Here is a 72,089-nt window from a genome sequence, read left to right as displayed (position 1 = left end):
TTGCGGACGTCATTCCAAAAAGGATTGGGTTCAAAGGTGAACTTAAGTAGTGCCTTTCATCCTCAGACAGATGGGCAAACAGAGCGCACTATTCAGACCTTAGAGGATATGTTGAGGGCTTGTGTGATTGATTTCAAAGGTAATTGGGATGATCACCTACCTCTTATTGAATTTTCTTACAACAATAGTTACCACTCTAGCATCCAAATGACTCCTTATGAAGCTTTTTATGGGGAAAATGCATATCTCTTATTGGGTGGTTTGAAGTTGGTGAAGCAGGGTTGATAGGACCATATTTAGTTCATCAAGCTATGGAGAAGGTGAAAGTGATTCAACAGAGGTTAAAAATGGTGCAGAGTCGTCAAAAATCCTACATTGATGTTAGGAGAAGAGAGTTAGAGTTTGAAGTAAATGATTGGGTGTACTTGAAAGTTTCACCCATGAAAGGTGTTATGAGATTTGGTAAGAAGGGGAAACTTAGTTCCCGGTATATTGGCCTTTACAGAATATCGAAAATGGTAGGTAATGTAGCTTATGAGTTGGAGCTACCAAAAGAGTTAGCCGCAGTTCATCCGGTTTTTCACATCTCCATGTTGAAGAAGTGTATGGGCGATCCTTCATTGATCATACCAACTGAAAATATTGGGATCAAGGATAGCTTATCTTATGAAGAGATTCCAGTTCAGATTCTCGATCGCCAAGTTTGCAAGTTGAGAACAAAGGAGGTAGCATTAATCAAAGTTCTTTGGAGGAATCAGTTTGTTAAGGAATCCACTTGGAAAACTGAGAAAGATATGAAGAAGAGATATCCATATCTCTTCGAATTCAAAGGAGGATATGAAGAAGAAATTAAGGTACTTATCCTTTCTTGGTATTTTATTTATAATTTGGCATATTGTAATTGCATTGTGCTTGTTGGGTGTTTGAACTGCAGGTTTCATGTTACACTCTTAGCCTACTAAGAGTAAGCTCATTCGAGGACGAATGTCCCCAAAGGGAAGATATTGTAACACCCCGTAACTAGAAAGAAGTTGAAAATTGGAAAGAGTCATTTTTGGAAAGAATATAAAAACCTAGAAAATTTGTTAAGTATGTTAAGTTGAGTTTTTGGGCAACTTAAAACGACCATAACTCCTAGATCAGGATTATTTAGGTGTGTTTTTAGATATCGTAGGAAATATCTTGGAATAATCTTTCCAACGCCATCGAGTTTGCGCGATTTCGAGTTCGTATGAGTGAGATATGCCCATTTGAAGTTGGGTTGTTCAAATAAGGAAAGTCTAATCCGGAATTTAGAAGGGCGTTATGGTCTTTTCCATACCCCATGACTTGATTTAATTTTTAGGTAATTAATTGGGGTCTTAACTGATAGGATTCAGTTTATGCTTTTACAATATTGAGATAGGGTTTTAGAGAAGAGAAAAGAAGAAGAGAAGAAGCAAAAATCGTCAAATTATAGAAGCTAAGATTGTGGATTTTGTCGAAGGGTGATCCCTATGAGGTATGTGATTCTTTCATAGCATTGGGTTCATTCACCCATGCGCCAATCACGTTTATTTCAGCGAAGTTCATTCTAGAAAGTTGAAAGTTGATGAATCTTGAATGGTGTTCTTGAAATTGGCCTTCGTTCTTGAGTTAGATTGAGATTAAGGAGTTCCTTGAGGTTAAAATGTTGTTTCCTTGAGTTGTTTGAGTTAGATTCTTGTATGTACATACTGGGTATCTGAATCTAAAGGGTATTTAAGAAAAAGGACCGAGTTTAGGTGAATTGGGGTTAGAAAATGAAGAAGGAACAAGTCGGGCAAATTTGGGTACCAGGTCCGCTGTTCCTAAGAATTAACAATTTTTCTCTGCGTCGCGGAGTGGTCACGGACCGTTCTACCTCAAAAATTTATTTTGCGACCAAATAATTAAATGCATCTCCGCGTCGCGGACTTGCTTCCAAACAGTGATTTCTTGATTTTTTTTCTCATGTTTAACCATCTAAAAACACTCCTAAACATCATGAGATCTTTCCTATCACAAATCTTAATCCTTGAATCGATAATTTAATTCAAGGATCAGTTAAGAGTCAAGTCAAGAGAAGTTAAGAGCCAAGTCAAGAGAAGTTCATAGTCTTCCAAAAGTGTTTTACAAATGATTTAACTTTGTTTTAAGACTTGAGTTTAGAATTGAATAAAGAGTAAAGTTGAAGTTCATTTCTTCAAAAGAGTATATCGGGACTATGTATTCCGAAAGAGTAAAATGTTTTCACATTTAAAGAAGAAAGGAAACCTTGATTACCAAAAGAGCCTTTGAGCTAGTTTGCTGTTAAAGAATAAATGCTTTCACAATTAAGCAAGAGAGGAAACTTTGATTTCCAAGAGGAGCCTTTGAACTAAGTTTTTTTTATCTCCAACCACAGAAATAAGTATGGTTTTAAAACATAAGAGCTAGTATCATATTTTGGAAGTAGTATTGAGCACCGATATGGGAGAGAGTTCAGACAACTCCTAGTCCCCATAAACCATGTAGCCACCATGGGTAGAAAAAAGTCATACTTTTTAGATGATTCCTTAGTGCATTTTAGCATAGACTAGTGGATCCACTTAGTAGTCAAGTTCTATATCCTCGGCAAGGTATAGGACGGCCCTGACAGCCTGAGGCAAAACGTTGTATCATCACAATAGTTGTTAAGTGATGGTTGTTGGTTAGAGAAACTCCCACAAAAGTAATTGTATTCTTATATACACAGTTTAATTGTATTTTTACATACATTTCAGAGTTATATTTGTATCTTTGCATACATTCAGAGTATTATTGTATTTCCAAAATACATAGAGTTGATATCCATGTTTTAAATAACTTTTCTTTATATTGCAACTGTTTTAAACTACTTTATATTGAAATGAGTTCATTTAAGTTGAGTTGAGTTGAGCCAGGTAAGTTATTCAGTTCCTTTCAAGCTTATGTCTTGTTTTAGAATTCCCCTCGCATACTCGTACATTGAATGTACTGATGCCATTTGGCATTCATCTTCTTATGATGCAAACACATGTAACCAGGATCAGCATCCAGCATATCGTTAATCCAGTTGAGCACTCAGAGTCTGTGGTGAGCCTCCTTGCTTTTTAGAGGATTCCTTTTATTGCTTTTAGTATTATTATTAGTTCATTAGGATGTCGTGGGTCTTGTCCCAACATCCATATCATATGTTTAGAGGCTTCATAGACAATCAAATGTTTGTTCTTGAGGTTTTATTTCCTGTTTTAATGGTTGAGACTTGAGTTGCCATTTTTGGCTGGTGAATGTTATCCTAATACATTCTAAGTGTTTATTGAGTAGTTCAGTTTACTTTTAAAAGTATTTTTTTTCATGAGTTAATTCTTTCGTTGAGTAAGTAGTCAGGCCAAGGGTTCACTTGGGGCTAGCAACGAATCCAAACTAAAGTCATATTATCATTGTCACGACTCAAAGTACACCTGACATATCATATAGGAATCTTAGAAGCCCTACACAAGCCACTTAGCATACATAAACAAGATATAAGAATCTAACGAGTTTAAAAGACAATTTATATCATGAAAGAGTTTGTTAATAACAAAGTGGAAGTCTACATAGTCTCAAAAGCCATATATTACATCAAGAGTGATCGGGACGTAACCCGTACATCACATACAATATCTAAAATATAAAGACAATAAGCAATAAGGTTCAGTCCTCGATACATGAGGACTCACCAATCTTCACTATCTACTAAGTGTTCCCAAGCCACGAAGATGCGAAATAGGACCGTTGAACCCTACATTAATGAAACAATGTGCAAGAATATGCGTTAGTACAAAATGAACCAAGTATGATACCAATTCATAAAAGTTATGAAATCTGTATCACCACGACTTTTCAAAACGTCTAAATTAACTCGTACCATCATGGAAAGACAAAGAGGGTCAGTAATAGATTAAGAATGATGTGGTATGTCATATTTTAAGTGTTCAAGGGTTGTATCTCAAGTTTTGAAGTTAGGTAAGTCGCAAAATAAAAGTTGGCGAAAGTTATCGTAAGTTCCTTTATAAAGATTTCTCTAAAATTTGGGTCAAATGTCTTGGAGGTTTTCTCCCAATATATAAAGATTTATGGGGACCACGACCCATCAAATCGAAGGTTTACGAGTCTAGTTTCAAACGCATCAAACTATTTGTTCATACGACTTCAGAATAGAGAGATATTTGTGTTTTTGTGAGACTGAGCAAGAAGGCACGTGAGGTGGGTCCCCTAGGTCGGTGGAACTTTTTATATATCTTCTTCTTTGACTTTTCTTCATTTTTTTCAGTGAAGAACCAGAAAACTAAGAAAACCCACTTCTAGGATCAACCAAATTATAGATTTTCTCGACTTAAGTCATTGACGAAAGTTGTTCTATGCATTGAGCTCGTCAACATGGTATAATTTATTTTATCGATTTCGTAGCATATCATACTTTGGTGTTGGGACAGCAAGGGTTTGGACATATTTTAAGGTTTTAAGGTGTATTATGAACTTAAGATCAAGGTAAGACCCTTCTTTCATCGACTCTAGCTTTAATAAGTCGCAAATAGCAATTTGCGATGGAAATACATAATTTTTATAGGATTATCGTGGTATACTCTATTCTTGTGTGTTGATTATGGTCCTGCATTGTTGTAGTATCGAAGAGGTTGTGAGTAAAAGTCGTTAGGCCACGTGAATTCAGAGAAAAAAAGTATGTTAAGGCTATTCCCTTCTTACGACATGTTTCCTTAAAGCTTAGGAGCAATGTAATTGGGTTGTTATCTTTGTTATCTTGTAACCATTATTGTTGATTGTTGGCTGCTCGAGTGGATATAATCCTCCCTTGTTAGGATTCTTATTTAGTTAGTAGCATCCCTATGTTGGACATGACTTATAGGCTATTCGTATAGGTTGCTTATAGCTAAATTGCTCGCTTCTAGCCTATTGGATTTTTATTGTTGCCCTTGGGGCTTTTGTGGTTAGCTGCAGGAATATGATCTATGCCTAGAAGGGATATGTTCTACCTACGGGGCTATATTGATTCCTAAAAGGTCTATGAGTTGCCTAAGGGGCTATATTTTATGCCTAGACGGGCTGTGAGTTGCCTACAGGGCCATATTGACGCCTAAGAAGGCTATGTGTTGCCTACAAGGCCATGTTGTTGCCTAAGAGGGCTATGAGTTGTCTATAAGCTATGTTGATGCCTAAGAGAGCTATATGTCACCTACAGGGCTATATTATGCCTAAGAGGGCTATGTGACTGCCTATGGGGCTAGGGGACTACCGATAGGGGTATATAGGTTGATTGGCACCTTCTGGGCTTTTGGGAGATAGCAGGTGGTCTTGTGTGTTGTTTGTACCTGCCGAGCTTATGGGGGCTTGCTAAGGTTGTTGTTGTATTATTTTTGATAAGTTTAGATTTAGGAGAAGGTCAGTACACTTATCTTAACCTTGATTTATTTATCAGATTACTCAAATACATTAGGATACCTGCTCATAGTCTATTGCCTTTCATACTTGGAATATTATTTCGTAATAATGCCCCATTGCTTGGGCTGTATTCATTCCTGTAGGTCCTGAAAGACGACCCAGTAGACCTCCTTAGTAGCAGGATTGACTTCTATTCGGTTGGCTAGCCCATTACCTCCGGAGCTGCCAGAGTTGGGAGGTTTGATAGCTTTTGTTGTATATATTTTTATGGGTAGGCTGGGTCCATGTCCCGCCAATCTTAACTACTCTTATAGGCTTGCAGACTAGTGTGTGGGGTGTATAGCTACGTTATGGCCATGTTGGCCTAGTTTGTTGGTTCATTGAAGCTTGTTAGTTGTTTGATGTATTGCCTTAATATATACTTGCTTTCAGTTTCGGTATAGAGATCATGGTTGTCTCGACGGCCCAATCAGGACTTTTGTGCTAGTTGGCTATTTCTTTAGATGAACTCTTGGGAGTAGCTGTTTCTTTTATAGATCTGTTGACAGGGGCCTTGCCGGCCGAGGGCTTAATTTTAAGCCGAGATATACTTGTTTGTTTTCTTGATTGCGTATGGCTGCCATGCGTTAGTAGCAAATGGTTCAGCATGGTCGGCTCGAACCTGAGTTCTGGCATTAGGGGCCAGTTACGCCCCTTAAGTTTGGGGTGTGAAAAACTTGGTATTAGAGCAACGTCATATCCTAGGGAGTCTACAAGCCGTGTCCAGTAGAGTCTTGTTTATAAATGTATTGTGCACCACATTCGATAAGCAAGAAGCTACGGGGCATGTTATAATGACTATCCTTCTTTTGCTCACCTCGTGCTATAGAGCGGTGTCTTAAGGGTTTAGGTTTCTGGCTTATAATTGATATTTGTATGTAGATAGAGATGACTGACACCAGATAGACCACAGCTAGCCAGGGGCTAGATACAGCTGCAGGCGAGGATACCAGCAAGGTACCATAGGTGGAGGTAGCCCATTGTGAGACCTAGGGGGAGACATCTTCTTAGCTCCCTATAGCTTCTCTACTGCTTTAGGAGCCTTCGAGGGCTACAAGACTTCCGGCTCCACCAGCAGTACCACCTTTAGTTCCTCCTATTCCATCTGATTAGGATTTCAAAAGTGCAGTATGTATGTTAGCATAGTTAGTAGTTGCACAGCGTCAGCTAGTTGCGCCAGATGTTGCCGGACCTTCTGAAGGACCCGAAAGTTTGAGAGTTCGTAAATTTCTTGCCTTGAATCCTTCACAGTTTACAGGGACAAATTGCAGAGAGGAACCTCAACACTTTGTTAATCAGCTTCATAGGATCTTCAGAGTCATGCATGCCTTAGCAACTGAGTCAGTTGAGTTGGAAGCATTCCTATTACACGATGTTGCAGTATTGTGGTACAAAAGTTGGAAGAGATCTAGGGGAAGAGATGTATCTCTACCCACTTGAGATATCTTTACAAAAGCTTTCATAGATCACTATTTGCCTCGAGAGATTAGGAATGGTCGGGTGGACCAGTTTCTGAACCTCCGACAGGGCAGCAAGAGTGTTTGAGAATACGGGATAAGATTTGATTCATTAGCTAGATCTGCACCAGAATTTGTTGATACGATGCATGATAGAGTGCGTAGATTTGTGGAAGGGCTTGACTTAGACTATATCGACGCTACTTTTGCACTAAATGATAATATGGATATATCGCGAATTCAAGACTTTGCACAGGGCATAGATGATCGTCGATATCTGCAGTATATGAGTGAGAGGGTTGAGAGAGAGACATATGAGGGCTAGGCCCACTGGTTCACAGGGAGATTTTTCAGGGTGGTCCCAGACGTCGATATTTTATTAGGCCACCTAGACCTCTACAACATCAGTTCCAGGGTAGTAGATTTGATCATCATGAACAGTCAGACCTAGGTGAGGGTTCACGAGCATCAGGCTCTCAGCAAAGGGGTTCAGACTAGGCTAGGACAGCCCCACCGCATTGTTCTACTTGCAGTAGGATGCATTTTGGGAGGTGCATGCAGGGTTCCACATGTTGTTATTCTTGTGGACATGAGGGGAATGGGTGGAGAAACTGTCCGACCATAGGTCATGGTGGTATAGGTCAGTCGACCAGGTCAGTAGTAGGTTCCTTCTCATTAGCACAGTCTACAGGGTGTGGACCCCAAACTTCAGTAGGTAGAGGTAGAGGTGGAGGCAGAGGCAGAGAGGGAGAATCTATGGGTCTAGGCCAAGTCTTTACGGCCTCAATCTTTTGTGTATCAACCGCAATGTCTGCATCTGATACAATATGGCCTAAGAAAGCTATAGAGTGCAACCAGAGCTCACACTTAGAAAACTTTGCATAAAGTTCTCGATCTCGAAGAATCTGAAGGACTGCTCGTAAATGATTTGCATGCTCAACTTTTGAACGTGAATACACCAAAATATCATTAACTTGTTGACAATTAGGACATTTGGTCACAAATTCCGCGATGTCTTTCTTCATCCCATTCCACCAATAGACTTCCCGTAGATCACGATACATCTTGGTGGCCTCGGGTGAATAGAATATCGAGAAATATGGGATTCTTCTAAAATTTTCTTTCTCAAGCCATCAATATTTGGAACACATAACCTACTTTGATACCTTAGTATCTCATCTCCCCCTTGGGAGAAAGCCTCAACGGACTTCTTAAGTACCGCTTCTTTCAATTCCACCAAGATAAGATCAAGACCTTGTTTAGACTTCACATCCATCACAAAGGACGATTCGAAACCATTATGGACCATGACACCACCCTTGGTAGAATCCACTAGATGAACACCTAGTCGGGCTAACCTATGAACATCACGAACCAACTCTTTCTTTTCTTTATTTACATGAGCCACACTACCCATTGACAATCTATTAAGAGCATCCGCTACCATATTAGCTTTATCGGGGTGATAAAGGACACTCATGTCATAATCCTTCAATAATTCAAGCCACCTTCTTTGGCGAAGATTCAAGTCTTTTTGACTAAACACATATTGAAGACTCTTATGATCGGTGAAAATATCCACATGGACCCCATACAAATAATGCCTCCATATTTTAAAGGCAAACACAACCTCCACTAACTCAAGGTCATGGGTAGGATAATTCTTCTCATGGATCTTAAGTAGCCTTGAAGCATAGGCAATCACCTTACTATTTTGCATAAGTGCACATCCCAACCCAACTCTAGAGGCATCACAATACACCTCAAAACCATTCGTACCTTTCGCTAAGGTTAACACCGAAGCAAAAGTAAGTCTATCTTTCAATTCTTCGAAACTTTTCTCACAAGCTTCTGACCACACAAACTTAGCCTTCTTTTGAGTCAAAGTCGTCAAAGGAAAATCAATGGAGGAAAATCCCTCAACAAACCTTCTATAGTAACTGGCCAAACCCAAAAAGCTTCTAATGTCGAAAGGAGTTAGAGTTCTAGGCCAACTCTTGACCACATCCGTCTTCTTCGGATCTACCTCAATACCCTCGCTTGACACAATATGACCAAGGAAAGCTATGGACCGCAACCAAAATTCACACTTGCTAAACTTTGCAAAAAGTTGTTGGTCCTTAAGAACTTGCAACATAATTCTCAAATGGTCCACATGATCATTCTCACTCCTTGAATAGATCAAAATATCATCGATAAACACAATCACAAACATGTCTAGGTATTGCCTAAACACTCTATTCATCAAGTCCATAAACGCCGTAGGAGCATTAGTCAACCCAAACGACATTACTAGGAATTCATAATGGCCATACTGGATTCGAAAATCCGTCTTTGGAATATCTCTCACCCTCAATTGGTGATAACCCGAACGAAGGTCAATCTTAGAGAAATAACTAGCCCCTTGAAGTTGGTCAAACAAGTCATCAATTCTTGGAAGAGGATACCTGTTCTTAATGGTCACTTTATTCAATTGACGATAATCAATGCACATTCGAAGAGACCCATCCTTGTTTCTAACAAATAACACGGGAGCACCCCATCCAAAGATACTCGGTCTAATGAAACCCTTATCCAACAAATCCTTTAGTTGCTCTTTCAACTCTTTTAACTCCGCTGGAGCCATTCTATAAGGATGGATAGAGATAGGTTCCATATTTGGGAGAAGGTCAATACCAAAATCTATTTCCCGCTTAGGAGGAATATCGAGTAAATTATCGAGGAAACCTCCGGGAACTCATTAACTACCGGAACCGACTCAAGAGATAGGTTTTCGAATTCAACACCCCTCACCCTAACAAGATGGTAAATACACCTTTTTGAGATCATCTTTCTATCTTTAAGACAAGAGACAAATTGACCTCTAGGCATGGAATTTCCTCTCTTCCACTCAAGGATAGGCTCATTTGGGAATTGGAATCTAACCACCCGAATTCTACAATCAATAAAGGCGTAACATGCATGCAATCAATCCATTCCCAAAATCACATCAAAGTCTAACATGTCAAGCTTTACCAAGTCGACAAGAGTAACTCTATGGGATAAGGAAATGAGACACTTTCTATATACCCTAAAAGCCACCACGGAATCAAAAACTGGGGTAGAGACCGAAAAAGGTTCTAACAAGACTTCAGGGAACATATTAAACTTCATGGCCACATAAGGTGTCAAAAAGGGCAAAGTAGCACCGGATATAACAAGGCATACACCTCAATAAGAAAGACTTTTAACATACTAGTCACTACATTCGGGGAGCTCTCTTGGTCACCTCGGGATTAAAGAGCATAAAAGTGGTTTTACTTTGGGGCATTGGAGTTTGAACCTCTTGGAGGAGCTTGCTTGCCCTATCTCCCCTTAACCTTGATCATCAGGCAATCTCTTATCTTGTGGCACATGTAGATCTAGCAAAAGAAGAACCACCTCCATTTCCTCCTTGAGGTTTAGGGTTAGACACCCGTTCCTTATTAGACTTGGGAGGAGCACTATATGAATCTTGACCAGAGAACCTTTGTCAAAATCTAGGTCAACCTTGTCCATTGGACCTTGAGTTGGAGAAATTCCCATCACCAGTACTAGACTTTTTCACCTCCCTATTCTTTTCTTTGAGCTTCGATTCCTCAATTTGTTGAGCGTACACCATAAGCCTTGAGATTTCCATGTCATGGTAAAGCATTGTCGTACGACACTCTTTTTCAACCAAGTCGAACATACCCATCATAAACCCACACATCTTAGCCCTTGAGTCTGCCACCATAGTTGGAGCATATTTGGAGAGTTGGGTGAACTTTAGAACATACTCCTTGACACTCCTACTTCCTTGATGAAGATTGATGAACTCTTGTACCTTTGCCTTCCTCAACTCGAGGGGCAAGAACCTATCAAAGAATGCTGACTTAAATAGTTCACATTCTACTGGGCCCTCTCCTATGAGTCTCTCTCCCTTTCACTGATCATACCACACTTAAGCCACATCTTTTAGTTGGTAGGTGGCTAACTCCGCCTTCTCTTCCGGGGACACCCCATAATAGAAAACACTTTATAAACCTCATCGATAAACCTTTGGGGATCCTTTTTCACTTTGGAGTCATGAAATTCTGAAGGGTTCATTCGTGCAAAATCACTCACCCTTGAAGCAACCGAATTCACATTAGGATTCATTGGAGTTACAACTTCTCTATTGGCTTGAGCCATCACGGCTTGAGAAAATATTTGGATAGTCAACCTAAAGTCTGCATGGGTCACATTCTCTACCAAAGGGTCTATCAGAGCTTGGGGAGCTTGAGGAGGAGCTCTTTGATTCTCATTGTCACCCTCCATCCTTCTTGCATTAGCCCTTCGAGTATTCATATCCTGAAGAACATAAGAAAGGATTAGGAGAGGTCTTTTTAAAGTTAAACTCTAAGGCGCGATTTAAGAGTAATGAAGAAGTGAAATTTCCTAAACATCATGTAGCCTCTAATTCATAAATGTGGCGCGATTCATACTTATAAAGTAGACTCTGCTAGACGTGGAATATGAGACATTATCATAGAATCATTCTAAACCTTGTGCTCGGATACCAAGTTTGCCATGTCCCAAGGGTACCCCCTAGATGTAACAAGGTGTATAGAACCCCAAAGGACTCCATACAAGCCGCTTAGCATATCATAACATAAGTAATTATTCAATAAGAGTAAAATGCAATTCAAGTCTTATAAAGTTTTTCATAAAAGAAAGCGGAATTCTAGATTTGTCTCAATATAGCCATCTATTACAATCTTGAATTAAATAGGTCCTAGCCCATACAACATGTCTAAAAAGGGAAAGTAAATGAAATAAATTTAAACAAGAAATCCATCCGCAAAGCCATGAGGACTCACCAAGCTTGGGAAACAAGCAAATCCAAGAGCTACCCACATGTATGATCACCTCTAGTGTCGGACCCTACACTTGGGAAAAATGTAGGCAAAGTAGGCGTTAGTACAAAAATGCACCAAGTATGGTAGTTATGCATAAAAACATTAAAACATGCTAAAAGGTACATTTTAGTTCATGACATGCAATTTACCAAGTTTAAACATCATATAAGATAATAGAAGTCATAAGTCATAATCATGGACAACATAAGTCAACATCATCTTTTAAAGCCTTTGACTCATATACAAAGTTTCTTGAGTAACCATAGTTCATTATTCATGTTCTTATTGTGGAAAGAATAGTCTTAACTGACATAGAGACCATATGAGCTAAAACATGATCACCCGGTGTCTCCCACACCAAAAAGGGTTGTTCTACTTGCATAAGGTAGAACCATGAACTCTTATCTTGGGTGTATCCACTAGCTAGATAACTTATGGGGGAACATAGTTTATGGCATACGGAGATTGCTACTAGAAACCCAGATTCAACTAACGAAGAAGGTTTCCATCTCATGAGACATACATGGGAAGCCCGAACTCAACTAACGTAAAAGACTTCCATCTCATTACAATACTCACTCGGTGCTAAGCATAATTCCCACGGAATACTTATTAAGTCTTACTTTAACTCATGTCTCATGGAATGATGTCCTTGACAATCAATCCAAGTTAGTTCATTAGGATAGATCTTATTCATTAATTCAATTAGGTGAGAATAGCCTTTCAACCTAAGAATCCTTTCTATGTGAGAAAACCTTTCACATCATGGTTGTAAGTGTTTTATGAGAATAACCTTTCAACAACACAAAAACACAATTAAAATTGGCACTTTACTCTCAAAGCACCCTTAAATCATTTACATATGTATTATAAGATCATGCATAAACTCACACTTTGCCCTTCCAAGGTTCAAAGCCATTATCAATCACCAAATCTATAATTAAGCATTAGATAGGGATTTCATAATAACTTCATGTATTTCTATCAATTCATACATTAGATCATAAAAACTCATTTTTCACAATCAACAACCCAACCTATGAAATCACAATTTAGAGAAATATGGGGTTTGCATGGGTTCATGAAGGAATCATCATAAAAACATTGTAGATCATCAATTCATGCATATTTAGACATAATTAAACCATCAAAGTCAATAAATCAAAGAACCCATGGGGAATGAAGAAAACCCTAGCTATTTGGGGAATTCTTTGAAATTGAAGATTTTGAGAGGGCTCCATGGGTGAAAGCCACCCATGGATGAAAACCACCATACCTCAATCACAATGCCCAAAGAAATTGATTTGGAGAAGCCTTCCTTTGAAACCCTAGTTGATTTTCCTTCTTCTTCTTCTTTGAGTTTTTTCTAGAGGGAGAATTTTTTGAGAGGATGAACTTTGGAGAAATATTTGGGTGTTTGGACGATATGACTTAATTTGGGTGAGTTTTGATTTAAAATGACTTAAATAGTGACCTTAGACCCACCCAAAATGACTTCACTTTAATTGGACTTAAACCGAAAAAGACTTAATTAACCTTCAACTTAAGTGACCTGCCCAGGGACCATGAGAGGCCTCACGAGCCATGGTCCCCTTCGTGGACCTTGGGGCAGTGGCTTGGCAATTATGCCTTTAGCCCACAAGCCCAAGGCATCTTCACGAGGGGTTCCATGAGCCGTAGTGCTTGCCACGAGCTGTGGTCCCTCTCGTGGGCCTTGAGGCAGTGGCTAAGCCATCCTCCTTCAACCCCCAACCACCAATGCATGACCAAGGCCACTCCCACGATCCACCTAAGGCTTCACGAGCCATGAAGTGGCTCGTGTGGAGGAGCCAATTTGGGGCATCCTTAAGGAGGCTACTACCTCACCACCACGAGTGGCACCATGAGGCGTGGTGACCACCACGAGCCGTGAAGGTTCTCGTTGCATGGTGGGCAGTACCTTGGGAAATTTGGGTAGCCCTGGGTCTCTTTCCCTTGGCTCTTTCCCTCATGCCCTTGGCCCTAGGCCACCTTCAAGACTCTAACTCTCACTTTTAACTCTAGTTTAGCCTACTAGTTTCCAGGGTGTTACATTGGAGGTGTTACAATCATCCATGGAAAGGTATAATTAAGCAACCAATCCAAGCTAAAGTTCATTTAGAATAGGTCCTTAATCTTGATTCAACGTAGGTGAGAAAAACTTTCAACCTTATGAATCTTTTATGTAAGAAATCCTTTCACCGTCATGTTCTTGGTTATATGTGAAAAAATCTTTCACAATAACATTGATACTTTACTCTCAAAGCATCCTCAAAATATTTACATTAATTTCATTAAAAAAACATGCAAATCTTCATAAATTCATAGTTCATAGGCTTCATCATGTGTTCATAGTCAAATTTCATGGAACATGCATGGGTTCATATGAATTCAACTTAGAATTATGTAAATACTTCTAGCCATGCATAAAGAGATAGAAATAATCAATTAAATTATAATTGAAAAGTACTCATGAAGATTGAATAAAACCCTAAGTTTGAATTGAGAATCTAACTTGTAAAACTTGAAGATTTTAGGAACCCTGTGTTGGAAAGGACTTCATAAGTGAATACTAACATACCTTAGTGATCAATGCCCATAATCTCTGGTGAATGTGAGTTTTTGAAGCCAAACTGTAGTTTTTTACTTCCTTAGCTCTTGAGGGGGGGGGGGGGGGGGGGGGGGGGTTGATCTTGGAGGGAATTTAGGAGAATGATTTAGAATGGATAGTTTTAGGAATTAAAAGACTTAAGGGGTTAGAATTTGGACCAAAACGACTTAGTTTAGCCATTAATCACTTAGGAAAAGACCAAAAACCCCTTAAAATAATTGTCGACCCATTTCTAGGGTACCCATGTAAATTACCTTTTTTTCCATCCCTAGTCCTAGTCAATCATAGAAACCCTTTAACTTGGACCAACTTTTGACGGAAACTGTCTACGGCTCGTAGGTCTTCTTATAGTTCGTAGACACCAACTGTAGAAACCAACTTAACCCTCAAAATTTCACTAAGTCTGGGACCTACCTACAAGATCATTCTACAACTTGTATAAAGATTGATGGGGCGTCCTGGTCAACCGTCGAATAAGATACCGAAACTTGATTTTTTTCCAAAACTCTACTCTAGGTCTACAGTTCCCTTCCTATTGCTCGTAGGACTTTCTACAGTTTGTAGGCTAGACTCGTAAAAATCAGTCTCAGACTCTGATTTTCTACTTATTCTTCCCTTTTTGACTTTCCAATTTTGGAGGTGTTACATATTCGATAGTGGCTAATTGGATTGGTTCGCTGTATTTAGGATTTTGGTGAGTCATCATGGTTCGGGGACCTTGTCACCATATGTCTTTCATTGTCTTATGTCATTTCAGTTTTCGAACTTATTTTGTGAGGTAGGGTTTTTCCTAGCCACACTTATGGTTAGTAGAGGCTTGTTGTCAAACTTAGTAGATATTCCGCATTTACAGTCTTTGTACTTAGATTCTCTTTATGTCGATATTTTTTTTTGAGATTATACTTCCACTTATATATTATATCAACTTTGCTGCTATCATAGTGTCATGCTTATGTCAATTGGCTTGTTTAGAGTCTGTTGGGATTCTATTCGCCATGTCACGTCTAGGTGATAGTTTAGTTCATGACAAAGAGGCAGAGCAAGAGGCAGTGAATCAACTCAATCATCTGGACTTTCTTTATAGGTATATGTATTCTTTTGTAAAGTAAATAGTTTTAAGTATATTCACTAATATGTGAAAAATCAGGTCACTACAAACAATGATAGTGGCATACGAAGATGTAAAGAAAGAGGTATTGTTTCAAGTCCTCCAGGTGTTATAAGTGTTCAAACTCAATCACATGAAACTGCTACATACACAAATGTAATTTATATAATTATTCTATCGTTCATAGACCATACCGATATACTCTAATATTTTTGAGTTTCAATAGACATGCGACGGTAAGTTATAGAGGAAGAGGAATAGGTAAAGGAAGAGGGATGCCTCAAGAGATAAATGTGAATGAAGTCATAAGAAGCAAGAGATAAATGTGAATGAAGTCATAAGAAGAAAAAGAGGAATGATTCAACATAGTCAAACTAGTTCTGAAGCAATGGGTAGTGAAAGAGGCCTATGAAGGATGAAGAGACTAGTAGAACACGAAGACATTAGTAGAGGACAAACAAGGCATTTTAAAAGGCCAAGAATTGTAGGGATTGGAATATACCAAGTTGAAGATGGTTTTACAACTCTTAATGTAAGTATCAACTTTATAACTTTATATGCATACTGCAGATTTTATATGCAGCCTAAATGTCTTTTTATTTGAACATTTCTTATTTGACTATGCAACCTGGATTGGTAAGTAGAAGAGTAATAAATATTGGTACAAGAGTGACAAAGAGGGTTGATGTTGTTACTGGTGATATTAACTACACACCAAGATGTGGATTCAAATGGAAGGGGAAAACAACTATTACCAGTAGCAACCTTGAAAGAATGAGGGCTAAAAAAGTTGTCCAAATAAGGTTTGCAACTACTGCTGATAATCAAAGTCAAACCAGTTCAAGTAGGAAGACATGTGCTATAGAAGTAGGGTATTCTGATTTTTTATTGTCGATTTTGACCAAAAAAATTAATTGTGTATATTTTGGTGTTGCTCTGTTTTATTAGGTATTTTTAGGTTGTTAGGTACCAAACAAAACAAGATCAATTTTTTTGTTGTAGTTCAAATCGAAACATTGATTATGTTGAAATGAAGTCCTCATTTTGTCCAATTAATAGAATATTTTTGTTACTTTCAGTATATCTTCTTCTCATTTATTTGTAGTTGAACATCTTTTTAAATTTTCTAGAATGGTTATCACAATCAGATGGACAGAAAATATACGAAGGGTTGGCCTTTTTTGAAGTGATAAAAATGCAATTTTATAAGCCTTATACAACCAAATACACTCACAACTTGTTAAAGTCATAACTATTTCTACAACATAAAGCAACAAAAACAAGAACCAAACTCAAGATGTAGAGTAGAACAACTATTGCAATTTTGAGTGCACACAACTACATCTTCCATCTTTCACATTCTTGGTAATGCTTAAAAATAGAAAGAAAATAAACACAACAATCAAGACGATTAGCTTTCAATTACAATATTTGCTCTTCTTCTTCTCCTTCATCGCCCATTTATTACTTTCAACACGATTTTCATAAAATACAAATATTTTTTTCAACTCCTTAATTCTCTTTGCCGATCTTGGAATAACGAACTTGGATCGTATATCAACATCTTCACAATCCCTTCATTTAAAGAAGTTGCATGTTTTCTCCTAAAATATGCCATAAACAAATTAAACAGAAACAAGATATCTCTAGAAATAATCTATGTAGAGAACATACACGATAGCGGGGACAAGATCAAAATCTTCGAGCTGGATTGTCCTCCGACCACGAAGTTTGTATTGAAAGTAAGTCTCCATATTTGCAATCGCATTTTCACATGCATCATCGAATCATTCTCATCATTACAACTAAGATTCAATATTGCATTTGATAGTATAAGAATATTTTCCCTCAAAACATAATCACAAAAGATATTTTGATTTCTCAAATTTTAAAAAAAATTATGAAGAAATTAAACCTTGGACAACTTCAAATTAACTTTTTGGACTGGAAATTAAACTGAATTCTTACCTTTTGAGTTGATTTCATGAGAGAGAGGGTATTGATCTTTTTCGAAAAGCTTCAACCAACGACTCGTTTGAAAATTTGGGGAAGAGTCGCGTATTTAATGATGAATTAATTAATTAATAGAGAAAAAATCTGAAACGCTACACTTTTAATTGATTTTTGAAAGGAAACTGATACATTCATGCACGTCATCTGCGTGTTCACAAACATAGGAGAAAATGAGTCAAAATGGTCTATTTGCAAAGGTATTTAATACTTTTGTGGAGTAATAGGACTCCCACATAGTTAAAGTGTCTTTTTAAAAATTTGGGACAGCTTCAGGTGTCACTTTATATCTTTTCTCATATATATATTTGATACTCTTCTAATTTTAATGAATGATGACTAAAATCAAATCTAACACTAGCTCAAATCTTATCCAAATTGCCTCAAATTAGATTCAAATCCCACTCGAATTTAAGTTCTTTGAAATATCACCTACCCAAAACTAAATTCTTTTACAAGCAATTTTTCAACTTTAATGAATGATAATGAAGTTTTCGCACATTTCATATGAATACTTTTAACTTCGCATAATTAATTTGTTTTGTGATGCCTTCTGTGCAGTCACTTCCTATTAAGAAAGATGAAAATTTATTATCAAAGAGCATAGATTTTCCATGGAACATTTAATTCCTTTTTTGATCTTCTGTTCTTTTTGGTATAATTTAGGAGAAGGAATACCTTAGGGTTGTTTGGTATAAAGATTAATAACACAAGGATTAGTACGTAGGAATTAGTAGTGCAGGGAGTAATGCAGAGTTCATTTGTAATCAAGTATTTGGTTCATTGTTTCCCAACTCATCTTGTATTTGGATCAAAACTCTAAAAAAAAAGTTCTTCGCAATTATATCTGAAATTATTGTGGGACTTTTTATTTCATGTAATTGGATCAAGGTAGATAATTATCGGACAATATTATTTATATGACCTTCTAACTAGCTAGGAGAAGAGCAATTGTACTGTCATGTTTGATATTTTCTCACTTGAATTATTTGAGGGTGAATAATTGTCATCCTATATATTGATCACTCACAAAACGTCAACTTTTAATTTAAAAAAGATAAGTCACCTACTTTTAAAAGCGAAAAGACAGTGAACAATAACAAAATTGAATAAACCATCTACATTTTACACATAAAAATTGGAAGTTGTAATTTTAATATGTATGTAATTTTATAAATTATTCAAAATATAAATAATTAGAAAACCACATATATATCAACAAATGAATACATTCAATTAAAATCACAAATGGCATGTGGTGATATAATTATTTTTTTCAATTGTAAATGTTAAACAACTCGCATTTCACATATTGTATTGATTTATATTGGATTTATTTAGCAACAAACTCTCCCTAAATAATAAAATTTGTAAGTTAGTTTATTAAAATAAATTTACTAGTGCAAATATAAAACATAAAATCAAAAAAATGAACAAAATGATAAAAAGGATTTGAGGGGTATTTTTATCTTTACATAGATTAATCCCATAATATTAAATCCCACTAAATGAAAGGTATTAGTTGTACATTCGACAGTACCAAACATAATACTACATAATACCATACATATTTATCCTAATACTCTTTACCAAACGACCCGTAATTGTCTTAAATCTGGTGGGCATAAATCCAACTCTGTTAAGTGAACGGAGCGTCGAATGGAGAATTTGTAATGGGAAGAAATGAGAACACATGCACCTTTTTCTCACTATGTTTTGCAAACTTTTGTTATGTTTGGTAAATAAGAAAAAGTATTTATAGGTGTAATTCCCCTCACCCCCACCCAAAGAAAAGGGGAGAAGAAGTTTCCATTTAATTTGGAAGTATTCAAAAGGTATACCTACAAGGACAAATTGTCCTACAACAAAGGTGGGTTAAGTAGAAACACCCCTACCTCCAATCAAATGTGAAATGCTAAACTTGCATATGGCAAAAAGACAGACATCAATAGAACATAGAAGGAGATCAAGCTGACACAAAGCAATCTAAATCTCGTAATGGATATTATATGCTGGAGGGAGCTACATGTCATAAAGCACTAGAAAGTTTGATTCAGAGTACTTTTGATTAGTTGATAGGTCATACATCTTCTTTACTGTCTACAATTCCAAGGGCTTCTCCCAAATTCAATGTGTTTCTCATTGTCCTCCTTCCAACACCTCCACTATTGCCCTTCCTCATCATCGCTGCAAATTCCCCATAATCTATTTGTCCATCCTGCAATTTGAAGCACTATCAGCACAGACATACTATGACCAAGTCTTACTGGGTGCAGTAGAGACAGCTTAGAATAGTAGGGATGCAAAAGGATGGCCTCAGAAGTCTTAATTTCCAATTCAATTAACAAATGTGAATCAAGCCAAAAGGAATTCGAGAGAAAAAATGAACCACTATAGAGTTTCACAACATCATGTAATGCTACAAGGACTAGTCTGGATCAGACACACATATTGTAAGTAAATACACTAGCCTTTTGTTTTTTTATTAACCCAGCACAAAGATGCAGAATGCTGTCTTTCAAAATCTTAGAATTGATGAAAACATAAATTAGAGTCTAGAACATCATCACACTTTATCAATATTACTCTATGATGCATACTTTAGAAGCAGTGAGTGAGAGGGGGAAGCATTTCCCTTTACTTACTCTCTTTGATGGATGGTGGGGATGGTTTGTGATAGTACTAGGCATCACACAATACTGTCCATTACAAATTTCATTTGCAAAACAGTCCCTCTCTTGATTAGCCAGAAGGAACATAACAAAAAAGAGGCAACTCCATCAAATCTAAAAGACTAAAACACATGGTATTTTTCTTTTTTTCCGAATCAATGTTTCTATGCGAAGGACTAAGAGTGTTGGCCAATCAAGAACTCGCATGTCCAAAAGATTAAAGTAGCGGAAATGAGGAGGATGTTTCTATGCACCACCCTCCCTAGACCCCACTTGTGGGATTTCACTAGGTATGTTGTAGTTGTTTCTATGCAAAATAGCATATGTCCATTGCGCCTTATACACGCACATGGACACAAAACTTGCAAATAGTAGAACTTACGTTATCTTGATCAATATCTTTGATCATTTCATCAAGATTAAGCTCACTTAGACCAAATTCTTTGCAAGCATGCTGAAGCTCATCAATAGTTATGTATCCACTGCCATCTTTGTCGAAGAAAGAGAACGCTGATACAAGATTCTCTTCTCTTTCAAACTTGTTTAAGTGCACAGTAGCAGCAAGAAACTCCCCATAGTCTATTGTTCCACTGTTGTCAATGTCTGCCTGACAAATACACCATGTCATGTGTGATGCCATAAACTCAAATGCACCGACAGAAGTATATAAGTGCACATATATGAGTAATTAAGTAAGACTGGGTGGACATATTTCAGAGACACAACAGTGAATTAGTAACACGCCAAGGAGAGTTCTTACTGCATCCATAAGATCCTTGATCTCAGACTCCATTAGTTCAGAACCTACTCGTCTCAAACCCTCTTTTAGTTCATCAAAGCTGATTGTTCCACTATTGTCTGTGTCTATCATTTTGAATAGCTCCTTGAGACCACCAATTTCTTCTTCTGATAGCCTCTCCGCAATCACCTATAAGCAACAAGAGATGATGAGTAAAACAAAAAATAAATACTCCCTCAGTTCCATTTTATATGATAATCATTCTTATTTACCCTATTTCGAAAAAACACCTTTCTATATTTGCCAAACTTTTAACTCTTAACTTTAAATTTCACCCTTAATGACATGCTCCTATAGTCATAGAAATGTCATGGCTTATTTAAGACTAAAAGTTTTATGGATATTTTGGAATGTGTCAAAAGTCTTTCTTTAACTGATGTTGAGTCAAACACCAGTTACAAAATGAATGTAGAGAGTAACAGTTTTCAATTAGGGACGAAATTAGAAAGGATGATGACTAGAATTTCAGTCATCCAAGTACAATTCCAATGGAAATCAAATTTTTTTGGGAAAAGCCAAAATATACCCCTAAGACCCTAACGTTCGATTTGTTTTATACTATCCTTTGATGAGCTCTCAGGGCCCTCACTGTTATCATTCGTCTCAAATATGCCTCTCCCACTAATAGGTTTCAATCATAGAAAAATTGGTCACCATGTACAGGTATATTCCAACATTTACTATTGCTCAAGGGTATATTTGGACCTTTTTTAATTGTTCAGGGACATACTTCAAATTATTGCAGATGACATCTATAAACCAATTTAATAGTTCTGGGGTAAATTTGGATCTTTTGTTTGTCTAGGTGGCTCCGCTTCGGCAAATGTCAAAGCCAAGCTGGACAGCTGTTACAGATAGGGGCAAATATGGGACGAAATAAATAAGGCAAGACTTTCATGGACCGAAAAGTAAACAGAAGGAAAAAAATAAGACAAGTCATATACTTTAGGGGTAAATTTAGACCTTTTTTTTTGTTACTCCTTTTTCAGCTATTGTCTATTTTGATTTTTCATTCAGTATATTAGAATTTATTTACATAACTTTCAGGATTAGATTGAATGACTGTACAATAGGATATAAGCTCTCAACAAGAGCGGAACAAGGTTCAATAAATTAGAAAGCAAGAATGACCAAGCAAACGCAACAAACCTAAAAGGGAAAATAAAAATCATACCACTAATAATCTTTTCTGTTGGCAATTGTGGCATCTAACTTTAGAACAGAAGAATAGGGCCAGCAACTTTTATACAGAACTAGGATAGGAGTCTATGACAAACTTCTTCAAGTATTGCAGGAACCAAAGGAAATATCTTGATTATATAATGAAATTTCAAAAGGTTAGGATCACGATATCAAAATGTTAGGCAAGTGATTCTGTCCATGGATGAACAAAAACCGGCATAAATTCCAAATACTTGATGGCCATTAACTCTTCCGGTAAAGTTCTAGACATATTTCCTACATATAATACTGGCATGTTATAAGCTGAAGGTAATTGTGTCAACTTCATAAAAAGGATGGACCAAAACTATTTTAGATAGTCTATGCTTGCAAAATGATCAATGGGAAAATTAATTATTGTGTTCCCTAATCCACTTAAGCTATCAACACCAGTACAAAACTGCATATCAGTCTATCAATGTCGATACACATGTAGGTGTCAGAATGCAGGCCGCACGAGTGTAGGTACGGGCTAGCTAACTGGGTTGTTTAGTGTCATTTTTAGGACGGCCAGAATGTCATAGGAATAGAGATGGAGTACAACTTTTGTTGTATAAACAATTTTGCTATTCAAAATTGTAATAACTATAGGAGTATCAAACTACTAAACCACATTATGAAAGTTTGAGAGAGGATCGAGATAATGAGGAGGAGACTGTCTATCTCCGAGAACAACTTTGGACACTGTTAGTTTAGCTGCAACTAACAGCCTAGACGAACACGGTTCTTTCAAAAACTCTGCAAGAAAGTAAAGTGTGGAATATGTAAATCAACACAAGTATTTTAGCGCGGAAAACTCCTTGCTCAAGAGAAGCAGAAACCATGACCTACCTCCAATAGGATTTTCCCAAACTCTTCACTAATCTCGACCAATTAAAGATTACAACCGTCCTTGTACCTAAGGAACTATTCCCAACAGTCCCTACCTCAACCCTCTTCTATACTCAACTTCAATGACTCTACCCAGTCAATAAATTTTCTTTACAACACAAAACACCTACTACAATCACCTAAGAGTGTAATCAAGATCTTGTCTCGGAACCACACAAAAAACTAATATTACAACCCACGAACAGAATAGTTATATCTTGATAGGACCCGGTTCTTTTGTTATAGCAGTTTCTTCTTCGAGACACTTTGTGTAGAACGCTTCCCACTCTGAGAACATCAAGGTATCTCAACGAATTCATGTCGGGACACTCAACTAAAGGTGTCATTCACCTTATAAGGAGATTGTTGGAGCGGTATAGGAATAGGAAGACAGTCTTAAACATGGTGTTCATTGACCTAGAAAAGGTGTATGATAAAGTTTCTAGGGAAGTTCTATAGAGATGTTTGAAGTATAGAGGTGTACTTGTTGCTTAAATTAGGGCAACTAAGAACATGTACGATGGAGTCAAGATCCGGAAAGAACATATAGAGGTGACTTAGAACACTTTCCAAATATGATGGGATTGCACCAAGGATCAACCGTTAGTCTGTTTATGTTTTCCTTAGTGATGGACGAATTGACACAACATATTCAAGGGGAGATATCGTGGTGTATGTAATTTGAAGATGACATAGTATAGATTGACTAGACGCCTAGTGGAATTAACGATAGGCTTTAGTTTGGAGATAGACCCTCAAATCTAAGGGTTTCAGGTTATGCATGACGAAAATAGAGTGCCTGGAGTGAAAGTTTAGTGATGTAACACATGAAGCGAGGTGGAAGTGAAGATTGATACACGTCATACTAAAGAGAGGAAGTCTCAAGTATCTTGGGTCTGTAATTCAAGGAAACAGGGAGATAGATGACGATGTCACACATCGTATTATAGCGGGGTAGGCAAAATGAAGGCTCGCAACCAAGGAACTATGTGGTAAGAACACCAATGCTTAAAAGTAAGCTCTACAAAGTGCTAGTTAGACCTACATTATTGTATAGGGTATAGTGTTGGCAGTCAAGAACGCTCACATACAGAAAATGAAGGTATGGAAAATAAGGATGCTCAGATGGATAAGTGGGCATACTAGGAGAGATAAGATTAGAAACGAAGCTATACGGGACAAGATAGGAATGGCCACCATAGCAGACAAGATGAGGGAAGCGAGGTTAAGATAATTTAGGCATATGAAGAAGAGGGGCATGGATGCACAAGTGAAGAAGTGTTGAGATTGGATATAATTGGTATAAGGAAAGGCAGAGGTAGGACGAAGAAGAATTAGATGAGGTGATTAGACAAGACATGAAAGATCTTCAATTCACTAAGAGCATGACACTAGAGTTTGGAGTAGAAAGATAGCAAGTAGCCAAGTGTGTCATACTTGTATGTGGGAGAGACAGGGGCTAGTCCATCTACCTATCTTTTCTTATTAGTAGCATTAGTTAGTATACACGTAGTAGCTTATTCTTCAATTTTTAGTACTACTTGTTGCTTCTTTTGTTTTGTTCATATTGTTATTCTGCTGCGTTATTTTCTTTTCAATCCTGCTTTGATTTTACTTTTTTGAGTCGAGGGTCTATCGAAAGTAGTCGATCTACCTCCCAAAGGTGGGGGTAAGGCTTGAGTACTTCCTACCCTCCCCAAACCCCACTTGTTGATTACACTAGGTATGTTGTTGTTGTATAAAAGAGAAATATTTTCCAATGAAAATTTGCATTAACATGCTAGCTTGGTGACATCACTTATCAATAGTATGTTTGTTGAACTTTCATTAGTACTACAATCCAGTGTTTTAAAAGGCGCAGAAGGCATTTTGCGTAGCTCGGGACGAGGCGTTTTACGTAGCTGGAATTGAGGCGTAAGTCCGAAAACATGGGGAATACGTCTGATATATCTTCAATTTTATAGTTTTATTAATAAGAAAATAAGCAAAAGAAAAATTTTCAACAATTCTGCAAATAAATTCAAATAAATCACCAATAATATAGAAAAGGTTATTAAAACTATTATTGGAGAAAGATAACACCACAAAAAAATGATATAAGTTGAGATAATCTTTCAAATGAAATCATCATCCACTTCATCGTCAATCTCTACATCTACTTGTCTTTCCACCCTCAACTAATATTTACATTGATTTTGTTTATATATATTTCAAAGAAGGATTAGGATGAAATGTGTAAAAGCAATGACAAAAATGGATAAAGTTGTCTAACGAACATAGTGTTGTGGGATCTCTATTCTATATTCCTATCAATTTCAGGAATAATCATCTAAGACAACTATTTATGGCGGTGTCATTTTCTATAAGAGTTGCTTTCTTTGTTTATATATTTTTAAAAAAAAACACTACAACATAAAAACTTAATAGCATAAGTATTAATATCATTACAACATAATAAGAAATATGATCTATAGCAAAAATATTTTTAGAATAACAAAAATGAAACTTAACGGCCGAGGCATTTTTTTACACCAGGGGCTTACGCTTTTACATCTAGAGCCTACGCCTCAGCTTCTAGGTTGTGCGCCCTATGGTTCTACGTCTTTTATTTGCACCCCGGAGCAATTTTGGTGTGCCCAACCCTGAGACTCACCCTGGGACTCATCCCAAAAACACCTTTGAAAACACTATTGCGATCTCTTAAATGAGTTAAAAGTCAAGGTGACAAAAATTATAAGATACTCTCGTGCAAAGACAGTCATGACCAAAACAAAGACCCCTTGAGCTTGCTCCATCTTGATGTGACCTTCATCTCTACCAGAAGCACAAAAGGATGCACGATTTGACAAACACAACTAGGGATAGCAATATATTCATATATATGAAAAGATACATATACCATGAAAAACAGCAGAACATTTGCCACTTCTCCTGGACCATAAGCTAATCATTCTGGGATAGCCATAAGAAGAGCAATAATCCTTCAATAAATGGCACATATCCAACTGCCTCTTCCAATTTCCAGAGGACTGTTTTCATCATGAAATTATTTAAAAGGAAATATGGTGCAAAAATCTGTTCATAGGAAATAATATTCTAAAGACAGACAATGGCTTATTTTCATAAATAGATTAGAAAATCTGAACAGTAAGTAAATGTCCTAGTGTAAGAAGGAAAATCTGATGACGAGGGTCAGAAGAGTCAAAGTTGAGCTGCCTTCTTTCTGAACTTATGCTTGGGTACTTGCCATGGAATGTACTTCAAAGTAAAGGAACATAAATTATAGTCTTCTTTTGTGATAAAGTGGCACTTCCTCTATCCAAAATTAACCGTCCGAACTTTCAATTTTAGGCTGTCCCAAGATTGAGTTCACTTTCCTGAAGTGGTAATTTTTTTTTGCACAGGATACATTTCAATATTCTATCATCCAAAATGTACTTCGTCACCCACTATAACTTTAATACTCTCAAGAAAGCTCAACTTTATCTTCAGTTTTGGATGCCTTTTAATTTAAATAAATAAAGTTGTAATATTTGGATGTGTGGGCTTACAAGATAGATAAGATTAGAAATGAAGATATTCGGGACAAGGTGGGAGTGTCCTTGGTGGAGGACAAGATGCGGAAAGCGAGACTGAGATGGTTTGGACATGTGAAGAGGAGATTCACGGATGCCCCAATGTGGAGGTGTGAGAAGTTGGCTATGGATGGTTTCAGAAAAGGAAGAGGTAGGCAGAAGAAATATTGGAGAGAGATGATTAGACAAGACATGGAGCAGCTTCAACTTACCAAGAATATGACCTTAGATTGGAGGCTATGGAGGAGACAGATTAAGGTAACATGCTAGAAGGTACTTGAGAGTTGTCTCACCTATTCTCCCATACTAGTAGTCGTACTATTATTCTTGTAGTTGCTTGTTCTATCATTTCTATTACTATATGTTGTTTCTTATGCTACGATTTATGTTACTATGTGTTTTTTCTAGTAGTATTATTTTGTTGTAGTTATTGTGAATTTTGCTTTCATGTGCTGAAGTTGAGCTTCTAGGTTTAGAGTTTGAAGATCAGTCTTAGAATTTAGGTTCAAATTAGCTTATGCTTTGCATGTTAGATTTTAAGACTCTCTTCCGCCAAAAAAAATTGGTTATCTTTCTCTTTGTACTAAATATAAAAGAGATGTCCCTTGAACATATCTCTGCTCTGAGGCAAAAGGAACCCATCCTTGTAATTCAAAGAATTCCATCAGTTCAGTTGCTAATTTGATATTGAAAAAAAAATTGTTTGATCAACTGGTTTCATTATAAGAAAGTGCATTGGATTTTGGACACACTAAATGATAAATTGGAAGATAAAATGTGATAAATTGCACCAACTTCTCCATACAAAGGAAATTATATCATTTTGACGAGAACTCTTACTTTGGTTATTCATATTACATAAGCTAAGTAATTATTTTTTTATGATCAACAAAAGCTTTATATGATGTCCAGCTCATGATATCAGTGAATGAATCCTTCTGCACAAGGACATGCTTCAGTGATATCTCTAAACATAGGTTTCACATTGACACTTCTTTGCTTTGCTGAAGTGTTTCATGTATCAAATTTCTTTTAGTTTATAGTTTCATTATAGGAATCTGAGATTTTTGCCTAAGGTTTTATATTGGGGTAAAGTCATGGAGCAAACAATCAAAAAGATTCCTAATGTAAATAGGGGCTTTTAGAGTTCAAGTGGAAAAGAATGGCAAAACAGAAAAGAAGTTGCTATTGTGATCTGCAAGTAGCTCATATTATCGGGAGATCAGGAATGAAATTTCTCTCTATTGCCTGCTTGCTTTCCATAGCTTCTTGGTGTTGTTGCGTATGTTAAGACACCTCGTGGTCTGTGCTGCCTCAACACTGTTTGGATTCATCATCTCAGTGAACAGCTGATAGGTTCTACAAGAACTTATGCAAGTTCAAGAAGAAACTGAAGAAGTATGATTGTGTCATCCATATGTTGGCTCACTCTGAGGTACTAAATCTGAATATTATCTGTAAGAGATTGTTTATGTTTGAGATACGGGTAATAAGAGGTGCTATAAGAATTAGTATCTAAATGGTAGTTGCACTTCTTAAAGTAAAATAAGCTCGAATAATTTTAGCAACATGTATCCAAGGGTGTGGCCTAGTGGTCAATGAAGTGGTGGAGAATCCTGAGGTCTCAAGTTCAAAACTCAGCAAAGACAAAAAACACTAGGTGATTCTTCCCATCTGTCCTGGCCTTGGTGGACAGAGTTACCGTGGACATGTTGCTGGTGGGAGGTGGCAGGTATCCCGTGGAATTAGTCGAGGTGCGCAAAAGCTGGCCCGGACACCACGGTCATTTAAAAAAAAAATAGCGATGCTTGCATGTTATCCTATTTTGCTAAGCAATAGGTCAGTGTTTATTTCTAATTCACAAATACTGGTTATATATGCAGTGAATTGTTGATCTTATAGGGCTCGAGAGCGTGAACAAGATGACAAAATATCACCTACAGGACATTTAGGCTGGGTCCATGATGAATTTTTTTGGTTGAAGGATAGCATTGAGTACTACTGGTCTAGGTCAGCATGGAGGGAAAATCTAATAGCACATGCTATGATATGTGGTTCATATATCAATAAGGTTTGATTAATGGGTGGTCTTATGAACTTACTGTACTTTAAAAAAACAATTGTGCACACGTTATACATAGACTATTGCTTATTATTATCTATTTAAACTTCAGTATGAATCAATATTTGGGTTCATCTATGTTTATGTATCTTGATCCATGCAAGACTGGAACAACACGATCAATATTAAACAAAGGTATATAAGCTTATCTCCTTCGCACTAGTACATAAAAAAAATGGCATGTCCATGTCAACAAAGAGACATTTGGATGAATGTAGTTAAGCTGTTTAAGTTGTATTATTAAACCAGGCATGTTGGGTCCATGCCAAGCATGGACCATGGACAATCTAGTCTTATAGTATGAGCATAATTAGTTTAATGCTTTTGCAACAGGTAGACATGATGTTTTTCTCAACCCACACACCTGATACAACTGAATTCTCCAAGTGTCACATTTGTACCTTTTTTCCTTTTTATGTGGATTGTCTGGCCCTTAGACGGGGAGGGGGGTCCTACATTCTGCTCTACTATACAGGTATCATTTGTTATTACAGGATTTAGATCTTACTTCAGTTTCATCATCAGTGAGACTGAAGCCATCTTTGTAGAAAGTCTAATAGCTTATTGTAATCCTCCTGCAACCCTTTCAAGTAAACCCTCTAGTATTCAATATTCAATGTTAATCCTCTTTCGGAAAAGAGTAGAAGAATGGGATCTATTATGGAACTTATCATTACGTTATGTTCTTTCAAGGTAAACGGGACTTTTTGAGATAAAGCAATAAACTATGATAAGTAGACAACATTGTCAAAATCTTACTCTGAGAGCCATCTTCTTAAGTTTGTTCATTGCAGAAAATTGCTTGAGGCGTGAAAGAACTGCAGAGTCAAGAGGTTTATCAGGGGCTATTGTGTCATCCACAATCCATGGATGGCCTGAGAGACACAAGAAAAGAAGAAATTAAGCTCCTTGTGAAGGCAGTTTTCTTTTATGCCCTTTCAAGTTCTTCCCAAAATCCAACTTCTAGAAGGGAAGCAGTAAAGAGTTAAATGACATTTTCTAGAAACAATACCAAATACAGGTTGCAGTTAAACCTTAGCATGAATAGGAACATACACAAAACTTCATGGGCAGTTAACCTCCTCTTTGGATTCCTGTCAAGCATTTTACGTATCAAATCCTTGGCACTATCTGAAATTCCAGGCCATGGTTCAGATTCAAAATCTAATTTTGCTTGCAATATCTGGCGGAATATTCCCATCTCAGTTTCTGTAATCAAGAGGAACAAAAAATGCTAAGATATTAAAAGCACCAACAAGAAGTCTGCAACAGAAACATACGAACTTTTGGAAGGGAGGGGAGCAAGATACCTGCCCAAAAAGGTGGAACGCCACTAAGTAATATGTACAAAATAACACCTGCGCTCCATACATCAGATTCAGGTCCATAATGCTTGCGTAAAACCTCAGGTGCAACATAGTAAGGACTTCCAACCACATCGGAAAACATTTCACCTAATCATAATAAATAATAAAGGGGCCAACGTGTCTCTTTAGATAGATCAGAAATGATAATTGAACAAGAACTAGAATGGTCAGCATCTCTCTTACTGGAAGGCATACTTCACTAAGTCTCCAAAGATACGAGGCATGCAACATCAGAAAGGTTGTTAGGTTATTTCACAAAACCAAAATAAACACTAAATCAGAAAGACAATCAAGGATATAAGCATAACATGACAGAACCTCCAAACGAAAATATGTAAAAGTAAAACTAAAACTTTCTCTTCAGCAAGATCTAGTTGAATGAAATAACTACATGCTATATATGAACCCACCAAATACTAATGAAGAACGACACAATAAGTAGATCATCAGAAAAACGTACAGAGCCAGCAATCTATCTGAAGGGGAACAACAAGACAAGTCATCTTCACATTCATGGAAACAACAAAAAGCAATCCCAAAATTTTGAGAGGAAACCTAAATAGACAGTTCACAAAAGCCACCTTGTTGCTAAGTATCTGTAATAGGGGACATAATCCTAGCAACAAAAAGTTACATTTACAGCAATCGAACACTGATACTATGTTCTACCTGAAACAAACCAAGTTACAAGTACTAGTTATTTCTAAAGAAATAATAACCAGGAAACTTAACCACCTGATTGTAATAGTCAACTCAAAGTGAAAATCATAATGCTACATAAAGCTATGCATTTTCCTGCTACAAGGAAAAGTATCTACCCAAACTAATTGTTAGATAAGAATCCAGAACCCATTCATACTACGAAACTTGGAATTCATTATGTCCATCAAATCCGAACAAGTAGAAACAATTAACAAAGATAGAACTCAAGTTTTTTTTCTTCAAAGAAACTAATAACAATGGTTAAAGAGGGGAAAGAAGAGATGTTGCTATATTTCCCTGACCTTGAAAACATCCAACTGTACAGACAAACAAACAAAAGTTTGAACCCTCTTAAATTGACTCCAATTTGCAGGTCCACAATCGAAATGACAATAATCAAATTCAAAAGATGATATCAAAAAGAAAAACCTGGCTGGTAGAAAACGGAGAGACCAAAATCAGTGGCCTTAAGAGCAGCATCTTCATCTGAACTGAGAAACAAGAAATTCTCAGGTTTGAGGTCTCTATGCATGACCCCTAGCGAATGACAACCTTCCACCACTCCAACAATAGTTTTAATAAGCTTCGCAGCTTCCCTTTCACTGTAATGTCCCTTTTCAACGATCCTATCAAAAAGCTCTCCACCAGCACAAAGCTCCATAACTATGTGCACATATAGGGTATCTTCATAAGTACCCTTTATCCTGACCACATTTGGGTGCTCAGATAAATGGTGCATTATCTGAATCTCCCTCCAAACATCCTCATAATCCTCCTTACAAATCAACTTCTTCTTTGGTATAGTCTTGCAAGCATAAAGAGTAGCAGTTGATTTTTCTGTACATAAATGGGTGGTTCCAAATTGGCCCTGCCCTAATTTTTTTCCTATACTGTAAAGCTGCTGAAGTCTTTCAGTTCTGTAAGGGAGAACCCATGTGGGCTTCAATGGTGGAACTGTGCTCGTCTTAGTAGACTCTGTTGCTGCTTTTTTGTCGGTCTCTGAAGCAGATGAAGCCATTGATTCTTCTCAATCGAAGGGCAAGTACAAGAGTGAATTTTCCTCCAAATTTCCTCAATCCTTTTCTCTCTCTCTTGATCGAGGATATTCCTAAATCTTTGCACTATACTTTCTCACTCTAGATTCATTGCACTTTCTTTTATGGGAAAAACAGTCAAATACTCCCTCCGTTCCTATTTATATGTCACTCTATTGGATTTTATATGCATTAAAAAAATAAGTAAGTTTACTATTTTAATTTTTTTTTTTTTTTTTGAAACTCAAGTTTTTAATCAATGAATATGAATTAATTTATTTTGATTAATTAATTTAACCAACGTGAATCACTTACTTAGTTTTTTTAAGTTGCTCAAATGTATATTTTCAAGGTTAATAACTCACAAGGGTAAAAAAGGAACAATATGATAATGTATGCATTGATTTTATGAAATGACAAGTATTATGGACCAATTATTTATAGAAAGGTGACATATAAAATAGGATGGAGGGAGTATATCCTAAAACTTTTCTTTTAACTCAAAAATAACTTTTACTCTCTGTCCATCTTTGTTTACCAATTATATTATTTTGGAATATTCAATAATACTTATCCATTTTATAAAATTAATGATTAAGAGATTAACGATACTCTCTTATCTTTTGAGTTGTTCTGTCGTGGATCGATCGCTTACGCCGATCAGGCATACTATGTATAATGATTCACCGTTCATAATAAATAAAAAGATAAAATAAGAGTCACTCCAATTTATCATTTTGTGTTTATTTTACTTTTGCTATTAAATATAATTATTTTTTCAATGTTTAAATTACTTATACTCCCTCCGTTTCACAAAGAGTGACCTGGTTTGACTTGGCAAAAAGTTTTAGAAAATAAAGAAGACTTTTGAATAGTGTGGTCCTAAATTAAAGTTATGTCAAATGTACTAAATTGCCCTTCAATCTTGTGGCTTTAAACATGTCACGTGAAAAACTGAAATTAAAATGTTACCAAAAAAGGAAAGAGATCATTCTTTTTGAAACAGACTAAAAAGGAAAGGAGGTCATTCTTATTTAAACGAAGGGAGTATTTAATAAAGATAATTTAGTAAAATTACTCTTATCATTTATTATTTCTTAATTCTTGTGTTAAGTTAATAATGGACAGATATTATTCAGAGAGAGTAATTACCAACTCCACCAAAACAAAACAAAATGAGTCAATGTATTTTAAATTTGTTGAGGGAGTGGGAGAAGGATCAAATATGTGAGACATAAAAACCATATAAATAGTTTAATATTTTTCATTTTATTTAATAAATAAAAATAATAACATATATTAACTATTTTTTCTTTCACTTTCTTATGTATTAGGTATGAGTTTCTATTTCTAATCATGATATTATGTACCTTTTCTTAATTAACTATTTAAAATCTACTTTTCTACATTAATAATAGTAAATTTATTTTACTAATTTTAAGAATGATATGATAAAAGAAATCAAATTTAATTATATATTTATACGTTATATTACTTATATTTAATATAAAATTGTCCAAAATTTTAGTCGAGGGTTGGTATAATAGTGTTAAAGGAAATAGTAGAATATATATTTTGTTAAAAAATTATTGCAGGTCATTAAACTTTACATAAAACATAAAATTAATATTATATAAAAAAATTATTTAAAATAGTCAAATTAATCCTAACATTTTCTTTGATTTCCCTTTTAGAATTTTTATCTTTTTCTAATCTTTTTTAAAGCAGAATCTTAAAGTAGATGTGAAAGAAATTAGTACCAACTACTTGACTTAAAGAACCAAAGAAAAATTAAAATTATAAAGTAAATAATAAGTAATTTCTCATGGAAAATCTTCTTGTTCAACAGAGTAAAAATCATACCTACGTTGTATAGGATTTTCACCCAAAGTTCATTAACTCCTACTGTAATGACCCATCACATCATCATTGAAAATACCTGTTATAAAATGCCAGAGTCTGAAATTTGATATACCTAGTCAAGTTAAGTCAGAATTCGCTCCGCCTTAAATAACAAAACAATTCTTTTACGCGGGGAGAACAGGAAGGGAACTACCTAAGACCTCTATAATTGTCCGTTGGCCTCTATAACCTAGGCCTTATGTAGCAGGCCTTGAGTTGCCTTGGCGACACCCAATAGTTGCCCTAGCAAAAATAAATCATTTTTCTTCTCAGTTCAAGCTCTAAAGGGGTTGTCTCCTCCTAAAAATGTCGTAATGCTATGCCTAAGAGAGAGAAAACCCCATAATATAGAGGCAAAACTCTCAAGAAATACATCTCCAAAGCCTCATCATCACAAAAAAATTCTCCAATCTCACTCGAACGGAACTAAGGGATAAATATTTGTGCACTCTGTAGCAACACCTTGATGTGTAGGTAGGCTATGATTTACGAGTAGTAGAATGAGGTCAGAAAGCATGTATAAAATATAAATTTGACAGAAGAATCAAGATTAGTCCTGCGAGCATGTCGTTTGGATGAATAAAATATGAAATTAAGTAAAAGACATAATTGTGCAGTAATGTGTTCTTTCCTCGATGGGTGTTTCGTGTCGATATGACCTATGTGTTGAACTATAGGTTAAGAAAGTAGAGATAGGTAAATTTAAAGAAACTATATGATCTCGCAACTGAGAAAATAAACCTAACTATCATTAACAAGGATGAATATGTCGTAGTGAGGGCATGCATGCATAATAATATTATTTAGTCATTGTTAGACTATTCATCATGATAAGGAAGAAGAATTTATGGGATTAATTGGAGTTAGGATGGACTTAAATTCATGTATATTGTTAAATGTTTGTTGATTGATCCTGAGACAAAATTGAACTTCATGATGTGATTTTGATATTTAAAATTGCATGAGTTATCACTTAATGAAATTATTGAATTTCTTGTGTTGCATGTATATCTGTTGTTGTATATTGAGTTTTGTATGTGTGAGAGATAAGCTTACCATGGAACTTACAGTGTGATGAATGGCTCGAAACCAATATGAGCTTCCGAACGAGCAGTTACATATATTCAGTGGGTTGGATACCACACTAATATGGTACAAAAACGAAGTTGATCCCCTACATAGCATGGCTATTGAGCTTAAATAAGCTCGTTTGTACACCTAGTGGTGATGTGTGAGTTGTTATTGAGATTTTTAGACTTCTATTGTTACATTGAGATATTTGATGGTTGTGTGACCTATTACCGTATATGATCTATTATGTGGTGAGTATATTTGTTGATTGGCTAATTACTGTTATATGTTGCATATTATGTACTTGATAGGACTAATCGCTAAATATACTTATCATATAAATTAAAAATCTTGTGGTTTAGAATATTAAGTTTGATGAATGAAGGTGATTGTGGTGGTATAGGTCCTTCATGTTAAACTTGTGATTTCTATATTAAGTGGCATTATTTAATCCTGATGATACTTATCAGTATGTGTGGCAAACTAATACTATTCTTGCTACATCCTTTTAGGGTGTAGATGCGTTATAGGTTGACTAGAAATCTCTTATGTGAAGCAATGAATAACCATCCTCAACTTTTGCGCATCTTTTTTCGGCAAAAATTGTCTCTTTTTCCTCTTATTTCATTTAGAAGCAATTATCATGTCTAAAGTAGATCCTGTGAGTTGATTTTTTTTAGTTGCATTAAGTTACTTATTAACGTTATGGGTCTTCGTAAATTTGTCCATAAATTGTAGGTGTATTTATTTAAAAGGTTTGTAACTGATTTTTTTCCTTTTGCATATTTTTAGTTGGGTGGTAAGGATTCATATATCTTATTAGGAATAGGGTAGGTGTTTGCAAAATCCATAATTTGGACCATTGATGAGTCAAGGATTTATGACTCATTTAAGGCTTCCAATTCACCAAAAGTAGTGTCCTCAATGCCCATTTATATTTTTGTGCTATCAAAATGTATTTGTATTTAAGTTATGGGAGCATAAGGATATTATAGAGATGAAAGGGATCAAAAGAAGTCAAATTTTTTAAATAAGTAGGCAAAAACTACATTGAGCATAGATAAGGTGTCACGACCTGAGCCTACACCCTAGACGTGGCCGACACTCGAGAACCATTGTTGGTCCCCGAGCGAACCCTCATCCTAGCTAACTACAAGCGGAAAACTAACTCAAATAATAATAGGCTTAAAACAAAATGAAATTCATTAAACCCAAATACTTATAAAGTCTGGAAAATACTCAATAGCAATAAATATAGTTTGTAAAACAACTAAAAAAAAAGTAAATGTTGAGAGACACCTCAACTCTGTCTATCTATGAAGCCGCTATTATTAAGGAAGGATGTCGGGACAAGACCCACGACATCTCAAAACTACTAACTAGAAAGTAAATGTGAAGTCCTCTGAAATACAAGGAGGCTTACCAAAAGCTAACTGGAGTATAAAGTGATCTCAACGAAGCACATGTTGATGACCCTGAACACCTGCATTTGCATCATAAAAGGATGTTGGTCGAATGACATTAGTATATATATTTGAATGCACGACTATGTAATATAGCCGAAACAAAATAACTGAATGAAAGGACTGTAATAAATACAGCATAAACGCAACTGAATGTAAATAATTACAGGAATAAAATCATTTAAACTTTACAAAAATACTTACTCATCTTTGAAACTCAACATAATAAGTGACATATTGTTGTTTGCCGTAATCAATGACACAACTTCCAATTCAAGTGTCTACGATCGTGCAATAGTATAATAACCCAACCAAGGGTTGGGGTCGTCCCAAGAGAGTGGTTTTGAGAATTTATAGAAAAATAAAATTAAGTTTTAACTAGTTGTAGCTAAAGACGTTAACGAGTAAAAACATAGTAAATAAAAGGTGGTGACACAAAGTGTCAAATATCAAATGGGGTTTTTGTCGCAAATATATAAAAACAACAAATTAACAATAGAATCTAAGCAATGAGAGGGGGATTCTTGGGATGTGACCGGAATACGGGTTAATCTAAAGTATTGGGTACATGCTTTCGATAGAAAAGTTATAGAGTAATAGTGACTAGGCTAAGATTTATGTGGAAATAAGTTCTCTCTTGAGCAACTTACCCCGTTTCAAATGGGTTCCTCTCGGACACCCACTTGTCGCATGAAGGCCAGCCTACACCTTACCCCACTTACTTTTTCGAGTTGAGTGTTAAGATATGGGACTAGGGCTCACCCTCTCGAGCTGAACCTCATGTCGACCTACTCCTTAGTCCATCAATTTAGTGGTCTTAGTTTTACAACCCCTCTCTCTCTCTCGGTCAAACCAAAAACACATAAAATAAACTTGTATTTGCAACTACAAATTCATTAGATTCATGCACAACCACTAAACGAATCACAATTAAACTACAAATAAACTATCAACAAGCATGACCCAACAAATATCTTAACCCATATTCGCTAAATCATACCCCAAGAATTGAGGGTTTTAGCCACACATCAAGAGATAGAAATTTACACCTAAATGAGTTTGCATTCAAATGGGTATGAAGATTTAAGTCTTGTTACAGGCCAAGAATGAAGAATCTAAGAGACTCAACTCCAAATCTTGAAGATAAAAACCCTTTTCTCCTTCAAGTCTCCAAAACCCTCTCACTTAGAGCAAAAAGTTGCTATTCTATTGTGAAAATTAAAATAAATGTTTGACTCTCTAAAAATTAATAAAGAGTTTAGTATTTATAGACTTTAGAAATTAGTGCTGGCGGATCGTTCAATGAGGTTAGTCAGAATCGGCGATTCGCCCTTTGGTGTAGTTCATAGACGTCTTGCACTAGCCTTAAACATCGTCGTGCTCTGTGTCGTTGGGTGACATAGTATTGCTTCGCGGAACTATTCGGTGACACGCCGACTGCTCCTTTCATCGCCTTTTTTATCCTGATCCTTCAGGGCTTCGCGTACTGGAACAAAGGGTGAAGTGCATCCCTTCGGCAAATCGCCAAGTGTGCTTAGCGATGCTCAGGTTTCAGCTTCTTCGTTCTTTTTAGCCTTTTTGTTCCTTTTTGCGCATAAGTGTCCATGCTTCCACTAAAACTTGAAATACCTGAAACTTAAAGGTTTTTATCAGATATTGAGATAAAATAAGCATTCGAGGAAACAATTTCTATTAAAATATAGCCCTAAATGAGTCTAATTTGTGGACTCATCAACACCCCCCAACTTAAACTTTTGTTTGTCCTCAAGTAAAACTCAAGTTCAGCAGTTCAAATAGGATGTCTCAAACAGTGCTACACAAGGCTCAATCGTGAATGCACACAACAAGACTCAATTTACTTATGCAGGAATCAATTGCGTAGTCAAAGATTCAAGTTGTGACACACCATTACCCAAGATTCTTATGCTCACAATACTTGCTCCTTGTGCAAGTTCAAGCTCACCAAAAAGTATCTAAATGCCCTCACATAAAGAATGATTCCATATTCACACACAGAGGTTAATCAATTCATGATCAGGAATCAAATGCAACCGCTCACACTCAAAATGAGGAACACAATGCATGTTTTCACCCATAGATTTGCCCTTATTTTCCAATCGACTTTCGATTCGGCTTACTCAAGATCAAAAAGGTCTTTCTAAGGCTTGTAATGGGGATGAGTGCAAATGTATGGTCATTTAGGCTCAGTGACTTTTTCCTCGTGAAATGTGGTAGTCTCAAGGCATTCCCTTCTTTTTCTTTATCAATTCTTTTTCTAGTGCTTCTAAGTCACCTTTTTATTCACCTCCATGGATTGCTTGGAAACCCGATTTTTTTTGTACTTTATTCCACAAATTTATTATTATTATTATTATTATTATTTTATTTTTGTAGGCGTTCCATTATTATGCAACACCATGGGTTAAGAGAGACTTTTCCTACACTTCTTGACTACTCCTTTTCCTTTTCACCACACCCCCAACTTAGGCTTTTGGCCTAAGTTGGCTATTCGCTAAACCACAAATCAAGAGGATTATAGGTAGTGGGTCAAGTAAGGTCTAGGGTTCATCAAGGTTCTTCCAAAGAAAGGTAAGGCTCAAAGGGTGTTCAAGAGAGTTTCACACGTTCACGGGTAGACCACAAAAGAGGTATATGTTAAATTTGGCTCACACTCTTTAAAGTTGTCTAAAGTCATCTCAAGAGGACACCTTTCTAAATCAATCAGACTAACGGGTCAAATTCTAGGTTTATTCATGCATGGTTCAAAGCACGATAATCACACAAAGCATCGACACTTAAGTCAAACAAGACTACACACTTTCGCTAGTGTGCAACGGTCATTAAAAGAGAATCAATTCGATAAATGGCTAATCACAACGAGATGCAAAAAGTTCGCATATTATGCAACCTTATTTGACCTCGCCGTAGCCGCGCATTCACGTTCGCTCAATTGAGAGCACTATGCAAGTCATCGGTATTGATCGAAACCAAGACTCAAATTTTTGCAACAGAACATCCACATTCAACTCACAAGGGGTGGCAAAAATGTGTGAAAAATTCAAAATTTTTCGGAAGAGTCAAAATCATTTGCAATTAAAAAATAAAAGGAGTCTCAAGCTCAAACATCCACAGAAAAGAAGATAAACATAATTTTGACATAGAACAACCCAAACATATACACAAAACACAACTATCAGCACAAAAGGTGTGGGCCTCACCCCACCACAAATAAAAATCATTTGTCATCAAATGCAAATAAAAGTAGCCAACAGTTAAAGTAAAGAAAGAACAGAGAAAAAGGTAAAGAGGGGATCCTGTCTACATGCTTGCTTCATCTGTCGGGGCATTGTTTCCTGATCCATTAGCCTGAAATTCGACAATGGTTCCCGAATTGTCATTCTGGTTCTCATTGTGTTCATTTGCCTTAGCTTCTGCAGTGATGTTAGGAACACCCATTCTATCCACGTCATGGCTCACAAAAAAAAATTATAGCTATGTAGACTTCACGTTTCCACGAAGGAATGGTGGGATCAATGGGGACCCTTCTATTGGAGCTTGCTTTCTTACTTTCTCTTCTTTCTTTTGCCAGTTCTGCTATCTTCTCGTCTCTTTTGAAATCTCGTGCTCTTACATGTCGGGGTGGCATGTCTCTCCCTACGACCTTTGGTGTAGCCATTTCTATAAAAGACTTCAAGACAAAGTTAGAAAATATTTAAACAAGTGCAAGAGAGTCATGGGTGTAGAATCGCTTTGCCAAGCTAGTTGGCGAAGTGCTTATCTAGCTAGGCTATTTGCTGAAAATGATGTACGAATGATATAAGGGCACAGACAAAAGGCGAACAAAAGGGTCGTTCGGCAAGTCGCCGAGTGCGACTTGCAATTTAGGTTGATCGCCTAAAGCCACAGATCACTCGATACTTACAGCATCCAGTTAAGGACGAAATGATAACATTAGGCGAATCGCTGAGCAATTCGGCGAGTTTTGTTTTCGCCGAACAACTAAACGTGTCTATTTTCAACCCATTTCTCTCAATGTTCACCCCGCAACCCAGATAGTTCAATTTAGGCTTAAATAAAACAATTTCAACGAAGACCCATAGAAGTTTCATATTTTTCCCCGTGTAAAAACTCAACTCAAAGCACAGTTGAATGGGAATCCCTCAAATCGCGCGACAGTTACTGAAGTATAATCAATAATACATGCAGTCTAGTAATTTAGAGACTCAGTAGCGATTTTACACTATCAATCATTATGCAAATGAGTACAATGTTAATATCCTAAATGTTGGGTTCGAGTTACCAACCTTTGATGCCGAATAGATACTAATGAAGTGCTACACATCAATGCAACCCAACTCCGAGAACAATTCATCAGCTAAAATACTCTAAAAGTACAATAAATAAAAGGCTAGAGTGCAGGTGTGAGTTTGATAGGACGAAAAAGTGAGAGAAAATGAATGAAATAGAACTTTTAAATCTGTGGCTTGCAAAAACCGTCCAGTTTCCTCCCATTCGGCGATGTCAGTCAAGTTCGCCAATTCACTCGGTGAAGCGCCAAGTGTCCAGCTTCTTAGCCAACTGTGACAGGATATGCTGCTCATGTAAGGATTCCAATCGATAGTCTACATCGAGATCGCCCACATGGTTGGCAACGCGCCACTAATTTTCTACAGACCGCCGAGTTTTACAGGATCCAAGCTGACAATGCCTTGCGTCAGACAACGGAAAGAGTCGTGCTCGCCGATCTTGTCAGCGATCCGCCAACTGGACTTGTTGCTTGCCTCCATATACTATTTCAATCACCTCCCTTACTTTATCCTGTACAAACAACACACCATTATTCTACTAGTAATTAGGAAATACTTAAAGGGTTTTGGGTTGCCTCCCAAACAACGCCTTAGTTAACGTCGTTGCACGACACAAGTCCACTTTCAGACCTCATTCTTTGGGTTACCATAGTATCACTAGGCAAACCCCCTTGTTGTCTCGAATTGAGATGAGACGAAATATGACCCATTTGGGTATCTAACTGCTTGATTGAAACTGAATGAGATGTGACAGTCTGGTTGAGGGTAGACACGTCTTCTTTCATGCCTTTCAGCATTTTGTTTGACCCTTCAACTTTTTAGGATACGCGAGAGCATATCCTCGAACCTACCACCTTCCGATTCCTTGGGCTTCTGACGCTCGTGGGGAGGCACATATTTATCTTTCTCCCCATCCTTCCAATTTGTATTACAGTCCCTTCATTCATGATCTCGATCCTTCCAGCCTTCGTCTCTAACCCATCCTTGGTTACCACCCTGCCCTGGGTAATTTAAACGATAGCCCCCGCCTTGGTTAGCTAGAAAATTTACTTCCTCGCCATGCATGGCTTCAAACTTCATTTCCTTAGGATTCGCACCCCCAACTCCCACAACATTGACACTAGGGCACCAGCCCCCATGACATTTTTGGATAAAATGTCAAGCTGCGTCATGATCTTGGCCATGTTTTGGTCTCTCTCATTGTCCTTTTCAACCTGCTCCTTAGATAGCTGAAATGTGACCGGTGAGACCTGGTCTTCGCGGGTGTACCACGCCCTGTTGATGGTTGTCATACCATCGAGAAGTTGAGCAGCTACTACATATAGTTGTTGCATTAATCCTCTGGGTGAGAGTTGGTCAGCTACACATTTGTTTACCGAATCTAGACTCCGATAGAAGTATTGAATGAGCACATTATCAGGTAGACCATGGGTTGGGCATTGTAGCACCAATTTCTTAAACCGGAGCCAAGTTTCGTGCAGAGGCTCTCCATTCAGACGCTTAAAGCTTTGGATGCTATCCCGAATAGTCATCATCTTTGAGGGAGGGAAAAATTGCACATTAAATGCGGTGACCAACTCCTCCCACGAAGTGATCGAGTTATGTGGCAACTTAGCTAGCCACTTGCACGCCTCCCCTATCAACGAAAAAGGGAATAGCCTTAAACGAACAGACTCCTGAGAGATGTTTTTGAACGAGAATGGTCCACACACATCTACGAAGTTTCGAATGTGTTCATGTGGGTCCTCATGAGCTAATCCACTGAAGAGTCCCTTTAGTTGCAAGAGTTGCAACATAGTGCTCGTTATGTGGAACACCGCATTTCCCTCAGCTAGAGATAGACAAATGGCTCCAACACCTCCCATGAGATGTGGAACATTGATGTTTGGCTTTTGGACATCGTTGAGGTTTTTGATGTCGTCTTGGTGGCCCACCTAGCTACCGTTGCTACCGTTAACACTCATGCTTTCTGAAATATTTACACAATTAACAGAACAAAACTAAAAATTAAATTAGTAAATTACAACTAAGAAGAAAACAAATTTTACTAATCTAAAAATTCTCAAATAACACCACTTCTCGGCAGCGGCGACATTTTGATGTTTGTCGTAATCAATGACACAACTTCCAATTCAAGTGTCTACGATCGTGCAATAGTATAATAACCCAACCAAGGGTTGGGGTCGTCCCAAGATAGTGGTTTTGAGAATTTATAGAAAAATAAAATTAATTTCTAACTAATCGTGACTAAAGACGTTAACGAGTAAAAACATAGTAAATAAAAGAAGGTGACATAAAGTGTCAAATATCAAATAGGGGTTTTGTCGCAAATAGATAAAAACAACACATTAACAATGCAATCTAAGCAATGAGAGGGGGATTCTTGGGATGTGATCGGAATACGAGTTAATCTAAAGTATTGGGTAATGCTTTCGATAGAAAAGTTATAGAGTAATAGTGACTAGGCTAAGCTTTATGTGGAAATAAGTTCTCTCTCGAGCAACTTACCCTGTTTCAAATAGGTTCCTCTCGAACACCCACTTGCCGCATGAAGGCCAGCCTACGCCTTACCCCACTCACTCTCTCGAGCTGAGTGTTAAGATATGGGACTAGGGCTCACACTCCCGGGCTGAACCTCATGTCGACCCACTTCTTAGTCCCTCAATTTAGTGGTCTTAGTTTTACGACCTCTCTCTCTCGAGCAAACCAAAAACACATAAATAAACTTGTATTTGCAGCTACAAATTCATTAGATTCATTCACAACCACTAAATGAATCACAATTAAACTACAAATAAACTATCAGCAAGCATGATCCAACAAATATCTTAACCCATATTCGCTAAATCACACCCCAAGAATTGGGGTTTTTAGCCACACATCAAGAGATAAAAAATTATACCTAAATGAGTTTGCATTCAAATGGGTATGAAAATTTAAGTCTTGTTTCAGGCCAAGAATGAAGAATCTAAGAGACCTAACTCCAAATCTTGAAGATGAAAACCCTCTTCTCCTTCAAGTCTCCAAAACCCTCTCACTTAGAGTAAAAAGTACTATTTTATTGTGAAAATTAAAATAAATGTTCGACTCTCTAAAAATTAATAAAGAGTTTAGTATTTATAGACTTCAGAAATTAGTGTTGGCGGATCGTTCAGCGAGGTTAGTCGAAATCGCCGATTAACTCGGCGATTCGCCCTTTGGTGTAGTTCGTAGCCGTCTTGCACTATCCTTTAACATCGTCGCACTCTGTGTCGTTAGGCGACATAGTACTGCTTCTTGGAACTATTCGGCGACACGCCGACTGCTCCTTTCATCACCTTTTTTATCCTGTTCCTTTAGGGCTTCGCGTATTGGAACAAAGGGTGAAGTGCATCCTTTGGGAGAATCGCCATGCGTGCTTGGCGATGCTCAGGTTTCAGCTTCTTCGTTCTTTTTAGCCTTTTTATTCCTTTTTGCGCCTAAGTGTCCATCTTTTCACTAAAACTTAAAGTACCTTAAACTTAAAGGTTTTTATCAGATATTGAGATAAAATAAGCATTCAATGACACAATTTCTATTAAAATATAGCCCGAAATGAGTCCAATTTGTCGACTCATCACATATAAAAATACACTTTAACTCTATAGGGAGATTCTCTAGCCGATTATCATCATTATGAGCTACGTGATGATTCAACACCTTGTCCACACTGCCAAAACTGTCCTATATCGTGCTAGGATATAGAAAATCGCAACTAAGTGGATCCACTAAGCTCTACCTAAAAGCATTAAGGATTCATATAAAATGCATGATCTTATACCCATATTGGCAAGACATGGTTTGTAGGGGTTGTGAGTTATCTGAATTCTCCTCTATATCAGTGTTCAATACTACTCCCAATAATGTATATTCTTGCTCAAATGTATAGAAATATATTATTTCTCTGGTTTGAGATAAATGTCAAACTATCCTCTTAAAAGAGGTAATTGCTCTAAAATATCTCTGAGACTCATTGCTCATTTAGAAAACAAGATTTCTCTTTGCTCAATGTAAAATTACATTTTGGGTTGAGATAATTACTCAAAAGGGGCCTCTTTAAGAGGTAATTGCTCCGTACTTAATCTTTCTGAAAACTCTTTTAACTTTTCTCAAAAAAAGTCTACTCTTTTATTCTTCATGCAAAAATGAAACATTTGGGAAATACTTAGTTCTTTTATACTCTTTCTCAAACTCCTCTTTACTTCCTCAAAACACAAATGTTAACTTTAAAAGATTCTCAAGATTTATAACTCCAAAGAGGGTTCATGCTGAAATATAGACATGAATTAATCGACAAAAGTATCTAAATAACAATATAGGAACCTCAATACTCAGAACTCAGAACTCAACGATACTACTCATCTCAAGACAACTTTATTCATATGGTTCATGCAGAAATATAGACATGAATGAATCAACTCAAGAATCTCAATGCATAATATATAACAATTAATAATTAGCAGTAGAATTTCAAAAAGAGTCAAGAACTCAAGAACTCAAAATCAACTCATCTCAAGAATACTCAAATCTAAAGATACAACCCTAGATTACTTTTTTACTGATTTGAAAGTAGATGTAGGGCGTGAGGACGAACTAGTCCAATACTATGATAGCCTTAGAACGATGTTCTTAGCGAAATCGATAAAAATCAATGAACACTCGAACCCTAGTTTTCTGTTCTTAGAACCTTGCTCTAATGACTTGAAGTGTTAATGAACATAAAAGAACTGATTAACACTTCTAAGCCCTTACTTAGGTGTAAAAATTCATGGTTTAGGCTTACAATAGGGGTTAAAACGATGTAGTTTAAGTACCAAATGCATATGGGAAAGACCAAAATGACCCAGCTTAAAAAACTGACAAGGTTTCTTAAAAGGGAGGTTTCATAGGCCGTTTAAGACTCCACGTTCTGTGAAACACTTTACGGGACGTGTAGCCGGCTATGAAACTTCACCTGCTCAACAAGGCTTCACTAAAACGGGCATAACTTTTTACTTCTAATTCAAAATAATGCAAACTTGGTGGCGTTGGAAAGAGGACTCAAAGACCTTTAATTGATAGGCCAAAAGCCACCTAATTCATTTTGTCCTGAGAGATATGGTCGTTTGAATTTGACCCAAGTAAAGTATCATATTAAAACTCAATTAGTAAGAAATTTTTCAACTCAACTTTGTGTTAGGTAATTCTAGTGACCTTACTTCATGTCATGCCTCGAGGCTACCCCTAGACGTAACACGAGACCTACGATCATGAGTGACCCCAAGCTAACCCTGAGTCTGGTATATAGCAAACATACTAAAAAATAACTGAGTAAATCATGTACTATGCAGAAGCTAAAAACAGTGGATATCTAAAACGGGGAAAAACCCAACTAGTCTAAAAATATATAAAATAATAGGAGTTTAGTGATAACTGAAACAACCATTTAACAGCTCAAGTTGAACCTACTACTATGTCTAAAAAGCCTCTAACTAAATTGAGTTGTTAGGACATGCCCCAAGCTAACTCTAACAAAACTGAAAACTGGAAATAAAAATGAAAAGTAAAGCATGTCTATGTCCTCGAAGTATAAGGACTCGCTACTGAAATTGCTTAATTCGGACTACATCATGAAATGATGTAGCGCAAAGTATGCGTCAATATTTGGAATGTACTAAGCATGCATGATACATATACTAGATGGAACAATAGATATATAATCTGAACAATGCAACACTGAGCAATGATATAATCTGAGCAAGTATATAGATACTGAAGTATAACTGAAAAATTAAATTGAATGCACTAACCAAGTACTAATCATGAAGATAACATGTTGAACTGATTACTAAAGTAAATGTTGAAAACCTGGTCAATGAGCTAAAAGTGTGACTGTCGGAGCTATTATTATCTGACATAAACCATGTGAGCTAAACCTAGAGTCCGATGTATACGCCCCATTGAAAGGACCCAATATACCTTGTCAGGGGTATAAAGGCATGATTGTGGTGTGATCACTAAAATTGATGCCCAATTGAGGGGACTTATAAACCTATGCAGACACGTAGTTCTAGGACTTTGAGGGTACGTTGAACCCTAGTCCAACTCGGTGCTAAGTTTCCTCCCAACTGAATATTCTTGAAGCTAAAATGCACCAAATACTGAATATCTCAAAATAATAGCATGCTAACTCATAATGCAACATTTATTTTATTGAGAACATGGCATTCAAAATCTGAAGAATAAATTTATGTCTGAGCCTAGCGAGTATAATTCATGAACTAAGATAAATTTACACAAGCTAGGGTTCTGAACTTCGAAGAACGGGATGCTCCGTCCAGTTCTGAGATGCCTCCGGCCACCACCGGAGATGTGCCTATGGAGGATGTTGCTGCTGTCGAGTCTAAGGCTGAGATCGATGAGGAGCATCTTGGGGATCGAGTTGCCACCGTCTATGATGATCTGGCTAACTTGGAGGATGCGATGTATGAGACTGCCCGCCAGACCTTCTTGAGAGACACCATCATGGCTGGGTCTAGTGGATCTACTGCTGATGTTACATCGGGCACTGATCCCTAGGATCAGAGTGTTGCACCGGGCATTGATTCCCCGATAGATGGAGCGACTGTGTAGACAGAACCCACTAGTAACATTTCACATGCCTGGTGACGAAATCTACGGAGAAATACTTTGGAATTCGGGGCTGAACTTCGAAGAACGCTTCTGCTTGTTGTTGGAAGAGATGGTCACCTCTTTCTCTTATTTTCGCTCTAAGTTGGGTGATTTTTGGAGAATGAGGGTTCTAGGTATTATCTGACTAGATTATTAGTCTTAGACTGAGTAAAATGACGTAGTTTAGACACCAAACGACGTAATTTAAGTGCCAAATGATAGGGGAAAAATACCAAAATGACCTTGACTTAAAACTCACGAAGTGCCATTTACGATGGGACTGGCGGAACATCATTAGGACCACGATCGGTCAATTGGGTCGTGGTTGTGGCCTTGCCCAACAGGGCTCTACTAAAACAAGCATAACTTCTTACTCCGAGTTTGGATTTTTGCAAACTTGGTGGCGTTGGAAAGAAGACTCAACGATCTTTAAGTTAATAGGTTAGGGTCCACCTAATTCATTTTGTGCTAAAAGATATGACCGTTTGAATTTAACCCAAAACTTGTAGGCTGAACTGCCCCATTCACGGTCCACTTCACGAACCGTGTGAATCACCACGGGCAGTGTAGGCAACCGTGAGTTGGGGTTGTACTGGATTTTTTCCACGATACACTTGACGGGTCGTGTGGGGTTCCATGGACCGTCTAGTGGTATGTGGTTCCTCATTGTCTTTGGGGAGTCTCTGACTTGCTTTCACAGGCATATTGACGGCCCGTGGAGGGGTTTGTGGTCCTCCATGCATGTTTTGGTGTGAACCATGACGGGGGTGTGATGTAACATTTCAAGCACACCTCATCCAATTCTAGGTGTTCAACGATCGTAAATCAGTATAAAACCCAACTAAATGAGTTGGGGTCGAATCCCACAGGGAGCGGTACGTGTTTAAGATTCAATTTGGAAGTATGAACATGGTCAAATCAGTCATAAGAACAAACATTTTCAAATAAAGACATCATTCAAATCAGGGGGTGACACGAATGTCAAAAGAGGGCTTTTGGTTTTGATTATCAACTACAAATAATGGCAAATAATACGAAATAACAATAATGAGACGGGTTCTTGGGATGTGATCCATTATAGGCTAATATAGGCAAATGGATAGTTGCAACTATTAGAAAATAGCTAGATATTAGTGAGTAAGCTAGGCTATAGAGGAGATAAACTTTCTCTCGAACAATTTACCTCGAATCAAGTTGATTTTTCTCGAACATCAACAAGCATTCAAAATAAGACCAGCCCACACCTTAATCCATTCACTCTCTCGAGCTGAATGTGTGGAATTGGGTTTATGATCCACTCTCTCGAGCTGAATTGAGGTCAACCTAATACCCAAAAGCCATCAATCAAAAATCTTAGTTCTAAAACCTCTCTCTCGAGCAAACCAAGAACACAAAGCTAGAACTGCATTTGCAACTACAATTCTTAAATTAAACCACAATTAATGATTGAACTCACTTCTAAATAGCATTTAAACTAACAATTAGCAATACCCATAAGCAAAATCAGCCCATAATCACATAATCACATAATCACACCCCAAGAATTGGGGTTTTAACTAGACATCATAAAAAGGTAAAAATCGTTACCAAATTGATTATCCATCAACTGGGTAAGAGTGATTTCGTCCTTACAATGCTCCAATTTGAAGATTCTCAAAGACCCACTTCCAATTTCTCAAAAGTGAATTTCTTCAATCCTTCAAAGCTTAGAAAACTAGAGAAAATTGTCTCCAGAGCTAAAACTTCATTGAAAACTGATAACTGATTAAAAATTGATACTAAACTAAATGTTCAAAAATGTATTTATAGTCGCCAAAAATGTAACTCGACAAAGTAAGTCGAGCTCACCGAACCACTCGGCAAGCCTCCCTTTGGTCACTTCCATCACCATTCTGCCTTGGCATTCAACATCCTCAAGGTCTATAACTTTGTCTAGCACTGCATCCCGAAACTACTCGGCGATCCACCGACTGGTCCTTTCTCTCGCCAACTTGATTTCTTCTCTCATGGCTTGGCACACTGGAAGTTTAGGCGGTCAGATAGTCATTCGATGATTCACCAAGTGAACTTGGCGATCACTAGGTTGTCTTTCTTCATCCCTTTGGCCAGTTTTGTTCCTTTTCGTTTGTTAGTGTCATTGCTTTGTTCCTCAATTCATATTCCTGAAAATCAAGTGTTTACATCAGTTATTGGCACAAAATAAGCATTTGAGGACACTAAATCTATATAAACAAAGCCTTAAATGAGTCCAAATCTCAAACTCATCAACACCTCTAACTTAAACTTTTGTTTGTCCTCAAGTAAAACTCAAGTTCAACAGTTCAAAAAGGATGTCTCAAACAGTGCTACAAAACACACAATCATGAATGCACACAACAAGACTCCACTTACTAATGCAAGGATCAATAGTGTACTCAAAGATTCAAGTTGTGACTCACTATTATCAAAGATTCTCAAGTTCACAATACTTGCTTCAAACGCAAGTTCAAGCTCAACAAATGTACTCAAATGCCCTTAGAACAAAGATGATTCCATATTCACTCACAATTGTTCAACAATTTATAGTTCGGGAATCACATACAACTCTTACACTCACAAAGATGAGCACATGCATGACTTCACCCATAGGTTTGCCCTTATTTTCCAATCAACATTTGTTTCTGCTCACACAAGATAAAAAAAAGGTCTTTTCAAGGCTTGTAACGGGGCTGAGTGTAAAGGTATGGTCATTTAGGCTCAGTGGATGTTATCCTCATGAAATGTGGTATGAATATCACTTTCCTTCCTTTTCTTCAGCAATTTTACTCAAGTTCAAAATTCTCCCCATTATTCAACTTCTAATGGAATACCGGACACCCTATTTCTCTTGCAACTTTCATAACTTTATTTCACAACTTTTCCATTCTTTTTCTTTTGATTTCTTCTTTTCTTTCTTTTTTTTTTTATATGGAGGGGTTCCATCTTTTTCAAATCCATGGATCAAGGGGGACTTCTTCACACTTCTTGATTTACCTTTTCTTTTCACCACACCCCCAACTTAGACTTTTGACCTAAGTTGGCTATTCAAACAAACCACACTTCATGAGGATTATGGGTGAATGGATAAAGAGAGGTCTCAATTGCATCATGTTCTTTCCAAGAAAAGGATAAGGCTCAAATGGGGTTCAAGTAAAGTTCACACATCTCACAAGGTTGGCCACAAAAGAGGTATATTGTCAAATTGTTTCACTCTTCAAAATTGTGGCCTAAGATCATTTCAAGAGCTTGCATCACTTAGTCAACCGGACCAACGGGGCAAATTCTAGGTGTCATCACACAAGGTTCACGGTAAGCTCATCACACAAGGCATTGGCACCAATATCAAACGAGACTCCACACTTTTGCTAGTGTGCAATGTTCATCACAAGAGACTCCATTCGATAACCAGCTAGTCACAACGAGATGCAAAAAGTCCACATATTGCCTATGTAACTTCATTTGGCCTCATCGTAGCCACACATTCATTTTTTTTATTAAGAGCACTATTTAAGTCATCGGTATTGATGATAACCGATACTCAAATTTGCACAAGAACAACTACATTCAAACACAACAAGATGTGGCAACATTTTTTATATGGGTCAAAACCATTTCTATTCAAAACAAGAAGCCATAAGCTCAAACATCTACAACACAATATCAACACACAATTCAAAACACGAAAACCCAATATATACAAAATATAGTCACAAGAGGTAGGTATGGCAATACCTCACCCTACCACAAATAAAAAGGCAGATGTCCTTAAATTTACAAAACAATAAAAAGTCAATAAAAATAACAAAGATAAAGGTAAAAAAGGGTTCTGTCTACACAGTCGCTTCATCTATTGGGGAATCAATGCCCGGTGCAACACTCTGATCCTAGGTATCAGTGCCCGATGTAACATCAGCAGTAGCTCCACTAGACCCAGCCATGATGGTGTCTCTCAAGGAGGTTTGGCGGGCAGTCTCATACATCGCATCCTCCAAGTCAGCCAGATCATCATAGACGGCGGCAACTCGATCCCCAAGATGCTCCTCATCGATCTCAGCCTTAGACTCGACAGCAGCAACATCCTCCATAGGCACATCTCTGGTGGTGGCCGGAGGCATCTCAGAACTGGCCGGAGCATCCCGATCATCAGCTGACTCGAAGAGGGAAGTGAAGTCTGTAGACTTCAGATAGTCCACATCCTTTCTCAAATCTGAAACCTTAGCTTTCAAAGTTGTCACCTCTGAAGTAACCCCATGTCCTCTCTCACAGATCTCAACTCTCGATGTGAGATCATCAATTGACGTCCGGAGAGGTGTCAATGCAGTTAAGATGGCTCGCTCTATCATCCAAGGCACATCTGCCTCGAGCCGGGTAGTTGATGAGTCCATGATGTAGACTCATTTAGGGCTATATTTTGATGAAATTAGTGTCCTCAAATGCATGTTTTATCTCAATATCTGATGAAAATTTTAAGTTTCAAGTATTTGAAAGTTGAGGGAAAGCATGGACACTATCGAGCAAAAATGAGCAAAAAAAGCTAAAAGAACGAAGAAATAAAGATTTGCGAATTGCCGAACCCATTCGGCGAATCGCATATTCACCTTTTGTTCCAGTGTGCTGAGCCCTGAAAGAAAGGAGCAAATCGGCGGTGAAAAGGAGCAGTTGGCATATCACTGAGCGACTCCGCGAAGCAGTGTTGCATAGCCCAATTATCCAGGACACAAAAATGTTGAAGGCAACTAATGAAAAGTGACAAAGTAGACCAAAGGGTGGATCACCGAATGCATCGGCGATTCCCACTAATGTCACCGAAAGATCTTTCGGAGCATATGTTCTGAAAACTATAAATACTAGTTCTGTTTTTATTCTTAGCAGCGAATTTTACCTTATTTTATCTAGTTTTTATATTATTAAGTTTTAGACAGAGGTTTTGGAGATATTATCTTTAAGTTTTGGCGAGGGTTTTGAAGAACTTGGAGCTTTCAAAGGGTTTTAAATTCAAGGAATTGGACTTGGGTCTCTTGGATTCTCCACTCTTGGTGTGTTTTAAGACTTAATATTGCATACCCATTGATGGAAATTGATATTGGTATACGTCTTTATCTCTTTTACATGTGTAGCTAAAAGCCAATTCTTGTGGTGTGATTTTGTGAATATGGGTTAGATTAGTTGTTGGGTCTTGCTTGCTGATAGTCTATTCGTAGTTTAAATATGATTTCATTTAGTGGTTGTGGATGAATTTCATGAATTTGTAGTTGCAAATACAAGTTTATTTATGTATTTTCGGCTTGCTCGAGAGAGAGGTCGTAAAACTACGACCACTAAATTGATGGCCAGTGTGAGTGGGTCGACATGAGGTTCAGCTCGAGAGAGTGAACCCTAGTCCCATGTCTACACTCAACTCAAGAGAGTGATTGGGTTAAGGTGTAGGCTGTTTTTCATGCGGCAAGTGAATGTTCGAGATGAACGCATTTGAAACGGGGTAAGTTGCTCGAGAGAGAGCTTATCCTCCTAAAAGTCTAGCCTAGTCATAAATACTCAATGAATTTACTATTAAAAGCATGTACCCAATGATTTAGTCTATCCCGTATTCCTATCGCATCCCAAGAATCCCGTCTCCATACTTGTTTTTTCCTTATTTTCACTGGTTTAGTTATTTTTTGCTTACAAACACCCATTTGATACTTGACGCTTACGTCACCCTTTTTAATTTGTTATGTTTTCATTCCTCAAAGTATTTAGCTGCGATTAGCTTGAGCATTTTTGCCCTTAACCACTAATTCTCATGCCCACTCCCTTGGGACTCGACCCCAACCCTTGGTTGGGTTACTAAACTATTGTACCATCGTAGACACTTGCATCGGAAGTTGTGTCTTGATTACACAAACATCAGAATGGCGCCGCTGCTGGGGAGTGGTGTTACGTGAAAGATTTTGGTTTAAGACGAATTTTGCTTTTGGTAATCGTAGTTTACTAACTTTATTTTTAGTTTTGTTTTCCTTTGAATTTGTTGATGTAGGTAGGTACCCTAAGCATGGCTGGGGGAAATGGTGACAACTTGGCTGAGACGAGCCAAGAAGTCGAGAGGGACTTCGAGTTAACCGCACTGGTAACTCAGCTAAATGAGTTGTCCACCAAAATAACAGAGGTGGAAAACCAATGCAACCGCCAAGGGAGGTACAGTCTCCCTCATGAGCGAGAAAGGTCTAGGAGCAATGAAAATAAACGTATCGAGGATACGCTATTGATCATTCTCCGAAAGCTTCATGAGCAAGATAGAATGCTAGAGGAAATGAAGGAAAGTGTAGATGTGCTGAATCAGACGAGAGGCTCTCACTCAAGATCAATCAAGTTAATCGAAGACCTCTTGGACCACACATTGCCTCATCTCTATCCTAGCAGTAAATGAGGGTTGCCTAGTAGCTTTAGGTCTAATCCCAATAGTGAAGCTTGATTGATAGCTCGCGTCGTGCCACGACGTTAAATAAGGCGCTTCTTGGGAGGCAACCCAAGGTTTTCGACAGTCCACTATCCCAAAACCCCATTTTTGTTTTCTCCTTTTCTCAGCGAACGACCGCCAAACCCACCACCTCCACCGCTCCTCTGTTCTGCAACACCAAATATCAAACCCAAAACCCCATTCCCATTTTCCCCAAACTCGCCTGAAACCACAAGAAACAACCTAGAGATGACAGCAATCAAAGACACCACCGTGAAACACGAAACTTCAGCGAAACAAATCCAAACAAGACCAAAAATAAACTAGTCCTATCCCCCTTCCCTTTTCACGTTTTCTTCTTCATTTTACAGGTGTTTTGGCTCAAAATTGTTGCTCCGGTAGGACCACAAACCACGAAGCAGATAGAAAACAACCACCAGAGCTCTGTCCAAACGAGTACAACCGGCAACCACCACTGTCACCCCCGAGAGCTTCCAGATCTAATTGGATTCACGATTTTTTCGGCGATAGGCTTGATTTTTGCTAAATATTATCTTTTCCGACCATTTATGTTGATATTTTAGAGAGTATTGTTTTCATTTTGGATGTGGATTCACTAATTTTATACTATTTTGCTTGAGATATGAGCTCCATTAAAATCAACTAATGTAGCTTTCTCTTCATTGTTGCCGGTGAGCTTTTGATTTATTCGTGTCTATTTTTATTTTTTATTTTTTTTGCCATCTATTATTTAATTGTTATCATGATTTGTTTTTGTTTAATATTGATGTGTATCATTTTATGACTTTGTTCAAATTTGGTTGCTGAATCACTTTATTTATTATTTTGTTATTGAGTTTTGTTGTTTGTTTTGTTATTATTATTATTATTATTTTATTATAATATTAGTCATGTTATTATTGTTACCATTGATGTTGTTATTTTAATATATTATTATTATGTTTACTCATCTTTTTTTATTTATTTTGGTTGATCGAATTAATACTTGTTTTAGTTTAATGTGGCCATGATTTTATATTTGGGGTTTTTAGTTTTATTTCAGAAAATAATTATTATTCAATTTTTTATTAGCTTGTTATTTTATAATTATTTCCTTTCAATCTTCGTCATTAGTTTTATTTAAATTGTTATAATAGTTGGCCAATGAGAAAAAAAAATCGTCAATTTTGGAGGCCTTCCCATTTTAAAGACGAAAATTTAGTTTATGTTTGTAGTTTCTATATGTTAAAATTGGCCGATGAAGAAATTATCGTCAATTTTCAAGGCCTCCTATGTTAATAAGATGGATTTTTATTTTGAAGTTATTATTTGATTTATTCATAGTTATATATTACTAACGTTTTTACTAAGTGTCTTTACAGGTACAGGGAGTTGCTTCCCATTGACTATTCGAACTCATATTTTTTTATTTATTATTGTTTTATTTTATTATTTGTGTATATTACTTATTTATTATACTTGTATATAGTTTTATCTCCTCCTCAATTTGAAAAAAAAAATGAATTCAATCGGGACCCACATTTGTGGATTTTGAAGGATGCCTAACACCTTTCCTTCGGGATAACTTGAACCCCTTAGAATCTAATGGTTTCGTAGATCATTTAATTGGTTTCCTAGTTTTTTCCTAAAATTAGGTGGCGACTCCTTTAAAATTCTTTTATTCTTAAAATTCTTTTAAAATTGATTTAATTATATTTTGAGTCACCGCGACGTTTCGTCCTATTTGAATGAAGTAGGGATTTAAACAGAATGACGACTCCACTGGGGATATAGACGTTCTAACCATTATGAATTCATTCTTTCAAATTGAGGAGGTCTTTTTTTTATTGTGTTATATCTTACGTGTTGTATATTTTGTTGATTGTTTGTATATTGTACTTGTGGTTTATTCATTATTTGTTTAATTGTATGTATACTGTCATTGCATTCATGATATTTTTTGACTTGTATGTATAGTATATTAAGAACGATTTCTGCATAATCGCAGCCGGGCTTTTTATACTCGACCCTTTTTCTGAATAATCGACAATTTATTGGTACGTCAATCGTCAAATGGTTGTCATGAGTTCCAGCCTAAGTTGTCCGCTTGGGTTCTTGGTCTTTCAAACGTCTCTCTTAGTCAACTAACGTAGAGCAAAACCAAATTCCAAATTTAGCGCATTTGAACTAAGTTGACCCAACACCCAAGGCGTGTTGGGCCTATTAGAAGTCCACCTTGTGTCTATTTGGCTCAATGGTCAATAAAAGACAATTATGTGTATATGTTTAAATTTGAAAGATGTATACGTCATTTAACAAAACAATGTTCCTTGGGTTAGGAGGTTAAGAGTTTGTTCGAGTCAAAAGAAGGATCAAATTACCATTGCATATGAAGACGTTGGTATTTAGAGATGAAAAGAAATCAAACAAAAGGACCGTCCATGGAGGCATAGCTTAGGATTGTACCCCTGCGTAGGACTGATTATTTGTATCCCATTTTTCCTATCATGTATCCCCATTCAGTTTTATTCATAAAGTTTGTATAAATTCATATTTTGGGACAATGTTGTCAAATGGCGTAATAAATTCTTCAGATCGATAGGCCACCCTTGGCACAAAAGGGTCACTTATTTGTATAGGACGCGTCATAACTTTATGTATGCTATGTGTTATAATTGAGTTTGTCTTCAATCAAAAAAGTGCTTGTGTTTAATGATTAATTCTTTGTGTGATATTTTGCATTATCCATTATGAACACGAACTAACACTTTTCCCTTTCGAGTTTTTCTTCATTTTAAGCGAGAGGTTGATTTATGTCAGAATTTGGAAGTCATTGTTCGTCCGAATTTGCAAGGGACAAGAGAACTCGCGAAATTCGAGTCTTTATATTTCACAAGGCTAATATATCAAGTCAAAAAGATAAATCAGGGGAGTATTTGACTTTAAGGTCACACTTATTTTTTTTTATTTATTATTTTGCATGCAGGTCCTGCTCTCACACATTTCTCTTTTTTTTTTCCAGGAAAACCTTCCCTGACAATAGTCGGGGATGGTCATAACAATTTGTGGTTCTCGTAGATAATTGAGAGAAGACACGGTGCTAAGAGACATTAAAAAAAAGGAATATACAACAAAGTGGTTACTGTAAAAAAAATGGGAGACCACACTCATCAGGTAGTACAAAGATCGACAGTTAAGAGGATACAAGGAATCGCTCCGAGTTTGTCTAAATTTTAAAATTGTTTCATGCCATATCTGCACGAACTACGCGAACCTGATTCTCATCTCAATGAGATACGTAGGCAGCCCTTCTTGGCTTCGGTATTCCTTCTTTTAAGTTCAAAAAAATAATAATAGTTTGTGTATATTTTCAAAGGCATATTTGCTTAAACTACGCACACATGGGATACGTAGATAGTGCTTCTCGGGTTTGATATTCATTCTTTTAAGTTAAAAAAAAAGTTTGTGCATATTTTCAAAGACATATCTACGAGAACTACGCGTACCTGATTATCATCTTGGTGAGATACGTTGGCAACCCTTTTTGGGTTCAATATTCATTCTTTCAAGTTTCAAAAAAGAAAATAAAAAAAATTGTGCATATATTCAAAGATATATCTGTATGAACTACGCACACATGATTCTCATCTCGATGAGATACGTAGGCAGCCCTTCTCGGGTTCGATATTCATTCTTTAAAAAAGAAAAACATTGTGTACATATTATAAGAGTTATGTCTTCAACTCAAATGGGACCAATGCAGTTAGGAGCATGTAAAAATATGTGATATGATGGAGAGGGCTGACTTTGTGGTAAACTATAGATTCTTTTGGTACCTTTCATTTGTACTTTTGTGAAGCTTGAAATTCTCTTGCATGCATTCAAGAAAAGAATAAAACCAACCTCATGGTTTTCATGTGCATTATGTGGTGAGTTTTTAGATCAAATTCAATTGCATCGCACTGTTGATCTAAAACTTGGCTTGAATGTCTATCGAGGAAAAATTCTGAGTTATGTTTGGTTTCGGAAAGAATTGTAGGCATTCTTTTACCCGATTGTGCCTTTCAAAACCTACAAATGACATTAATCCCTAGTTTTCCCACTTTGAGCCTGAAACCTTTTCTTTGAACAACAACATCTTAGCCATTACCTTTTGAGTGCTTACATGCACTATCCCTCTCTTGGCCCAACCTTCTTGAGTGCACTAAAATTGTGCAAATTATAAGAGAAGATCCATGTTTGAAGTTGCCAAAGGTAAAAGATACAAAGTCTCCCAAAGTCAAGGAAGCAAAAAAACGACTTCTAGAAAGAAAAAAAAAGGGAAGGTGGAAAGAAATAAAGAAAGACAAAAACACCTCTACCAGGTCAATGAAAGACGAGAAGGAAAAAACTCCAACAAAAGAGGAGAAAACTTCAAAACAAAGGAGTGAAAAAGGAAAAGTTCCAACAAATAAGAATTCAAAAGAAACAAAAAAAAAAGGGAGGGGGGGGGGGGACAATAAAGAGGATCAGACACCAAAGGTGTATCAATCATTAAAAGCACAAATTCACTGTGACGCTCAAGAAGGAATTAAGTCACTCTTATCCTAAATATATATCATATCCGTCCTTAAGCCTACATAACAAGCCAATGACAAGTCCTACATGATCTCATTCCAAATGTTCTCACATTAGTGGAGATTTACATAAGGGCCAAGCATATGGTATCACAGTTGCATGCGTTGAACATTCTTGCGAGTGTGAGTGCACTTTGAAAAATGTCCTCAAATCAAACGCTTCAAATATGTGTAAATAAGACTTTTCTTTTTGTGAGGGCACTTGAAACAGGGGGATTGGTACAATTCAAAACCTTTTCTTGAAACAAGATGGGCAAATATTTTTAATACTTAAGTATGTTTGAGGTACCACTTGAAGCTGTAGAAATTACCTTGAATTCAATCTCAGTTAGAAAAAAAAAGGAAAATTTACATGTGATCCTAACTCATGGTACCAATTGTAGTCAAGATTTGACCGTCTCTTTATATTATTTATATTTCAAAAAAAAAAAAGGGCAAGCATCCCCTCTTTAATACTTTCCAAAGCATTTTTTTTAAAATTCTTTCCATTAAAAAAAAAGATTTTGCCATTTCTTTTTGGGTTGTTCATTGTAAAAAGTGTCATTAGGTTAATCCTGTCAGTGTGAGACGCTTTTTTTACTTCATTGGGTTGTCCGTCCCAAAAATGTGATATATCTTGTCTTTAGTCTTCAAATATCGCAGGGAATATTATTTTCCTATTTCATCATGTTCATATTGTGCATTTTTTACTAATGATTTCGTCTCAGATTCTTTGCAGTATTTATCATCTACAAGATTGAAACTACATTTGACCTGATTCCTGGCTCAATAGGATATGTAGGCACCATGACGGCTCGGTCATATACCCAGTGTGATTTTGTTTTCTCTTTGTAATAAAAATTGAGACAGAATTTTTGAGATATTTTTGAGAATATCTCAAAAATCCACAATAAAGGTGTTTTCCCCAACAAGTCAAGATTGTAGAGCATTGTGAGATTTGTCAAGAGATCTAACTAGGATAGAATTTTTGAGGAAGACCTAAAAAATTCCAACAAGTACTGACAGAAGTTCGATAGTCAACTTCAAATGATCTCTGATATCGGTTGCAGTTCAAACTCGACGTCAGAGTCTCCAGCATTGCCATAATGAAGCAAAAGATGCTTAGGATGCGAGCCACCAGCGCCTCATACAAATCCCCAATAAGACACGAGTTACAATGAACACAAAGTGTTCAAGGGCAAAGGAAACTTGTGTTGAAAGATATTTGCATTTAAGTCGCATCTATTCAGAGGTGAAGGATGCGCACCATATCTTTTCAACGTTCAAGTCGAAGGAAACTTGCGTTGAAAGATATTTGCATTTAACTCACATATATTCGGAGGTGAAAGATGTGCACCCTATCTGTTCCACGTTCAAGTCGGATGAGACTCGCGTTGAAAGAATTTTCATTTGTCCTACCGATAGACATACATTCAAAATCCTATCGATGGATCATCATTTTCATTCGTCCTATCGATGGACATGCATTTAGATCCTACTGATGGATCATCATTTTCATTCGTCTTACCGAAGGACATACATCAGATCCTACCGATGGATCATTTTCATTCATCCTATTGATGGACATACATTCAAAATCCTACTGATGGAACATCTTTTTTCATTCGTCATACCGATGGACATACATTCAAAATCCTACCGATAGATCATTATCTTCATTCGTCCTATCGATGGACATGCATTTTTATCCTACCAATGGATCATCTTCATTTGTCGTATCGTAAAAGATGCTACTTTTTTTCCTGTAATTTTGTCTCTACTAATGAGTTTCATCTTTGTTTTTTGAGAACATCCAAGAGGATGCATTCTCAGTTGAGCTATAAGTGTGGACTACTTCAATAAGGACGCAACATAGCGTGGAACCTTTTGGAGGCAACTCCAAGATCGACTTCCACCACATTCCAACCACACTTTTATATAAAGTGTTATGTGTTTGGCCGAAATTGGGTTTGTCAATTTTCGTTTTCCACGATTTCTTTCATCAATCATATCCAACGAAAGGGACAGCTGTTGACACCCAATTTTGGCCTATCATTTTCAAAATTCGTAACTTTAAAGTTTTATTTATTTAATAGTTCAAAATAATTTTTTTATAATTTTAAATAAGTTTATCGATAACTATCCTTATTTATCAAAATTTAGGATTTTTTTTATTACTTAATTTTAAAATTACATTTTTACATGTCATTAGTTACGTTTATTATATTTTTTAATATTAATTTTATTAGTTATTAATATTCATTTTGATATTTTGCACATTTTAGAAATTCATTCAAATATAAATAAGTTTTTGTATACGACTATTTTATAAACTAGTGGTTTCGGCCCATGATTTTTAGATAATGGTATCGTACTATAGGTAGTTTTCAATTTTCTACATAAACAATAATTTATTCAATAAGGCAAGAGGGTGGATAAGATTTGAGGGGGTAATTTTTCAGATTTTTTTAGTGTTGAAGGAATCCTTTTAAGTGTCCATATTTTCCAGCGAAATATCTGTCGGAATTCGGCAGTCCACCATCCCAAAACCCCCTTTTTGTTTTCTCCTTTTTCCGGCGAACGACCGCCAAACCCACCACCTCCACCACTCCTTTGTTCTGCAACACCAAATATCAAACCCAACACCCCATTCCCGTTTTCCCCAAACTCGCCTGAAACCACAAAAAACAACCCAGAGATGACAACAACCAAAGACACCACCGTGAAACATGAAACTTCGGCGAAAACAACTCCAAACAAGACCCAAAACGAACCAGTCCTATCCCCCTTCCTCTTTCATGTTTTCTTATTCATTTTATAGGTGTTTTGGGTCAAAATTGTGACTCCGATAAGAGCACAAACCACAAAGCAGACCGGAAACAACCACCGGAGCTCTGTCCAAACGAGTACAATTGACAACCACCACTGTCACCCCCGAGAGCTTCCAGATCTAATTGGATTCACGATTTTTTCGGCGATTGGCTTGATTTTTGCTAAATATTATCTTTTTCGACCATTTATGTTGATATTTTAGAGAGTATTGTTTTCATTTTGGATGTGGATTCACTAATTTTATACTATTTTGCTTGAGATATGAGCTCCATTAAAATCAACTAATATAGTTTTCTCTTCATTGTTGCCGATGAGATTTTGATTTATTCGTTTCTATTTTTATTTTTTATTTTTTTTGCCATCTATTATTTAATTGTTATCTTGGTTTGTTTTTGTTTAATATTGATGTGTATCATTTTATGACTTTGTTCAAATTTGGTTGCTGAATCACTCGATTATTTATTATTTTGTTATTGAGTTTTGTTGTTAGTTTTGTTATTATTATTATTTGGCAAAAGGGTCTGGTAGACCCTTATACTTGATTCGAATTGTAAAGTGGAACCTTCTACTTTACAAAGTTTCAACTGGACACTTCAACTCAAACAACAGAAAATTTTAAGTCCCTTTGACTATTGACCAGCCTTATGTGGCATTAATTTAGTTGAGTTGAAAAAATACGTGTTACACACACGAAACATGAGCGTGAATTGAATTAAAAAGTTAAGAAAATTAAATAAAAAGAAAAAATAAATTTACCTACCTTAAAAAAAAGGCAAAAAAAGAAAAAGAAAATCCCTTTCTTCTTCAAACCACCCACCCACCCACCTTTTTGGAAAATAGTAGATCTCTTAACTGCTATATTCATATCCTATCTATTATCGATTATTTTTTCTTGAAATCTTATTTTTCCTCACTTTTCAAATGAAAACAACACGTTCATCAAAAATCCAAAACAAAAATAATTGGAAACGAAAGAAAAAAATCTTCTCCAAATTGAAAGCTCAAAATGAAATTGAAGAATGATTTTCTCTGCTACTACTTGCTTCTTTTTATCTCTTTAGAAGCAAAACTTCTAAAAAAAATAAAAAACAATTTTTCATCTCTCTTTTAAATCATAAATACAACTTTGAAATTTTCATATTTCTTGATCTTTCTTTTTTCAAGTTTGAATTTTTCTTTCAATTTCAAGCTTTTTGGTGTCAAGTTTAGTATTAAGAGTAGTAGGGTTTGAGTGCTTTCTTCTAATATCAATTTTGATGAAATTGTAAGCTCAAATGGGGCTGTCAAATGTTAATGAACTTTCTTTTGGGTTAGAGTTCTTGAGAACAAAGGGGAAAAATATTTTTTTAAGTAATTATTTGCTTAATAAAATAAATATATAAAAATAGCATTGTGACAATTAAATTAATGAGATGGATATGACGTGGTTTTTTTTTATGTGGATATGATGTGTCATCCATGTCAGATCGAGTGAGGAACACTGGCTGACATAAGGATTTAAACTTTCTATTTTGTTTGAGTTGAAGTGTCTGGTTGAAACTTTAGAGAGTAGAAGGGTCCAGTTTACAATCTGAGTCAAGTATAAGGGTCCACCAGACCATTTTGCCTTATTATTTTATTATTATAATATTAGTCATGTTATTATTGTTACCGTTGATGTTGTTATTTTAATATATTATTATTATGTTTTCTCATCTTTTTTTATTTATTTTGGTTGATCAAATTAATACTTGTTTTAGTTTAATGCGGCCTATTTTTTCATGATTTTATATTTGGGGTTTTTAGTTTTATTTCAGAAAATTATTACTGTTCAATTTTTTATTAGCTTGTTATTTTATAATTATTTCCTTCCAATCTTCATCATTAGTTTTATTTAAATTGTTACAATAGTTGGCCAATGAGAAAAAAATTTCGTCAATTTTGGAGGCCTTCCCATTTTAAAAGACGGAAATTTAGTTTATTTTTGNTCAATTTTTTATTAGCTTGTTATTTTATAATTATTTCCTTCCAATCTTCATCATTAGTTTTATTTAAATTGTTACAATAGTTGGCCAATGAGAAAAAAATTTCGTCGATTTTGGAGGCCTTCCCATTTTAAAAGACGGAAATTTAGTTTATGTTTGTAGTTTCTATATGTTAAAATTGGCCGATGAAGAAATTATCGTCGATTTTCAAGGCCTCCCATGTTAATAAGACGGATTTTTATTTTGAAGTTATTATTTGATTATTCATATTTATATATTACTAACACTTTTACTAAGGGTCTTTACAGGTACACGGAGTTGCTTCCCATTAAAGCTATTCGAACTCATAATTTTTATTTATTATTGTTTTATTTTATTATTTGTGTATATTACTTGTTTATTATACTTGTATATAGTTTTATCTCCTCCTCAATTTGAAAAATATGAATTCAATCAGGACCCACATTTGTGGATTTTGAAGATTGCCTAACACTTTTCCTTCGGAATAACTTGAACCCCTTACCTAGAATCTAATGGTTTCGTAAATCATTTAATTGGTTTCCTAGTTTTTTCCTAAAATTAGGTGGCGACTCCTTTAAAATTCGTTTATTCTTAAAATTCTTTTAAAATTGATTTAATTGATTATATTTTGAGTCACCACGACGTTTCGCCCTATTTGAATGAAGTAGGGATGTAAACAGAAAATGGGCACGTTGGGTCATTCGGCGAGCTGAGTCGAGCTCGCCAAATCACTCGGCGGTTCGCCTATTCTCTTTATCTTGCATTTAATTTCATGTCAAGTTTGTGGTTTGAGTCTGTAACTTTCGGCGAGACGCCTGAGTTCGCCGAAAGTACTCTTTATTTGCACCCCTGAGACCCTTATGTGCTGTAACTTTCGAGGGACAAACCCTTGCTCGTCGAAAGTAGTTGGCGATTCACCGAAGGTACTCTCTTATCACCAATTTGCCTTAATTATTGAGCCAATCCCTTCGGCGACCTTGACTTAGCTCGCCAAAGAGGTTCGGTGAGTCTATCTGCAATAACTTTTGTTTTCTTGCATTTGAGTTTCTTCTCGATATTTTGCAGATATGGTATGCACCAATCTAACCGAGCCACCTCAGAAAAAGGCAAAGGGCATTACGATAAATGAATGCAGATCATGTCATTCACAAAAAAGAAAGCAAGATCTCCCACTGGGAGATAAAGGCAAACGAAAGAAACATATTGCTAAGAAAGGGGAAGCTATTAAGCCAGATTTTTCTGAACCGGAAGATGATGAGCTCTTAATTCACTGCAGTAGCAGACACCAGGCTAGATCTCAGCCTACCCCCACTGGAGCCTCCTCAACTGCTATCCCACCTACTACTAAATCAGTGCTAGCTCAGGCACCTCCAGTCACCTATGTACTCCCTATAGTTCCTCCATCGAGGTTGTTAAACAGATTGAAAGGTGATGGTTTACGGACAATCATAGAGGAGAAATTACTATCCTTAGAGAGCCTAGAAGGCTAGCATCCTGATGTGCTTGACATGCTCCGATACCATGGGTTTGAACAGTTCACAAGACCCCGAAGCCCTTATATTCCGTCTTGGGTTAGGGAATTCAACACAACCTATGAGGAGTTAGTGCCTAAAAACAAGAAGAAGGCAAGTGAGTTTCGACCAATGAAATCAGTCATGGTCATAGGTAAGGAGGTAGAGTGCCACAACGAGCATATTATTGTTGTATTAGGTAGACCGCTGCACTCTGCACTCCCTTACAAGGGGTTGCCGATTGTACAGTCCCTGGATGATTTGAAGGGTTGGTTGACTCCGATGATTTCTGACACCACCCCAAGGTGGATAGATACAGGAGCTCCCATTGATAATAGGGACATGAACATCACCTCTCGGTTCTGGTTTGGCTTCATCAACATCACTATTTTACGCCATCTTAAGGTGGCTTGCCTCGGTTATATCATGGCCATGAGGCGGATCGACCAAGGACTGCTGATTTTGCAGGAGATGGCCATGAGAGCCAAGCAGAGACTTACCTCTTTGCCATTCCCGATTTTGATCACTGAGTTATGCCGGCGTGCCGGAGTACCCCGGGATCCTGTGAATGATACAGAGGTCATCCTTTCATCTTCCATGAATATTCGGAGTATTGAGCTCGAGTTCACATGAGAGGAGATTGACATGAGGAAAGCAGCTCTAGCAGATACTTCTCCAAAGGGCAATGTGGACTCATGAGGCACCTTCGCCTACTCTGACCTTTGAGCCCTCATGTGTACCCACTCTTTTTTTCGCTTCCTCACAGGCTCCAGGTACTTCCTCATCCTCCCAACCTGCCAGGATTACTCAGGCCATGATCCTGAAGATGGGGCAGTTGGCCTATTCAGTTGATGTGAGAGCAACCCGATTGGAGAGATCCATCCTGGGGATGATTGACAGTGCCATACTAGCAGCACTTACCCCCCTTCAGACTTATGTTGATGCCTTGACAGTGAGAGTCATGCTTGTGAGAGCAGACATGGAGAGGCATCCGAGGTGACGACTTTAAAAGCCGAGATTGCAAGTTTGAGAAAGGAGGTAGACTATCTTAAGTCTACTGACTTCACTTCACTTCACTACTAGAGACTGCTGAGGACAGGGATGCTCTTGAGACCTCCGAGATTCCTCCGGCTACCACCAGAGATGTGCAGGGGGATGGCGATGAGGAGTTGATATCAGTACATGCTGAGGAGAGCAGAGATGAGGGCATATTCAGAGACTTGCCAGATCTTATAGAGACGGTTGTGCAACCGGTGATCCAGACATTGCCGACTGAGACGTCCACAATAACTCCTAGTGGATCTGGCATTGCTATTCTGTATGAGGCTACTCCGAGCACTGATGCCTAACTACAGACTGCTACACCAGCCATTGAGACCCCGACAGAGAGAGAGACTGCATAGATAGGACCTTTTTTTAACCTCCCTCTCTATCTTATTATATTTTTACTTTTGGATACTTTTATTTGCATTTAAAGATAAATACTTTTTAATTGTGGCGGGGTGAGGCCCACACCTTTTGTGTTGATAGTTGTGTTTTGTGTATATATTTGGGTTGTTCTGCTTTAAAATTGTGTTTTATCTGTTTCTGTGGATGATTGAGTGTATGGCTCATTTTATTTATTTTATTGCAAAATGATTTCAACTCGTCTTGCCACCTCTTGTGTGATGAATGTGGCTTTTCTTTTGCAAAATTTAAGTCTCGGTCCTGATCAATACCGATGACTTAAATAGTGCTCTAAATCCAACGAACATGAATGCGCGGCTATAATGAGGCCAAATGAAGTTGCATAGACAATATATGAACTCTTTGCATCTTGTTTTGACTAGCCTAGTATCGAATCGAGTCTCTTGTAATGACCGTTGCACACTAGAGAAAGTGTGGAGTCTTGTTTGACTATAGTGTCGATGCCTAGTGTGATGAGCTTACTTTGAAACATGCATGCTAGATCCTAGAATTTGTCCCGTTGGTCCGATCGACTAAGTAAAACTTTCTCTTGACATGATCTTAGGCAACTTTGAAGAGTGTGAGGGAATTTAACATATACCGCTTTTGTGGCCTACCTTGTGAGTGTGTGAACCTCTCTTGAACACCTCTTGAACCTTATCCCTTTTTGGAAGAAACTTGATGAAAATTAGACCTTTCTTAATCCATTATTGTTAATCCTCTTGATTTGTGGTTTAATAAATAGCCAACTTAGGCCAAAAGCCTAAGTTAGGGGTGTGGTGAGAAGAAAAGGGAAAATCAAGAAGTGCAATGGAAGTCTCCGTTAACCCATGGTGTTGAGAAAAATGGAACCCCTCCACATAAAAAAAAAAGGAAAAAGAAAAGAAAAGAATGAAAAAGAAAGTTGCGGAATAAAGTGCAAAAGAAAGGGGGTTTCCAACACACTATGGGAAAGTGAATAATAGGATGACTTATGAACACTAAACAAAATGATGAAGGAAAAGGGAAAGAAGTGTCGTGAGCACCACAATTCATGAGGATGAAAGCCACTAAGCCTAAATGGCCATACCTCTGCACTAGCCCCATTACAAACCTTGAAAAGACCTTTCTGTTCTTGAGAAAGCTGAAACAAATGTCAATTGGAAAATACAGGCAAACCTATGGGTGAAAGCATGCATTGTTTTCATCTTTGTGAGTGTGAGTGTTGCATCTGATTCCTGAACTTTAGATGATTAAGTCATTATGAGCGATTATGGAATCATTCTTTCTATGAGGGCATTCAAACACTTTAGTTGAGCTTGAACTTGCATTTGAGGCAAGTATTGTGAGCATGAGATTCTTTGATATTGGTGAGTCACTACTTGAATCTTTGAGTGCACAATTGATCTTTGCATAAGTAAATTGAGACTTGTTGTGTGCATTCATGATCGAGTCTTGTGTAGCACTCTTCAAAACACCCTTTTTGAACGACTGAACCTGAGTTTGCTTGAGGACAAGTAAAAGTTTAAGTTGGAGGTGTTGATGAGTCCACGATTTGGACTTATTTAGGGCTATATTTTGATGAAATTAGTGTCCTCAAATGCATGTTTTATCTCGATATCTGATGAAAACCTTTAAGTCTCAGGTATTTGAAATTTGAGGGATAGCATGGACAATATCGAGCAAAAAGGAGCAAAAGAAGCTAAAAGAACGAAGAAATGAAGATCTGCGAATCGCCGAACCTATTCGGCAAATCGCCAATAGATTGCATATTCGCCTTTTATTCCAGTGTGCTGAGCCCTGAAGGAAATGAGCAAATCGACAGTGAAAAAGAGCAATCAGCATATCGCCGAGCGACTCCATGAAGCAGTGATGCATCGCCCAATTATCCAGGACACAAAGATATTGAAGGCAACTGATGAAATGCGACGAAGTAGACCAAAGGGCGGATCACCGAATGCATCGGCGATTCCTACTAACGTCATTGAAAGATCTTTCGGAGAACATGTTCTGAAAACTATAAATACTAGTTCAATTTTTATTCTTAGCAGCGAATTTTAACTTATTTTATCTAGTTTTTAGATTATTAAGTTTTAGACAGAGTTTTTGGAGATATTTTCTCTAAGTTTTGGAGAGGGTTTTGAAGAACTTGGATCTTTCAAAGGGTTTTAAATTCAAGGAATTAAACTTGGGTCTCTTGGATTCTCCACTCTTGGCGTGTTTTAAGACTTAATCTTGCATATCCATTGATGGGAATTGATATTGGTATACGTCTTTATCTCTTTTACATGCCTAGCTAAAACCCCAATTCTTAAGGTGTGATTTTGTGAATATGGGTTAGATTAGTTATTGGGTCTTGCTTATTGATAGTCTATTCGTAGTTTAAATGTGATTTCGTTTAGTGGTTGTGGATGAATTTAATGAATTTGTAGTTGCAAATACAAGTTGATTTATGTGTTTTCGGCTTGCTCGAGAAAGCGGTTGTAAAACTAAGACCACTAAATTGTTGGCCAGTGTGAGTGGGTCGACATGAGGTTCAGCTCGAGAGAGTGAACCCTAGTCCCATGTCCACACACTCAACTCGAGAGAGTGAGTGGGTTAAGGCGTAGGTTGTTCTTCATGTGGCAAGTGGGTGTCCGATAGGAACGCATTTGAAACGAGGTAAGTTGCTTGAGAGAGAGCTTATCCCCCTTAATGTCTAGACTAGTCACAACTACTCAATGAATTTACTATCAAAAACATGTACCCAATGATTTAGTCTATCCCGTATTCCTATCACATCCTAAGAATCCCATCTCCATACTTGTATTTTTCCTTATTTTCACTGTTTTAGTTGTTTCTTGCTTACAAACCCCCATTTGATACTTGACGCTTGCGTTACCCTTTTTAATTTGTTATGTTTTCATTCGCCAAAGTTTTTAGCTACGATTAGCTTGAGCACTTTTGCCCTTAACCACTAATTCTCACACCTACTCCCTTGGGACTCGACCCCAACCCTTGGTTGGGTTTACTAAACTATTGTACGATCGTAGACACTTGCAGCGGAAGTTGTGTCTTGATTACGCAAACATCAGTAACCCGTACATCGACAGAATGGGCTAGGTGCCCCATCGTGAGGAGCATGGCCTGGGTTATCTTGGTAGGTTGGGGAGCAAAAGAAAAACCAGGAACTTGAGAAGAAGTGGAAGCGGGTGTACCTGACTGCCCGGAGTAGGCAAAGATGCCTCTGCAGGTATCAAATCAACATCAACCTCCGGGGATGTATCCACCAAAGCCGCTCTCCTCCTATCAGCCTCTTCCTGAGTATACTCGACCTCTATGCTCCGGATATCTGTGGAAGATGTGGGGATGACTTCTACGTCTCTCTTCTCATCACGAGGTACTCCAGCATGTCGGCGCTTCATAATCAGGATCAGGAAGGAAAGGGACGTGTGGAGCTGTTTCGCCCTCATGGCCATTTCCTACTCAATGATGAGTCCCAAGTCAATGCTCCTCCGGGATATGATTGACCTAAGACAGGTCGCCTTTGGATGGCAGAGGATGGACTTATTCTGTGAAGGCATAATGGAACTCCTAATGAATCCAAACCAGTACCGCACAACTACATTCAACTCCTTTTTCTCAATCGGAGCTCTTGCCTCAATCCCCCTCGGGGTGGTGTTAGAAATGAAGGGGGCAAACTAGCCCTTGAAATCATCTAAAGGTGTTATAGTGGTAGCCAAATTCGAGTAGTAAAAACCTGACCCTCTATCAAATACAACGTTGATATAATCACGACTGCATCTCACTATTGTCCCCTGAACCATGATGGACTCTACCGGTCTAATGGCACTGACCTTCTTCTTCCCCTTAGGTACCAGGTCACCGTACGCTGTGTAAAATTCCTAGACCCATATAGAAATATAGGGGCCTCGGGGCTTGGTGAACTGCTCAAACCTTTGGAACTGGAGAGTGTCCCACACATTAGGATGCATGTACACTAGTCCATCTGTAGCTAGCCTCTTCTCTTCGAGAATCGTCCTCAATCCCTCGGCCTTTAATATGTTAAGTAGCCGGGGAAGGGGACCCTGAACTGGTGGCGCTAGAACCACTGTCTGTGCCGGAGCTGGCACTGTATCAACAGTAGGAGGGGTGACCTCTGGATCTTAGATGGACCTTGACGAACTATGGAGCGAATCTCAGCTCGCTGGGATTGCAGAGGTTTGCATCCTCAGGTTTAGAGAATGCAGCCTGGGAATCGAAGGGCTCCCCGTCACTGCCAGAGTTGTGCTCCGATATCTCAGTTGTGGGCACTTTGCCCTTTCCATTGCCTCTTTTTGGAGGTGCTTGTTTGCCTTTTTTAGAGAGAGTAGTTGTTCCCTCATTTATAACAATTCCCTGTGCCCTCTTGCGGGGCGGCATACCACTGTTGTCCAGGTTGGTTCTAGCCATATCTGCAAAAATACACCAAAATGAGTTAGAACAATTCAAGAAAAATGCAGAGATTATGCGGCAGAAAGACTCGCCGAACCGACCGGTGAGTCGTCGAATCACTTTGGCGAGCCATATTAGGCTCGCCAAAAGGATTGGCTCAAAATTTTCCTCGAAAAATAACTGGTCAGCGATGTTTCGGGCCCTTCGGCAAATCGCCGACATCATTCAGCGATCACAGACTAACCTGCCAAAAGTTACAGTATGTTTTAGGAGTTGGGGTGCAGAAAGGGCGATCAAAGGACACTTTCGGCGAGCTCAGGATTCTCGTTGAAAGTTATAGAACCAAACTCAACAATTCGTGAAATTAAAGGCGATCAAGGGGGATTTCGGCAAACCGCCGAGTGGTTCGGCAAGCTCGACCGAGCTAGCCAAACTGCTCAACATGCCTATTTTCAACCCCAACTCCCAAAATCAAACTCACAACCCCAAAAATTAAAATCAAACCACATACTAACTCAATTAAGCTTAGACCCATATCACCCATGCCACCAAGTACTCATACTTTCCTGGTTTGTCCAAAATTGATCATTTGACGACTTTAGCCCTTCAGAATGATGTCAAATGCTCCATCATTGGGCAAATCACGTCATTTAACACAATTTGGGGTTACTCAGACTTCACCCGACTAGACTCAACAACGATTTCACACAACCCACAAGATTACGATCAATTTTAAAGCACGAAAATCAGGGAAACGACAATTTAGGTAATTTAGGCACAATATCGAAATTTAAAATCGGCAAACTAGCACACATTTATGATTTCAGAGAGGCCCATCACACATCAACACAATTTATAAAAATGCATTTGAGTTTAATCGTTAATTAAGAGTTTGGAAAAACCAGCCTTTAATGCCGAAATATGAATTGAAATGCTAGGCGGCAAATAATTTCAACTCCAAACACAAGAATGACGGGCAAAAAGCAGTAAGATGCAAAAATATAGGAAATTTAAAGTGCAGGTGTGATTGTATGAAGTTAAAAATGAGGGAATGTGAAAGAGTTTGAAATTTTAAACCTTTGGCCTTTTAAAAACCATCCAGTTCGCGCCCTTTCGGCGATGTTATTTTTCCTCGCCGATCCACTAGGCGACACGTCGAGTGGTTACTTATCCTGCCTAGTTTTATAGGACCTCCAGTTAATGTGGGGGTCTAAACGGCGGACAAAGTCGGGCACACCGACCTGTTCGGCGATTTGCCCATTTGTCCATGGGCCCGTCAAGTTTTATAAACTCCAACCTGATTTTTGCCTGAGCCCAACGACTGTCCAAGTCGGGCTCGATGACCTCTTCGTCGAGTCACTGACTAGACATTTTGCTCACCAACCTGCACTTTTCCAACACATTCCACACTTCAACCTGCACAATCAACACCCGTTATTCCAAAAAAAAAAAATGTAAAGCAAAAAAACTTGGGTTGCCTCCCAAGAAGCGCCTTAGTTAATGTCGTGGCATGACGCAAG

The 72,089-nt window shown here is 37.3% G+C and overlaps 1 protein-coding gene across 1 annotated transcript; it reads right to left on the bottom strand.

Annotated features, from left to right (window-relative positions):
- Positions 1 to 19,354: 19,354 nt before the first annotated feature.
- Positions 19,355 to 32,083, bottom strand: LOC125856634 (calcium-dependent protein kinase SK5-like). Its single transcript, XM_049536223.1, has 7 exons — positions 31,338 to 32,083; positions 30,150 to 30,293; positions 29,896 to 30,048; positions 29,599 to 29,714; positions 21,013 to 21,180; positions 20,635 to 20,859; positions 19,355 to 19,798 (listed from the first exon to the last, which is right to left on the bottom strand). The coding sequence occupies exons 1-7, from the start codon at positions 31,924 to 31,926 to the stop codon at positions 19,661 to 19,663; spliced, it is 1,533 nt and encodes a 510-aa protein (XP_049392180.1). The 5' UTR covers positions 31,927 to 32,083; the 3' UTR covers positions 19,355 to 19,660.
- Positions 32,084 to 72,089: the final 40,006 nt, after the last annotated feature.

This window comes from Solanum stenotomum, chromosome 2 (genome assembly GCF_019186545.1).
Source record: "Solanum stenotomum isolate F172 chromosome 2, ASM1918654v1, whole genome shotgun sequence".
Taxonomy (NCBI): Eukaryota; Viridiplantae; Streptophyta; class Magnoliopsida; order Solanales; family Solanaceae; genus Solanum; species Solanum stenotomum.
The sequence above is the reverse complement of the archived record's forward strand: the minus strand, read 5'-3'. Positions and strand labels throughout refer to the sequence as shown.

Excerpts from the sequence above, each read along its gene's own strand:
- LOC125856634 (XM_049536223.1), bottom strand. The coding sequence starts at position 31,926 with ATGGCTTCATCTGCTTCAGAGACCGACAAAAAAGCAGCAACAGAGTCT. Across the intron at positions 30,049-30,149 it reads CGTTCCACCTTTTTGGGCAG|AAACTGAGATGGGAATATTC; the intron begins GTATCTTGCTCC and ends TCTTGATTACAG. Across the intron at positions 20,860-21,012 it reads TCAAGGATCTTATGGATGCA|GCAGACATTGACAACAGTGG; the intron begins GTAAGAACTCTC and ends TGTATTTGTCAG.